Raw genomic sequence first — 72089 nt, 5'->3', positions numbered from 1 at the left:
ACAGAGACTGAACTTCCCTGTGCACTTGTAATGCAAAGTGGATTTGCCTTTTCGTAAATAACCCCCATTGTGCTCCTTTATTAGCCCAAAAGATGTCACCCAGCAATCTTTTTCCCACTGTTTGAACATTCCCAACTTATGCATGAATGGTTAAAGCAGTATTGAACTCAAAAGCAAATATTTATTATATTGCAGCTTATCAATTCTTAGATGTGATGGCTGCATTTTTTTGTTTGTTTAGACTTTCTCCTATTTTCATCTGGTGATTTAGCCAGTAAGTCTGCTGTTTTTCTACAGAACAAGCTCTACCACAGAATTTATCAGTTACAGAGAGGAGGCAAACCATTTACCACTGGCAGGGATGCTTACAATGATAAGCTTTTACTTATTTACCTTTCCTTTATCCCAAAAGGAAAAAATAAACGATTTGCTGTTTATAAAGTATTACCTGGAATTCAGCTTTAATTTGCTAGTGTATCTACAGTAAATCTGCTAGTACATCTACCCCCCCCCCCCCCCCCCCCAGATTAACAATGCTGCTGTCCAAAGGTGCCTCCCAGAGTGGGGCCATTCTAATACACACATATATACACACACACACACACACACACACACACACACATTACTAGTATATACATATCCATGTGTGTTTTTTTTTTATATATATCTTTTACACACACACATATACACCATATTGTCAAAAGTATTTGAGCCGCCTGCCTTTACACGCGCATGAGCTTTAATGGCATCCTAGTCTAAAGCCCCATACACATTACCAGATTTTCTGCTGATTTTTGTCTTCAGATTTAACAAAACCATGTAGTGCAAGGACCTGCCTGATTGCATACAAATTGAAACTCCTAAGGTTTGACCTCATATTATATGGTTTTGGTAAATCTGAAGGAAAAAATCTGCAGAAAATCTGATAGTGTGTGTGTGTGGTGTTTTATGCCGCGTACACACAAATTTTTTCCGACAAAAAAAACGTGGATTTTTGTTTGAAGGATGTTGGCTCAAACTTGTCTTGCATACACACGGTCACACAAATGTTGGCCAAAAATTCAGAACGTGGGAACGCGGTGACGTACAACGCGGCATACGACGAGCTGAGAAAAAGAAAGTCCAATAGCCAGTGCGGCTCCTTCTGCTTGATTCCAAGCATGCGTGAACTTTTGTGCTTCGGACTTATGTACACATGATCGGACTTTCAGACAACAAGTTTTGTTGGCGGAAAATTTTAGAACCTGCTATCAAACATTTGTAGGCAGAAATTCCCACAGCAAATGTTCGATGGAGCATACACATGGTTGGGCTTTAACACAACAAGCTCACATCGAACATTTCCCGTCGGAAAGTCAGACCGTGTGTACGGGGCATTAGTCCGTAGGGTTCAATATTGTGTTGACTTACCCCTTGCAGCTATAACAGCTTCAACTCTTCTGGGAAGGCTGTCCACAAGGTTTAGGAGTGTGTCTATGGGAATGTTTGACCATTCTTCCAGAAGTGTGAGGTCAGGCACTGATTTTGGACGAGAAGGCCTGGCTTGCAGTCTCTGCTCTAATTCATCCCAAAGGTGTTCTTTCAGACTATTTCTGTCCTGCCCCCTGTCCATGCCGCGGGCTCCTCCTGATGGCCACCCGGCGCACGTAGGCCACCCATGCTGGCTGTAGAGAGCGTCAGTTTGTACATCTTGGTCGTGTCTTGTTCCAGGCGGCGACCTCTCCTCCCCCTGGTTACTCAGCAATTGCAGGGTGGTTTTGGTCGCGTCGCCTTGGCTCAACCCATACCTGCTGCTCACTTATGTTATCGACCTCGGCTCGAATTTCTGATTATGTCTCTGCTTTATTTGGTACCTGTCAGAAACCATGAGTCAGACTGAGACAGAAGTCTCAGTCTCAGTTAAATCAAACTTTTTAATATTAATAAAAAAGGTAAACAAAGTAAATGTAGTCAAAACATAGCCAGAGTTCAGTAACCAGAATGGATAGTCAGACAAGTCAAAACATCAGGGACCCAGAGATAAGCGTAGTAGAACAGCAAGTAGGATTTGGAGCCAGAAGGAATGTCAGCCAAGTTAGTCTTTAACAGGAACACAGGAGAGCGTCTCTAAAGATGTGACCAAGGCGAAGGCAGAGATCATCTGGACTGGGCAGCTTAAGTAGCCAGGACTGACAAGCAGGATATCATCAACAGGTGAGCCTCTGTGGAGAGATAGGAGCTGGCAATTAGTCGACAGCTGAGCGGCCAGCTTTGAGAAAGAAGGGCTGAGCCCAGCCCTGACAGTACACCATTGCCACCACATTACTGACTTCTGCCTGTTCCCGACCCTGAACCTGATCCTAACCCCGCACCTATCTGCCTGGCTGCTGCTGAACAAGGCTTGTGAACAAACTCCATACCACCATTGGAAGGACTCTTGTGTCTCCAAGCTGCAGCTCACTACTACAGCTTCCTGGCAACTGCGCCCTTCCACTGTCCTAGCAGTCCCAGTCTCCACTACCAGGGGTGCTTGGATGGGAATTGTGCAAGAGGTCACCCTCATCATCTCGAGCCCCACGGTCAGGTACACGACAGCTGCTTTTTGGTGAAGGTGAACAAATCTTTTCGCCATGGTTCACACTGACAAGTGCCTAAGCTTTGAGTAAGAGGGTTTTTCCCTCAAAACACATTAACCTGTATGCTTGTTATCAAGTGAGCCTCAAAACCTTAATGCCAGGTCCATATGAAGCATCTGTATCTTATATCTGGTGTCCAGGAGACATTGGCTCCTGCTGCTGTCAGTCAGTAGAGGGTGTGTTTATCTATGGACACACACAGCCCAGCTCTGGAGTGAGCCTGCACATTTGTCGCCATAGTAAGCGGCTTGCTTTGAGGGCAGACACAGGAAAGGAGAAACTGACAGCACCGGCAGGCACTCCAGAAGAGGTTTGAGGCCTCTCTGTGCAATACCATTTCACAGAGCAGGTGAGCATAACATATTTATTATGTTAATTTAAAAAATATTGTCTTTCGAAATGCTTTAAACGTCTCATAAAGAAAGGATTATTTACGGTAAGAGTTAAAATATAGAATAGCACAAACAAATATAATATATATATATATATATATATATATATATATATATATATACAGTACATATATATTTTTATGTATTAACTTTGTGGATCTCTTGTTAAAAAAAAAAAAATCTTCCTTATACTCAATGGCAATCCAGTTACCCTCTGGAAAAAAACATTTTAAGCCCCATACACACTATCAGATTTACCAAAACCATGTAGTGTAAGGGCCTGCCTGATTGCATACACATTGAAACTCCTAATTCCGCGTACACATGATTGGAATTCTGGCCAGAAAAAGACCAATGAGAGCTTTTCATCGGAAAATGCGCCCGTGTGTACGCTCCATCGGAATTTAGCTGTCCGAATTTCCCCCAGACAAAAATTGATAGCATGTTCTCAATTTTCCCGACGGAAAAACTTTCTATCGGTAATTATGATTGTGTGTATGCAATTCCGACACGACCAAAAATCACACATGCTTAGATTCAACTACGAGACAGAAGCTATTGGCCACTGGCTATTGAACTTCCTTTTTCTAGTCACGTCGTAGGTGTTGTACGTCACCGCGTTATAAATGATCGAAATTTGATGTGACCATGTGTATGCAAGACAGCTTAAAGCCGAATTCCGTCGGGAAAACCATCAGAGCTTTTTCCGACGAGAATTCCGATCGTGTGTACGCAGCATAAGGTTTGACCTCATATTATATGGTTTTAGTAAATCTGAAGGAAAAAATCTGCAGGAAATCTGAAAGTGTCTATGGGGCTTAACAGTCACAGAAATAAACTTCTATTTTATAACCTCAGCATTGTAATAAAAATACAAATCCCTCGGACTGTGCATTGAAGCTGCAAGTATTTATAACTAATTAATTTGTAACTCTACCAGAAAATTTTCAGCAAGCAACAAAAACAAGTTATTATGGTAATAAGATGTATTGAGCTGCACTGTTTTAATTAAAATTCCTTTTTTACAGATCTTTTAAAAGTGGAAATGAAGACATAGGATGTAACACATCCATCATTATGCTCTGATCCCTGCACTGTGCTTTCACTTGTCTAATATGAGACTTCTATGTGTGAAGTGAATGAGGTTTCTTATTGTAATGAATAATGGCATATTTTTTTTTTTATTAATTATGCTTTAGGATGGTAAAAATAATAGTCTGTCCATTAGTTTCAATTATTTTAACCTGATGATACTTTACTTATTAGCAACCAATACCTTTGTAGTCATTTGTGATGGGTTTTTTTTTGTTTAGATTTTTTTTAGTCATTACATTTAAAGTGTTACCAAACAATATCCTTATTCTCCATAAATAATCCATACACATCTAGTACTTAATCCCAATATGTAATCTATTTTTCATGAAGTTTCTGATTGTGTTTTTTGGTCTCCTTGAAATGTCCTCCATGAGCTCCCAAACCTTTTATCCCCAAACCTACAAATCCCTCATCTATGGAGTGAGGTGGGCAGGGTGGGTACACCACTACATACAGTAGGACCATGGAAAACAAATGTAGTCACCCTCTAACAGCAAGTTAGATCACAACACAAAAAAGAATTTGGGATTTTGGAGGAGGCTGAGAGCAACAGAAGGCATTTTTTTTCAGTTATAAATATGTATTATGACAGTACAGTTCCCTGTCCTAGTAATTGTCGCCCAGGTTTCTCAAACAGGCAGGTTGAGAGGCTCCAGGGGTATTTAATGTGGAGGAATCTGTTTTATCAGTTTCCTCCAAAGTTTGTAAAATCCAGTTGGGGGCCTGGAGCCTGGAGATTCCATAGTGTTATGGGTGGGACGGAATCTCCAATCCTGGGACCGGGTTTTTGGGAACAGCCAGGAGTCTGACTGGTTGATTGAGCAGGTGGGTCCTGGGCTTATAGCAGAGTCCCGATTAAGTTTCTGGGCTCCACCCAGAGAGACAGGAGGTCTCCAGAGATTCCAGGGAGTGCAGAGAGTCCAGAGAGTCCAGACCCAAGTCTGAGGATCAGAGCAGTGAGGGGTTGCATTCTAGATATACGTTGTGTGCGTTGAAGCTGTGTGCATCTAAGGAGACAGATGTGAGCCTGAAGTGGAAGGCCTGAGCAGCAAGGAACCTGAAAAGAGGTACAGTAGTTGTACGGGAACCCTGTTATATGGCCAAGAGGGCTGAAGCTTAAAGCTAAGTGGCAGTACTGCTGAAGAGAAAGAGCCAGGTGGCTTGGCATTTTTCATTTGTTATTGTTTTTGGGAGAAGAACCCCTGTGTGGGCATCCAAGTGCATGTATGAACTTTCATTTATTTTGTTCCTTTTAATAAAATTGGGCTACCATGCCCTTAAACTAAAGTTCCTGTCACAGTATGTAAATAGATTTTTTTAAACTAGAGTGTAGTATGACTTTAAGGCCCATTCACATTTGAATCACAGCATCTCACAACATCTCTTCCCAGTGAACCTTAAAGTGGGAATAAACTCCCTTTGTTGATTTTCACCTATAAGTAGGGTTATAATAAGGCTTACCTGCAGGTACAGTAAATATCTCCTAAACATGGATCGTTTAGGAGATATTTACTTTAGAAGTGGCTGGTGATGTAATCGGCGCATGCGCACTGGGCTCTAAATAGATGGTGCCACCAATTCAGAACATGTGCATTAGTGATGTCACTGAGGCTCACCCATTCATACGGCCGAAGGCTGTGCACCCGTAAAAAAAAAAAAGAGTTTCAGTCTAATGCCCTGTACACGCGGTCGGACATTCCTGACGACAAAATCCATTGTTTTTTTGTTTTTTTTGACAGATTTTGGCTCAAACTTCTCTTGCATGCACACGGTCGCACAAAGTTGTCAGAAAATCTGATCGTTCAGAACAAGGTGATTTACGATGGGACTATTAAGAGGCCAGTAGCCAATAGCTTTAGTCTCGTAATTTATTCTGAGCATACGTGGCACTTTGTCCGTTGGAATTGTCTACACACGGTCGTAATTTAAACGAACGGATTTTGTTGTCAGAAATTCCGACGGAAAAATTCCATTGGAGCCCATACACGATCGGAATTTCCGACAACACAATCCGATCGCACATTTTCCATCAGAAAGTCCGACCGTGTGTACACGGCATTAGAGAAATTGTTGTGGAGCTTTAACAAATTCACTGTCACCGATGTAACTATTACGTTGGCTGCAGCACCAGCATGTGCATATACTCCCAACAGATAAATACCAGCCGGTATTGGATACATTTTTACTCCTGGATAAAAGCGGTTCAGGTTGTGCATGATCAGCTTCAGCAGATTGCAGAGGGGACATTAGGAGTCTAATAGACCCCTGATGTCTACTTAAAGCGGAGGTCCACCCTAAAATTAAAAATGACTTTATCACTCTCTAAAAAATATATAAAAAAAAATTTGAAATTTTTTTTATTTTTTACTTACCTGAAATGCCTGTTGCTAGGCAGGCTTCCTAATCTGCCTCTTCCTATTCCACGCCGCTGTTCCTTCACTTCCTTCTCTTCGGCGAGCGGCCCCATTATCTTCTGAAACGTGTGTGTGTCCCAGAAAACAACAGGGCCATTCACAAAGCGTCGTGCGACTCGCGTAGTAGGAAATGGGCAGTGCCTGTTTCCCTTCATTAGAATGGCGGTGCCAGCACCCGATCCGATGGACGGATCAGCCTGGGGGGGCCAACATTGCCGGTTCACTGGACAGGTAAGTGCCCTTATTAAAAGTCAGCAGCTACAGTGTTCGTAGTTGCTGACTTTAAAATAATAATTTAAAAAAATGGCCGGACCACCGCTTTAAAGGAGAAGTTCATCTTTAGGGTACTTGACCACAGTTCTGAAGTTTGAACATCAGTATTCCTGGCCAAATTTTTTTGCATGTGTATTTGTGCGTGTTTGTGTATACACAAGTAAAATAAATTCTAGCTATCGGTCAAATTTAAACCTCTTGAAATGAACATTTTACAAGCGTATTTGCGGGTGGACATGTGTAGGCGTGGAAAATACTGATCGGCAAGTCAGAGTTCTGTATTTTTTTTTTTTATTCATCTGTACGCAGTGCATGTCTATGCACCTGTTTGTTTTGGCTATTGGATGGGAAGTGAAGGGAAATCTCCCCTATGAGACCTGATGACAAAAAAAAAGTGGACAAGGGTTATAACCATCCCTAAGGATGCATTTACACCTGAGTGTTGCATCTTTGAGCTTTTTTCTGGATTTTTTTGCGGATTTTATGAGCAACTTGCGCGTTTGTATGCAGCGTTTTTGGGCTTTGACGTTTTTTTATCAGCCAATAGGGAAAACTGTTATCTGTTACATCATTTGTTGCTAGGTATTTTAGCTTTTTGAGCTTTTCCATTCGCTTTTATTTCTTCTTTTATTTTTATTATTTATTTATTAGAATGTTTTTTCGGGGGTTCGAGTTCAGTTTAGGTTAGGGTTAGGACCAGGAGTTGTGGTTAGGGTTATTTATTATTATTATTTTTTTTGTTATTATTATACAAATAATAATAAATTAATAAATAAATACACAAATACATAAAAAAAATTCAATAAATAAATACTAAGTAACAATAAATAAATAATTAACCCTTAACTTTAACCCTTATCCTTTAAAAAAAAAAAATAGATAACTAAACACCCTAACCCTAAAGCAAAATAAAATTGTAATAGTATTATTATTATTATTATTATTATTATTAATAATAATATTTTTTTTTTGTTTGAGTTTTGGTTTTTATTGTTATTTTAATATTTTTTTAAAATAATAATCATAATAATAATGTATTTAATATTTTTTAAGGTTATATTTTTTATGTTTTATTATTGAATATTATTCATTTATTTTAGTTATTTATGATGATTTTTAGTTATTTGTGTACTTAATTATACATTTATTTATTCATATATTATTACTATTTTATTTTTACTTTTTTTTATTTTAGCAGAAAATTGCACAAAAATGCGTGACAAGACGTGCAAATGCAGACAAAAACTTGCAAATGGAGTGTTTCCATTCACTTCTACGAAAATAAAATCACGCAAAAATGCTCAAATTTGCCCAATTCTAGCAACAAAAAAAGCTCCAAAACTTTTTTGAGCTTTAGGCATTTGGCTTTAGGCAACATGGAGTGGCGGTGTGAACCATCTCCATAGAGAATAATTGATTTTTCCCCCTCCAGCGTTTTGGAGCTTCAAGCTACAAAACGCTCAGGTGTGAATGCAGCCTTACTCTATCTGAAATGAAAAAAAAATGATGTGTCTTTAATGCCACTTAAAGATGAACAGCACCAGGCAATTGTAGATCTTTTTAGGATCTGATGAGTCTAAGTGCTAAGCACTACTATAGTGGCTTAACCCCTTCACGCCCCACCGTATGCAATGTGTCCCCACTGGACTGGGCTTTCTTCCATGGGGCTGCGTATTTTCATATCTCCCTTTGTGCTGCACACTCACCAAGAGCCCCGGGCCCCGTTCTAATGATCGGGACCCAGAACGGCCGATTCCGGGTAACCTGATCACTGTGATAGCCTCTGATTGGCTATCACTGTGATAAGTCACTGTGAAGCCCGCCCCTGTGTTTTTGGTCTCTGTGAATTGACAAGACAGATACAGTGTTTGGGTCAAAGATCAGGGTCGGTATTTTATGGACAGAATTTTAAATTTTTTTTTAAATTAGCCGCTTCGCACATAGTGTGAACCCAGCCTAATGCTGTGTACACACGTTTGGACTTTCCGGCAGAAAAAGTCCAACGGAATCTTTTCGGCACCGGATATTCCGATCGTATGTGGGCTTCATCTGACTTTTTTCAAAAATTCTGACGGACCTAGAAATAGAACATGTTTTAAATCTTTCCGACGCAATCAATCCCCTTGGGGAAAACCGTTCATCTGTATGCTGTTCCGACGGACCAAAAACGACGCAAGGGCAGCTATTGGCTACTGGCTATTGAACTTCCTTTTTCTAGTGCCATCATACGCGTTGTACGTCACCACGTTCTAGACGATCGGACTTTGGTGTGATCGTGTGTAGGCAAATCCGTTTCAGCAGAACTCCATCGGAAAAACCATCAGAGTTTAAAAAAACGGTTGTGTGCACGCGGCATAAGTGTGTGTTTTAGGTAGGATTTAAAAAAAGCAAAATGTGCACTATTGTTTCTGGGATGTACTATGGGTACAAACAACAACCAACACACACATATGTGGTATCACTGCAATTGTCAAGAGCAGTAGAATTTATTTTCGGGTTTTTCTTTGGTGGTAGGTTATGGTAGGAGCAAAAAATATACAGTTACATTTTTTAAATAAATATTTATTTACTATTTTGGGCCATTTTCCTTGATAATAATAATAATAATAATAATAATAATAATAATAAAATAAAAAATAAAAATCAGGAGATATCCTTTATCATTTACCACCAAATGAAAATTCCAATTTATCCTCAAAAAAACATGGTACAATCCACCTGGATGCAAAAAATAATTGTGGTGATATGTATGGTTTTCCATAACATGTTAAAATTGCAAAATTGGGCTTAGGCATTTTGATTTGTTTTACACTTAGGTGCAAAGGGGTTAATATCCAGATAATATAAATAATTTAGCAATACATTGCCATGGACTTCACCTTCGTGTTACAGTTTAGTGACTCCAGCTCCAGCAGTTCCTTCATAAATATGTTAAAAAATTCCCAAGACACTGATAAAGTAATAAACAAATTCTCCTTGACATATCTTCTTTATAGCACTGTGTCCACCAGAATCATCATTTTGAAATTCAGCCCCAGTCTTTTTCTCTGGGTTTAGTGATGCCCAGCATCATTTAACCCATATCCTGTGGGCCCAAAGTGTCAAGAGCTTGCCCTATGGGGGCTTCACATCACCAAAGGAGGAAGAAGACAACCTATAACATCCAGGGCTGGTGCAAGGATTTTTGACACCCTAGGCGAAATAATAAACCTTAAGTGATAACAATGAAGTGCTCTAGTGCTTAATAATACCGCAGGTATCTTAATAATCAATATATGCTGCAATATACATTAAGTAAAATCAATCAACTCAGAAAGTGACCATATACATAAAAAAGTGTCCAACACATAAAGAAAGGGAAACTGAAGTGGAGTAAATCCTGTGCCCCTTCACTGCTTAGGAGAAATGCACAAACACGTCACCCGGTGAATTATGGTAAGTAGCCTACTCACCAACTCGCCATGACCCCTTTGTTTAAAAAGAAAGGTCAGGTGAAGCTTTGGCAGGTTTAAGGAACTGCTGACCTTGATGGAGAAACTCTGCTTAGGTGTACCAGGAGTAATGTTTCAATCCACGTTTGCTCAAGAAAAAATATAGAGAGAATGGGACCATGGCATAATATTGTTTTATTTAAAATAACATAAAAAACAAAAATAGCCAAATGGCCTCTTACTTTAAAAGTGCCTTGCCTCGGCACCAGAGGGAAGGAACGTATCACACCGGGTGAGTTGGAACCTAGCCGTGCCGCTTCCGCTGTTTGAATTGGCGTGCGTTCCACCCCCTGGATCTCTGGAACCAAAAGTTCGGACCAAACGATGTAACCGGAATGCGCCTCGACGTACGTTTAACCACTTCAACCCTGGAAGAGTTGGCTGCTGAATGACCAGGCCATTTTTTTGCGATTGGGCACTGCCAAAATACTTATCCATCCATCCCATCCATGCTCAGAAATACTCATCCATCCCATCCATGCGCAAAAATACTCATTCGTCCCATCCATACTCATCCATGCTCAGAAATACTTATCGATCCCATCCATACTCATCCATGCTCAGAAATACTCATTCATCCATCCATGGTCAGCAATACTCATCCATCCATCCATCCCATCCAATCCATACTCAGAAATACTCATCCATCCATGCTCAGCAATACTCATCCATCCATGCTCATCCATCCATACACAGCAGAATCCATCCATCCATGCTCATCCATCCATACGCAGCTATAATCATCCATGCTCAGCAATACTTATCCATCCATCTATGCTCAGCAATACTCATGCATCCATCCATACTCAGCAATACTCATACATTCATCCATACTCAGCAATACTCATCCATGCTCATCAATACTCATCCATCCATGCATCCATCCATGCTCAGCAATACTCACCCTTCCATCCATGCTCAGCCACCTATACTCAGCCATACTAAGCAATACTCATCCATTCATCCATACTCAGCCATAATCACCCAGCCATCCCATCATTACCCAGCCATATTCAGCCATACCAAGCCATCCCAGCCATACTAAGCCATACCCACCCAGCCATACTCAGCCACACCCAGCCATCCACATTCATGGCTCAACCATCTTAGCCACCCCCATCCACGGCTTATCCATGCATACAGTGCCTCAAAGTGTAATAGGTAGTCAAATTAGATTTGAAATGTATGCCCCTAGAACACCTGATGGTGCTCCCTGCATGTTGGGCATCTGTATGTGACCAGGCTGTGTAAAAGTCTCACACATGTGGTATTGCCATACTCAGGAGGAGTAGGAGAATCTATTTTGGGGTGTAATTTCTGGTATGTACATGGTATGTGCATTTCCATTGTCCTGATGCTCCAGGGCCTTCAAAATTGTAAGAGGTAGTCAAGAAATTAGATGTGTAATTTATGCTCCAAGAAAGTCTGGTGGCGCTCCCTGCATGGTGGGTCTCTGTATGTGGCCACGGTGTGTAAAAGTCTCACACATGTGGTATTCAGGGCCGTCTTTAAGGCAGGGCAAAAGGGGCAGCTGCCCTGGGCCCTGTCATTGTTGTGGAGCCCAAAGCAGCTGCCTCATACTTGCCAACTATCCCAGTTTAAATTCCCTTGCCCCTTGAAGTTTTAGTCCTGTGCGGTGTCCCGATATCTCAATGTGAAGTGCTGGTACTAATACAGCCCAGCTCTGCCCTATTGTTGTGTACAGATGACTTACCTGCAGACCCTGTGTTTACATGTAAATACCCAGCATTCATATGTAAATAATGGCAGCATTACTAACTAAATAGCTGTGGCCGGCAGCATTGATAAGTAAATAAAGGCAGCATTCATATGTATATCATGCTCCCCTGCAGAGCTGGGGAGCATGATGTGCTGTAACATCTTGCACCCAATCAGTGAGCTGTATTATTGTACAGTAATCTCTAGCAACCAATTAACAAGCAGAAATAATTTGCTGTAACCTCTAGCAACTAATCAGTGAGCCGTAAGGTTTGCTTTAACCTCTAGCAACCAGTCATACCACTGACAACCAATAGCAATTGCTGCCTGATCTGATTCAGTAAACTGATTTTAAGTCTACCTGCTATTTATTGTATGTCTCAGAGCAGATGGAGAGTGAAATTGCAATGGGGGGTGGTCCCAAGAAATTTTTTGCCCGGGGTCCAATCAATATTAAAGACGGCCCTGGTGGTATTTCCAGGAGTAGTAGAATGTATTTTGGTAGAATGTAGTAGTAGAGTGTAATTTGTGGTATGCATATGCTGTGTGTGAGAAATAAACTGATAATATGACACTTTTGTGAAAAAAAAACCTTGGTTTTTGCAAAGAATTGTGGGAAAAAATTACAACTTCAAAAAACTCACCATGCCTCTTTCTAAATACATTGGAATGTCTTATTTCCAAAAAGGGTTATTTGGGGGGTATTTGTACTTTCCTGGATTGTTAGACCCCTTTCACACTGGGGCATTTTTCAGGCGCTTTAGTGTTAAAAAAAGTGCATGTAAAGCGCTTGAAAGAAGCCTCATCTGCAATCCCAATGTGAAAGCCCAAGTGCTTTAAGAGCCCTTTCACAATGTCAGCACCCGAAAAACGCTCGTAAAGTGGCGCTTAAACTAGCAGCGCTATACCAGCGATTATTGGGAGGCTTTTAACCCCTGCTAGTGGCCAAATAAAGGGTTAAAAGCGCCCACAAAGCGCTGCTGCCAATAGCGCTTTTCAGGCGCTTTTCAGGCGTTTTGCAGGCTCTTCCCATTGATTTCAATGGGAAGGGGCGCTTTAGGAGCGGTGTATTCACCGCTTCAAAAGCCTGCAAAGAAGCTGCTTGCAGGACTTTTTTTGACGCCTTACCAGTGCAGCGCCTCAGTGTGAAAGCACTCGGGCTTTCACATTGGGATTGCAGTTGCGGCTTCTTTCAATCGCTTTTTAAGCGCTTTTTTTTAAACTAAAATGCCTGAAAAACGCCCCAGTGTGAAAGGGATCTCAGTGTGAAAGCACTCGGGCTTTCACATTGGGATTGCAGATGAGGCTTCTTACAAGCGCTTTACAGGCACTTTTTTTTAGCGCTAAAGCGCTTGAAAAACACCCCAGTGTAAAAGGGGTCTTAGTGCCAGTTCACACTACCGCGACTTGTCAGGCGACTTAGTCGCCTGACAAGTGGCGCTCCGTTCTGTACTATGAAACCGTTCTAATAGGAGCGACTCAAGTCGCTCCAACTTATAAAAAGGTTCCTGTACTATTTTTGGGGTGACTTCAGGCGACTTGCATTGACCTCTATACAGTAGTCGTTTTGTAAGTCGCTGATGAAGTCGTGTGCAGATCGCGTCTGTGAGTCACGCTGCAAGGCGTGTCGCCCCTGTGTGAACGAGCACTGAGGGTCTCAAGAAATGAGCTAGGCCGTCAGCACATCAGGTGTGATACATTTTCAGTGATTTGCACCACAGCTTGTGGACTCTATAACTTTCACACAGACCAAATAATATACACTGATTTGGATTATTTTTTACCAAAGATATGTAGCAGTATAAAATTAGGCAAAATGTATGAAGAAAAATTCTTAATTTGCAAAAAGTTTATAACAGAAACAAAGAAATGTATTTTTTTTTACAGAATTTTTCGGTCTTTTTTCATTTATAACGCAAAAAATAAAAAACCCAGCGGTGATTAAATGTCACCAAAAAAAAGCTCTATTTGTGTGAAAAAAGGGACAAAAATGTCATATGGGTACAGTATTGCATGACTGAGTAATTGTCATTCAAAGTGTGAGAGCACTGTAAAACTGAAAATTGGTCTGGTTAGGAAGGGAGTTTAAGTGCCCAGTGGTCAAGTGGTTAATTAAAGTTTTTCTTTTTCTTTTTTTTTACTGTCTTAATTCTTTAACGCTGTCTGTTTCAATTCCATTGATAGCATCTTTTAAAAACAGTTGCGTATTTATTTATATTTCTAAATGTGCAATTAATTAATATTAAATGACTGCAAACCATCTAATCTGGTAACACTACTGTCCAGAGAAAACATATGGTCTATTTTTTTTCTTAATAAATAAGAAAAGTCTTTTCACTAAGAACGCATGAAAGCTGCACCTAGTCATTTTGTAAAAGGATAACTGAGCAGTGGGGTCATAAGCAATTCAAATGGATAAAGATGAACTTACCCTTTAAGTGTTACTAATTTGTAATGCATCAGTGACGGCTGAGTGAACGTGTTCTTTTTGCTCCTGCTAGTATACACAGCAGAATTGATCAAACTTGTTACAACCAGCGGTAGTTGGCAGGACTCCCGGTCGTCAGTTGCTATGGCAACAACTAATCTCTCAGTAACACAGGATGCAAACCGTAATAAAATGTGAAATAACATTACATAAGCACTTTTCACAATTTTGCACGAGCTGTGGGAGAAATGTTTATTCACACAAAGCAATCTCTTAGTATAGTTCTAACAAGTTCTGTATTTATTCCCAGTTTGTGACTTCTATATTTACCTTATGTCCACAGAGAAGCGTGACTGTTAAAATGTGGACTTGCTGAACTCCAGACAGATATAAAAAGCAGAAATGAATGCATCTCTGTGATCGTAAGTTAAATACACGGGCTGCCATTAGTGACCTACTTTAAAAAAAATTAAATACCGCTGGCGTTAAAACTTTGTATAATACTTACCCAGGGCAAGCATAGACCTAGTGAATTCAGGGCACCTGATCAACATATTTTAACTGAGTCAGTATTTCTGAAAATGCTAAAGCCATCGGATCAGGGTGACAGCTAAGCAACTGGCATTTTCAGTGAGCGGCCAGCAATGGTAGCCTACAAATTCCCCTCATTACAGTTTAACTTTAAAGGGTTTGTTCACCTTTACCAAAAACTTCCTATGTAGGTAAAGGGGGGGGGGGGGGTCTGTAGATAACCTTGACTTAAGTTGGATATTACCCTTGCTGTAGGTGTAGGTCATTTACATACTTCCAAAAGCCTGGCTGCAAAACTTCCAGAGATTACATCATCACATCTGGTCTTGTTGCTAGGATGTTGCTAAGACACACACACAGCTGTTACTGCTCACCCCCACCATGACAGGAGTAAGTTCCCAAATCTCTGCACATGTGTGATCCACTATCTCCTCCGGTACAGCATCACTGAGCTCAAAGATACTGTGACCGGGGGAGAAAGAGCACACGTGAGGGGGTCGGAATTGGCTGGGAGCATCTTAGCAATGTTCTAGCAACAATACATGGATGATGCCATCTCTGTAAGATTTTTTGGCCAAGCTTCAAGAGGTACGTAAATGGCCTATATCTACAGCAAGGGTATTATTTACTTTCAGTCAAAGGTGAACAGTTTGTTTTTATCTACAGGCACGCCTTATCTGCATAGGCACTTTTTTGGTAAAAAAACTAACCCTATAATAAACCTAGGTGTGGACTACAAAACAAAATACCTAGCCCATACACCCTTTCCCCTTCTAAATAAGCTATATATTTTATTAGAAAAAAATATGCCTAAGTTCCCCTAAATTCTTATCTGAATCTGTAGTCGCATTATCCCGTGACTTCTTTGTTTAGGTCTGTCGTGTGGGGGGGTCCTTGTTCCATGGTGATGTGGAAGCGTCCCATCGGCTGTAAAGAGTTCTTCGGTGGAGTCCTCAAAAGGGATCTGAAAACTTTCAGTGGTGGTGTTGCAAAATCATGACGCAAAGGTAGCAACATGACAAGTCAACAAGCATGGGCTGATTCGGCAGATCACCAATCTCTACCACGAAAGAGGTACCACAGAGGGTTTTGTGATGAAGGACTCTGGTACATAAAAAAAAAAGATTTTGGAGGGTTTTTTAAAAGGATTTGTGGTGAGTAGGAGTGTGATTGGTATATAGTGGGCGGCACAGTGGTGTAGTGGGTAGCACTCTCGCCTAGCAGCAACAAGGGTCGCTAGTTCAAATCCCAACCACAACATCACCTGCCTGGAGTTTGCATGTTGTCCCTGTGCCTGCATGGGTTTCTTCTGGGTACTCCGGTTTCCTCCCACACACCAAAAGACATGCCGGTAGGTTAATTGGCTTCTGTCTAAATTGACCCTAGTATGTGAATGTGAGTTAGGGACCTTAGATTGTAAGCTCCTTGAGGGTAGGGGCTGTTAATGTACAATGTATATGTGAAGTAACTGATAAATGCAATCTATTATTATTATCAGTTATGTATTACTTTGTCTAGTCCCTATAGTTTAGTCTATCTATACTCCAAGCACATGCTATCGTTAATATCACAATACTACCACAATTAGCTATGAACTCAATATACGGTCTAAGATCAATCAAATCTCATTTATTTCCCAAGGAAATAAGAAAGCTTACATAAGGTATCAATAGAAGTTACCAGAGTACATAACATACAATCAGAATACAATACAAGCATTATACTTATCAGACCCTCGTGACTGGACCTCCTGATGGAATGAGAGGCAGAGCTCATTGATAAAACCCTTTTTGATAAACACACCTCAGCCACACCACACCCCATTGCCCACCCTCCTTTGCCTGTGGACCAATCAGCGTCTCTGGGGTGTCTCCTCCCCCAGGCTAAATATCTCTGACAGTCCTGCCATAATTGGCCTCTGGGGGGCAGTGTTTGCCCATGAATTGCAACTGCTCCGACTGGGTTCACATCTTGTGATTCGATCTCGGATGCCCTTCCCGCTCATTAGTTATCTTTTTGTTCTTACAGACAGACCGACGCCGTCATTGTCCTAAATATCTTTGAAGCTCAGTGCACACCAGGTGGGCTGAATAGAACTCATTTTGCTATGCAGATTCTGTTTGGTACCACATTCCTCTATACCTTTAAACATGTGGGACTGCAAATATCAATATGGCTGAGTTTGGTTGTACAAACAGATGTGTAGAACTTTATATGTATAACATTAATTCATATTCGATTCCAACATATGCCGCTTTGCACCTAAAAGGCGCATACCACCCTTCTTTAGACACGGCTCCTATTGAACAGTCCATAACTGTCTTAACGTGTGTGGGTCCCCAACATGTGCTTCCGAACCAGTACCTGTGGCACAGTCCTTAGCCTGTGTAACGTGTGGTTGTTTTCAACGAGCGCTCCAGAGACATCTCTCATGGAACCGTACACAATTGTCGTACCGCGCTGTGCTTTGAACATGTGCAGAAACAGGTCCTATGGAGCAGTCCATAATTGTTTTACCATGTGATGTTTCCCAACACGTGCCACTTTGCCACTGAGTGACACATCTCCACCATTCTTCCGCGACAGCTTCCATGTCACCATTCTGTATCTTCAGTATCTTCAGGACGGCAGTACAGGCAAGGGGTGTCCATTCATTCACCATTCACCAGAACACGTTCAGAGCAATATTTCATCCAGCTCTCAACTACCGAGTTCTGATGAGGGCTTTTCTTCATTACGCATAGGTCACACTCTACCACAGAAATAAATCAACGTATTACCATAATATATACATACATATGTGTCCCCTCCAATTATGCACCCTGCTCCCAACACCCTATAATCTCTTACTGTGAATATGGGTCGGGGTTCAGCAAACTTGCAGCGGTGTTGCAGGGCTCTGACTTGGCAGCAAAGTCTCTAACTTGTACACAGAGAGCTTACCGTCAAATCGTCCCTTAACTTGCATAGACAAATGGGAGACCCTTCTAGATAAATATCGCTTAACTACATATATAAATTTACAACAATGACCAAACCCACACAATTCCACCCCTGTGCCTGGATTTCAGAGATCATGCTCATGGTATACCATGCACCTCTACCTATGGTCAGGTTCAAGGAACCCTCTAGTTCCATGACTAACACTACACCGGTATCCTTTAGGACAAAGAAACAAACTCGCCTATGTCCTAAATAATACCCGGGTGCCTCCTTCCCAGCAATGATCTCTCCATCCAGAACACAGAGAGAAATAACTTCCCAACATTATTCGTTCATCCCCATGTTTTGGCCTGGCATACAAAGGACATCATGGTCATGCTCCAGACAGAGGGAAATATCAATCTGCCTCCAGCTTCCATCATCTCTGATCACATGTGTGATATAGCCTCAAATGCAACAAGATAGAATCCCCAGTCAGTAAGCCCATTGATGCCACCAAATATACAGACCGAGTCTGCACTTCTGTATATGGGAACATACAGCATAACACCTTTCACAATCCAACTTAGTACAGCCCATACAGGCATTCGACCACTACTTTGGATTAGTGTAAGCAACATGTTTTGGCAAAATCTTACGGAGCGGTGATGCTAAATCATCAGGCCACTGCCCCTCATACAGAGACGGTACAATCAGCTTGATGTTGGCTGATATTTCCACCTGCCACAGAGTGTGCGCCAGAGCCAATGACAGGTTTCTGTCCTCTCTACCAACCTCTCAACATGGTTGACAAAATCCGGAGCCACTCTAACCTGGGTGTTTCTGTGACTTCGTTGAATGTTATCAAGGATGCCACCAATCTCCCGGGGTGACAAAGTCACGCTCCTTCTCTGAAGCTATGGCTGTGAGTTTGTTCCTCAGGAGGCCGATGTCCACTCCATTCAAAACACCCATCCCAGCTATCATTCCCCTCCAATATAGTGCTGAATACATCCCTCCTCTTTCGGGTTACTCCTCAGAAATAAGCATCCTGCATGGACTTCATCGCATCTCTGGGAGTAAGTCACTGGTACAATGACCGCATTTGATTCAGTGTATACTCAGCACATATAGGGTGATAGGTTTTTATCAACCACAGTGAGATGTTGCAGCGCCATGTGGTGAAGTCATACGGTACCCTGGTAGCCAGCATTTGTTCCCTTAATTTTAACGGAGCATGCTCCTGTGTGTATTCACTGGCATTATCTGTGCAGGGTTCCAACCTCTCAGGTGAGACACCAACCGGGCGTATCTTCCCCATGTCTAGTTCTGGTGTCCCGCATGTCCAGTAACCGAAAGCTTCTCTCTAGGACCGCTAGGATTGAGACACCACCCCTACGAGGAAGTTTTCACCCCATTGATGTGTCACCCGGCACCCTTTAGTCTGGCCAACAGCTACCTTATTATGCATAAGTGCCAGCCTCCTCCTGGGTACCTGCAACATATTAACTCCGTTACCTCAATACATGTCATATGTTAAAACCTTTCTTCTTTCAATTCCTCCTTCCAACAAAAAAAACACATATTTTACTTTTTCATGTTCTGATGAATTGGATGTGTCATATTCCTTCCCCAACCTCCAACCCATTGCACATGTATAAATAACATGTTTGCATTCATCAGGAAAAAATATTTCACAAGTTCTGTTGTTTCAGATACAGCACTCGCACCACATTGTCCATAAGAAAAAACAAGTATTAATTAGTATTAATCTGAATCTTTCAAGTCTTTCTTTTTTCCTCTCCTGATGTTTATCAGAACAAATTTGCGGTGTGGTGTGGCACAGACAAACTGCCACCCAGATGATCATCTGTCATCCATGTTCCAGAAGCCTCTCCAATTCTCGCTCCACCAGGAATCTGGAAGTGAAAAACAAGAGCAGTATCAAATTCTTATCCACAATATCTGCTCGTTTACCATGTTTACTTATAGTTCCCTCCTTGGAACCCATGACCTTGGCTTGGCTTCTGCAACTTTGACCAAACTATCCCAGCAACCATGACCTCTTTAGGCTGAACCCACTGTAAAATGGATCCCCATGGTATGATCAAAAATGTTTAAAACTGAACGTCAATGTTGCTTCTCAAAAACTTCAAATTTTACAAGCTACAAAGACAATACATCTATCTGTATCTTTACGATGTATGCACTACCCCCTTTCAGGTGACTGGTTCTAACTGAGGGCATTGTCAATTACCCCCCTTTCAGGTGACTGGTTCTAACTGAGGGCATTATCAATTACCCCCCCCCCCCCCTTTAAGGTGGATTAAACCTACTACTTTTTCCACCTGAACAAAAATAAAAAAAAAATAGACGACTAAACCAATATCAAACAAAAATTTTTGAGAAAAAATAAATAAACAAAGAAAATTTTTTTTTAAAAAAATTAAAAATCTGGCCATGATCACACAAATAACATGACAAGACAACCACCATACAACAATGACAAACACTCAACTTTTAGTTAACATCCATGGACTTTCCTCCTGAGAAGAGTGCTCATTCCAATCTGAAATACAATTAGTTCATGGGGAAAACAACACAGAAAAAAAACAAAACAAAACAAAGCATATGTATCTCATCACAACATTGTAGCTTCATTTATATCTTTTTAGTACTATTTATTTTTCATTGTTTGCAAACAATTACTAACTAATGAGCTCATGGTACCATGTTATAATCGATTATGCCTTTACAATAACCTAACCCCTGTTCTGCTATATTTTTCCCACTGTTGTTCTCACTTTGACAGACCTGCAAACAAATGCAAATGTCCATATCCGAACCAGTTTAACTTCTTCCCTGGTCTCTGGAAAAGGAATACACAGACAGTGATTACACACAATTCTTATGTTAAGCAGCAGTATTGGATATTACTCAGGAAAAGTTTACAAAGACTGAAAATAAGAGAAGAGTAAAGAAACACAAAAAACAACAATACTCATAACAGAAACATCTTTTAACCACAAAAAAAAAAAAAAACGCAATACCAATTCAGAGGTTTATCCCTGAAAATACAAAAAAAAAATGTATATCTATATCAAGGTCCTCTATCATATTCTGAACCTGAAACTCACATCAAACCTTTTTCATATCAGGGAAACATTGACCAGAATATTCTTACCATGCCTGCAGCTCACTAAGTTCTACTAACATTGTTCCCCCCAGTGCTATATTTGAATAACCATGCGTCTACCTCCATTTTGACTTTACGCAACTGTCCTACATATTGCTTTTCAGTTTGTAGACCCCGCATTTGCGTTTTACACGGGAAATGGGTTTGATTACTATGGGTTCCATGCTTTGGATGGCTACCCCACCGGGCTGAATAACACACATGATGCCTTGGGGTCGTTTTCGGGTATGATCTCCTTTTGATATCATTATTCGCCGCTCGACAATATTTGTGACCCCCCCTTTTACACAAAAAATATTTTAGCTCTGGTTTCTCTGCATAGGCCCTTCTTTGAGCATATGGCGCTGGAAACCCACATTGCTGGATAATATTACTGCGATCGGAATGAACAGACTTTACACTTTCATTGTCTGAGGAGTCATCAGAAGTTTCAACTCCTGAATCAATTTCAAGTGCAGTTATCGCACCTTTATTTGCCTCTTCCACATTGATTCCCATCACAGTAATATCATTTGCAGTGATAATAGCATACGGGTTTTCTTCATGTTTCACTTCTAGCTTTTCTGTACACTGAGCATGTGCGGAGGGTACCTCCACCATTGCACATTTGGAGGATAACTCCATTATGGCTGCTTGTGCCTTAAAGAGGAAGTAAACCCTGATGGGTTTACTTCCTCTTTTTTTCCCTGCAAAGGTAAAGCATAATGGACTACTATGCATCGCATAGTAGCTCATTATGTGTCACTTACCTGACACAGGAGCCAGCGAAGTCACCGCTGTCCCCTGTAGTCCGCCGCATCCATGTTGCTTGTGGCGTCTCGCAGCTCCGACGAATCACAGCGGCGCAACCGCGATGACGTCACTCCCGCGCATGCGCACGGGAGTCGCGCCTCGCAGCTCCGCCACTGTCATACGGCGAAGCCGCGATGACGTCACTCCCGCGCATGTGCACGGGAGTCGACAAATTTGGCAAATCCATTCTTGGATTTGCCGCATTTAGTGCGCCTGCGCGCCGCTGTCTACGGCGCATGCGCCGTAGACAGCGGTGCCCATTTTCGGGCAAATATCTCCTAAACCATATAGGTTTAGGAGATATTGCTTGGACCTACAGGTAAGCCTTAATCTAGGCTTACCTATAGGTCCAAGTTGTTTGGAAGGGTTTACTTCCTCTTTAAGCATTGTGATAACCTGCAAATTATCAGCCTCCCTTTGATTCAAAGAGGCATTGCAACTTTCTCTTAATTTGCACCTTTGTTCTAATTCATCTAATCTATGTTGCAATACACATTTCTCAGTCACTAATTGTTCAATCCGACTACGAGCATCTGCATCAGCCTTTTCAATCCCCATTAATATATCTCTTACCTGTTCCATCACTTTTTCTCTATCAGCAAACCATTCTAATTCTTTTGGTTCCGCAATTTCTTTCATTCTCATTACCATGCATAAGGCATTGGCCATTCTCTGTTTCCTGCCTTTTTTTGACTTATTACTTATGAGATTGTTATGTCTATTACATTGTCTCAAAAGTTCCCCAAATTGGTGTGTTAAATGACTCTCGTGAGTAAGTTGAAATCTAATACCACCATGCTTGCTAATGAAACCTTCAATGGCTTCCATTGATATGCTAAAACAAAAACAAAAAAACAAACAAATACAAATCCGTTTATCCACGAATTTCTTCAGGAGAACATACTCTTAATCAATGCTCTCCTCTCCAATAGCAGGCCACAGGGAATTTCTCTTGGGACTTTTCCCTCAAAATTGTATGGATATCCTGTCAATCTGCGGTTATATCACATAACCAGGGATGATCAGTCCCTATCTCGCCAGTGCGCCAATTTGCCCTGGTCTGCAGCAAACACAACAATAACGTACATATATATATATCAGTCACAGTTCTCACCAGGTTTTACGCGTCCGTTTCTACCAGTGAAATATCTCACAGAATTTTCCTGCTCATCCAAGCGTGGTTTCAGAATTCACGAGCCAGCGCCAATCTTGTCCACACTAGAGATGATTTTCAGTTCTGGGTGTCTGAGGATCTGTGCTTACAGGGACTCAGAAATAAAAATACATTAGATTTTTGTGGATTCTGTGTAAAAATACATTTTACACACCTTTCTGGGGTGCTAAATGAAGTAACTGATAAATGCAATCTAGTATTATTATCAGTTATGTATTACTTTGTCTAGTCCCTATAGTTTAGTTAGTCTATCTATACTCCAAGCACATGCTATTGTTAATATCACAATACTACCACAATTAGCTATGAACTCAATACACGGTCTAAGATCAATCAAATCTCATTTATTTCCCAAGGAAATAAGAACGCTTACATAAGGTATCAATAGAAGTTACCAGAGTACATAACATACAATCAGAATACAATACAAGCATTATACTTATCAGACCCTCGTGACTGGACCTCCTGATGGAATGAGAGGCAGAGCTCATTGATAAAACCCTTTTTGATAAACACACCTCAGCCACACCACACCCCATTGCCCACCCTCCTTTGCCTGTGGACCAATCAGCGTCTCTGGGGCGTCTCCTCCCCCAGGCTAAATATCTCTGACAGTTCTGCCATAATTGGCCTCTGGGGGGCAGTGTTTGCCCATGAATTGCAACTGCTCCGACTGGGTTCACATCTTGTGATTCGATCTCGGATGCCCTTCCCGCTCATTAGTTATCTTTTTGTTCTTACAGACAGACCGGCGCCGTCATTGTCCTAAATGTATTTGAAGCTCTGTGCACACCAGGTGGGCTGAATGGAACTCATTCTGCTATGCAGATTCTGTTTGGTGCCACATTCCTCTATACCTTTAAACATGTGGGACTGCAAATATCAATATGGCTGAGTTCGGATGTACAAACAGATGTGTAGAACTTTATATGTATAACATTAATTCATATTCGATTCCAACAATATGTAAAGCGCTGCGTAAATTGACAGCGCTATATAAGTACCTTATATAATAATATAAATTTTTCCCAGAGATGAGCTTTAATGTACTGTAATTCAGAGTTATACAGTGGAACCTTGGATTACGAGCATAATCTGTTCCAGGAGAATGCTTGTAATCCAAAGCACTTGCATATCCAGCGAGTTTCCCCATAGAATTCATTGAAAATTAAGATAATTTATTCCACATTGACTTTTATTGCATGCAATACCGCATGTGGCCAGAGGTGGGGGGGTGCCAGAAATACTCAGAAATGCACTCGGAAACACTTGGGAACGGAGTATTTTTGAACGGCTCTGAACGTCTTTCAGTGTCACCGGCGCCCCCGCACCTCTGGCTAAATGCAGTACTGCACACCGCAGAGGCTTGAATCCTGCTGGAGAGGAAAGAGTAGAAGGGAACGAGGAGTATATTATAGAATCTGAATAAGGTTTGGGACTTTAAGCTAAAAGATACACAAATCCGGATCTTGAATCCAGGATTACATCACTCTGGACAAGGAGTTTGTTAACTTGTTTTTATGGAACAAACCCCTTTATTTTAATGAATTGTATAATGTTCTAAATAAAGTTATATACAAATGATTTTATATATAACATGTTGGCTCAGTGGTTATTAACCCAAGGAAGTACATGAAAAGTCCCAAACCTTATTTATATTTGCATAATTGTCTCTCAAGGGATGGTACTTCCTTAGGGTACTTATTGATTCATACTCTACCCCCACACACAATACGGGAATGAGGAGTAGGAGAAGGAGAAGGTAGAGAAAGAAGAGAAAATAATTAGGAAGAACAGCAGTAAGATAGTAGACATATGTCTGGATTCCAAGGTGTTATCTAATTGCCAATTTTGGTCAGAAAGGATCCCCCCCCCCCCTTAATTCATAATTATCAAAATTGTCAAACTGTTGGGAGGTTTCTTTACTTCCTCTAGTTATTCTGAGCAATAGTGGTGTCCTCTATGCCAGCAGTCTTCAACCTCCCTCAGTGACCAAAACTGGGGGGGGGGGGGGGCATTTGGCAGGTGTTTGGGCTGGGGGGAGCTGTGGTGGGGTGTGTGCTGCCTGTCACTTTGGGGAGGGGGGTGGGATTGTGTTTGCCACCTGTCACCTTCTTTGTGTGAGGGCTGACTCCGGGGATGTGGGGTGCTGGGTGCAGCCTGTCATCTTCTGGTGGTGTGCAACTTGCCAACACTCTCGTGTGTGTGTGTGTACTCCATTCCATGTAACCTGTGAGGGGGTATTGTCACAACCTGTCACCTCTGGGTGGTGGGGGTGTGCAGCCTGTCACCCCCTGAGCCAACATGGCTTCTTCTCCCCCTTCCTCTCCATAGGAATGATGACCGCAGAGAGGAAAGGGAGTAGCGGTGCTGGAAAAGGGAGCGGGCAACCTTTGGTGGTGGGAGGGTGGCAGTGCAGGTTATGCTGGCTCACTCGTCTGCTGCCCACCCACCGCTGTATGGCCAGGCCCCCAACAAGCCACGGACTGGCACCGGTCCCTGACCAAGGGGTTGGGGACCCCTGCTCTATGCATAAGATTGTTCAAGTATCATCAGTGTAATGGAGTCAGCTACAGAGTATAAAGAGTTAACAGTGTCATTGTAGCTCACTTCTAAGTGCAGAGAGTTCAGGAAGTAGTGAGTGCAGTTCCACTTGTCCCTACTAGGGCGCCTGAGCCCCTCCCTCAACCTGACAGGAGCTTTAGCCCTTCAAAACTAAAAAAAGCAGAATAGCGGAACCGCCTGGTTGGGTAGAACAGAGTGACAGAGTTGAGCTCATCAGTGTGCTGCTTCTCTTTTCACTGTTCAGCCACAAGGTGGGGGTGGGGAGGAGACCTGTAAGTGAAAGTGAAACTGCAGCCGAAAAAGATCAGGTCTTCTTCCCTGCCAGAAAAAACTGTGCTTTGTGGCAAAGTTTTGTAAATCTCTGGATGAATGGACAGAAAAAAATCCCTATAGCAGATAAAACAACTATCTTATATGTATTTCATGTTTGCATTCAGCCGTTTGCCTAGAGCTCAGCTTTAAACATTTTAAATGTGCTGTGAAGTATTATAGGCTATCCTGAATTTTGAGGCTCCACTAGGGTTCCCACCTGTGTGGGATTTACCCGGACAGTGCTGGTTTTGAATCACCTGAAACCCAGACACATTATTCCAACAAGAATGTGTCTCAAAACAGGGCCTAACATGAGGGCGAGGGGCACTATGCTACAATCCTATAGTGTAGGATATATAATTTTGCTGTGCACCACTAAAGTGGTTTGGCTATAAGAAAAAGTGGCAACCCTATACTCCACACACAGAAAATGAGCTAATTAAGCACATTTTTTTATACATTTAATTCATATAGTAACTTTTTTTAACTTTTCTGCTGAATCTTTCCTGTAAATTGAAGTATAACTATTCTGGGTAAAACCAGCTAATTTTTAGTTGTAAAAATTGCTGTGATCATTAATGGGGAAAAAAACCCTCCCTAGCCATAGAATGGTTAAAGTTACTTTAAGATAAAGTAACGCCCCAGATTTCATTTCCGCTGCCATACCATGGAATTTAAATGAAATACATTAAAAGGGTTTTTACACATTCAGTATAATGGATTTACAAAGGGGAAGCTGATAGTCTTTCTGCTCACCAGAAGAAAATTGACCAGCTTTAAGTACTGCTGAGGTCATAGAGGAGTCTTCTGAAAGGGATTTGTTCACATCTAAATGGTCTCCAGCAGGAGAAGACAGTCAGTTAATACAGGCAAACCGCAGCCAGCATAGAACAGCTTTACAGGTTAATCAGCCCCGTTCATATCTCAGGGCTGCAGTGGAAAATATTACAGAATATGTGGAATGCATGCTTTAAGGTCTCATAGAAAATGAGAACTAACACATTTATGAATTTATTATAGGTATTTTTTATAACATTGACAATTTTGTGCTGCACTTTACATACTGTACATTCACATCCATTCCTGCCCTAAAGCATACCCCCCAACCTTCCCGAATTTGCTGGGACCGTCCCGGAATTTTACGTAAATCCCGGTGTCCCACGAATCCAGGCTGCGTCCTGCGTAGCAGACTCAACTAATCCTTCTCTATCCAATGCGAGCTGCTGGCTTTAGATCCAGTACGAGTATAAGGGGGAGGAGGAAGTAGGCTAGTTCTCTTCCCCGTGTGCCCCTGTGCCCATCCTCAACCCCCAGGGTGCAGCCAATGCTGTGCTGTGAAGGGGTTGTGTGGGCGGGCACCGAGCAGCCAGTGTACAGGATGCCTGCCTGAGCCTGGGGTGAGTGAACTCTCTGATCTCTCTTTTTTCTATGCCCTGTAGTGATCCATTCATCCATGCTCTGTAGTGATCCAACCATCCATCCATGCCCCGTAGTGATCCATCCATGCCCGGTAATGAGCCATCCATCCATGCCCTGTAGTGATCCATCCATGCCCTGTAGTGATCCATCCATCCTTCAATGCACTGTAGTGATCCATCCATGCCCAGTAGTGATCCATCTAACCATGCCCTGCAGTGATCCATCCTTCCATGCCCTGTAGTGATGCATTCTTCCTGCCTTCCATGCCCTGTAGTGATTCATCCTTCCTGCCTTCCATGCCCTGTAGTGATTCATCCTTCCTGCCTTCCATGCCCTGTAGTGATTCATCCTTCCTGCCTTCCATGCCCTGTAGTGATGCCTCCTTCCTGCCTTCCATGCACTGTAGTGATCCATCCTTCCATGCCCTGTAGTGATCCATCCTTCCATGCCCTGTAGTGATTCATCCTTCCTGCCTTCCATGCCCTGTAGTGATGCCTCCTTCCTGCCTTCCATGCCCTGTAGGGATCCATCCTTCCATGCCTTGTAGTGATTCATCCTTCCTGCCTTCCATGCCCTGTAGTGATTCATCCTTCCTGCCTTCCATGCCCTGTAGTGATTCATCCTTCCTGCCTTCCATGCCCTGTAGTGATGCCTCCTTCCTGCCTTCCATGCACTGTAGTGATCCATCCTTCCATGCCCTGTAGTGATCCATCCTTCCATGCCCTGTAGTGATTCATCCTTCCCGCCTTCCATGCCCTGTAGTGATGCCTCCTTCCTGCCTTCCATGCCCTGTAGTGATCCATCCTTCCATGCCCTGTAGTGATTCATCCTTCCATGCCCTGTAGTGATTCATCCTTCCTGTCTTCTGTGCCCTGTAGTGATCCATCCTTCCTGCCTTCCACGTACTGCAGTGATGCATTCTTCCTCCCTTCCATGTACTATAGTAATCCTTCTTTGCCCTTCTTTCATGTACCATAGTGATCCTTGCTGTCTTCCATGTACCTAGTGTATATGTATGCCTGAGATTCCAGCTTGTGGCAGAGAAATCTAAGCATATTTTATAGGTACAAGGAAGCCCAGGTTTTGTTTAACGATTACCATTAAGCCCCTCCCACTACAATGTTTGACCACACCCACGGCGCGGCTGGTCACTTTCTGGCTGAAATGTCATTCTCAAGTTCAAAAGTTGGGATCTATGCCCTTAAGGAGCTTACAATCTAAGGTCTCTAAGCCCTTGTACACACGGTCGGAGATTCCGACAACCAAATCCGACGGATTGTATCCAAAACTGTTGCATACACACGGCCGGACGAAGTTGTCGGAAAATCCGATCGTTCAGAATGTGATGACGTTATTTCGTTACGACAGGACTACGTTCTGGCTAGTAGCCAATAGCTTTGGTGTAGGAATTTGATCTGAGCATGCGTGGCACTTTGTCCGATCGGAATTCTCTACACATGATCGGAGTATGTCCGATTGGACCAGTTTGTCTGGAAATATTTCCAACATGTTGGAAAATTGGGTCCGACGGATATTCCGCCGGAATCAGTCCAATGCATACCACACACAGGCGGATTATCCAACAACACGGTCCGATAGGACACATTCCGATGGATTCTCCGACCGTGTACAAGGGCTAACTCATACAGTATGCATACTAGGGCCACTTTCAAAAGAAGTAAATTAACCTTTAGCATGGAAGGAAACTCAATGCAGATAGTGACCTAACTAGGATTTGAACTGAGGACCCGGTGCTGCAAAGCAGAAGTTCTACTCAGTAGGCTTTGTGCTTATAATACATTTTACCAAGATGAAATGCAGCATATAATAAAGCATCAGAGAGCTTTTCAAAGCAAGTGGAGCGTAAAGCACGTGTGTTTTGGGGTGTGCTCCCTAGTGTTCTGCTTTTAAAATTCGTATTTAATATAAAAGAGCACTTGTAAAAATGCACTTACAACTGAAGCACTATAGCCAGCGCTAGCCGTATATCGCTTGTTTATAACACTCACTGGCACACAGCCTAGTGCAGAGATGGCTGTGGGATGACATCACATACGGGACTCCACCTCCTATATGCGTTGCGTCCTATAAGTGACTCCCTCAGTACCTTCTCCTTTACATTATATAGTTTTAAATGGTGAACACTAGGGTCTGTGTGCTCTTTTTATCTTTACATGCATATTGGTCATACCTGAGACCCACCCATCCAGATAGGAAGCAGTGAGGAGTAAGAAGTGGCAACTGTTATCTCTATCACCCTAGAGGGAAAACTACATGTTGTGACCTACTGGTAATACAGGGGTCATGACAGTGAGGCGGGAGGCCATACTGCAAGGGTGGTGGACTCACTCATTTCAGTTTGGACACAGCAGTGATTTTTTTTGGAAGCTGGATTATCTTCATTGATTTATGTCCCTTTCTCACACTGGGAAATTTTTCATTATTTGGACACTTGTTGGATGGTATTAATCACTATTGTGTATATATATCAATTAGTAATTTGAGATATTTTGGCATGAATTTGATATGTTTTTATTTTTGTTTTTATTTCTATTCATTTAAAATACTTGTGGAGTGACACTTAGGTCATTGCACCTTGTTTATATATCCAAGGTTGTTGGTGTATAGCACTTGTGATATTTATTTAGTGTAAATTTAGAGCTGGTTCACACAGGAGCAACACTCTAGCCACGACTTTACGCAGCGATCTGGACACGACCTGAGCGCACACTACAGCGTGATTTGGGGCGAGTTGAAGTGGCCTCCAGGCGACTTACAAGGCAACTTCGTGTCGCCTCCAGGGCAGGGGACTTTCCAGTGGCCAATCAAACAACAATCAGCTCTGTGGGAGGGAGGGGGAGAGAGGAGTTTTCCTGAGAAAACTATTTTCTCTTCCTGTATTGTTGCTTCCGACACAATCTGACTTTGGAGATGACTTCCATTGAAATGAATAGGTACAAGGCACCTAGAAGTCGGATAGAAGTAGTACAGGAACCTTTTCTGAAGTCGGAGCGACTTCAGTAGTGTGCATTAAGACGGCTCTCATTCACTTACATTGATTTTATCATGTCGCGTAACTTGGGGCGACTTCAAGTCGGATCCAAAGTCGCCCCTGTGTGAATGGGCTCTTAAAGTGGAAGTAAACTCCCCTATAGTTTTCAGCCAAGGAAGCTGTCATCTTTGCCTCTGTTTAATCTTCAACTGCTATGGTGCTGCACATGTGATTCGTTATGACACCAGCCATTGGATGGTTTGATAGTTTGGCTGAGAGCACAGCCAATGTGCAGTTAGCATTCCTGGCATGCCTTTTTTTTTTAACTGTTTAAATCGATGGGTTTACTTCCACTTTAATGGTTTATTTATTTTTGGTGAGAACTGTTCTACAATAATTTGGTTATAGATTTGGCCAGTAAATCTGTTTTTCAATAGCTGTCTTGCAGATGTAGCAGTTCAGGGGTTGAGACAAACCATTTACCACTGACAGGAATACATACCATGATCAGCTTTTTATTTATTTATCAAAAACTTTATCCCAAAAGGAACAAAACTGTTGCTGTAACTGCTTATAAAGTATGGGCTGGAGTATGGTTTCAATTTATTTAGTGTATCTAAATAATGCATATCATATGCATAATGCATAATGCAATAATAAATATCGAATGCAGCCCATAAATGGATCTGTTCAACCAGGCAGTTGCACAAAAAAAACGGAGCCGATTCCCCCATTCACACATTCAGAGTGAGCTTTTGTATTTTCACAGCAGGGAGACTTCCCCACCATCTGAATACACTGATCAGCGTTGCAGGCTATAGCCTGCAGCACTGATTGAGTAGGGAATATCCAACAGGGCATTTGTAAAGAAGTCAATCGGTAGGTCTTTCTTCATGTTTCAGGAGGAACTTGGGCAAAATAATAGTGATATCATAGTGTCGGAGAAAGCCTGTAAAAATTTTTTTTTTTATTCTGAATAGAGTAGGGATATGTTAGAACCTTTGTCAACTATGTATTGCTGTGTTTCGGATATTTTCTCTCGTCTTTTCTTAACAGGTATCAGCCAGAACAAGAAGGCTAGAGATACAGTTTTATTTATAGCAGTGAAGGGTTAGTACATCTATCTACATTTTATTGCTGTCTATATCACCATTGGGGAGATTGGGAGTGTCATGGTCTGGGGCTGCATGAGTACTTCCAGCCCTGGAGAGCTACAGTTAATTGAGGGAACCATGAATGCCAACATGTATGACATACTGAAGCAGAGCATGATCCCCTCCCTTCAGTGACTGGACCGCAGGGCAGTATTCCAACATAATTAAGACTCCAAACACACCTCCAAGACAACCACTGCCTTGCTAAAGAAGCTGAGGGTAAAGGTGATGGACTGACCAAGCATGTCTCCAGACCTAAACCCTATTGAGCATCTGTGGGGTATCCTCAAACGGAAGGTGGAGGAGAACAAGGTCTCTAACATCCATCAACTCCATGATGTCATCATGGAGAAGGGGAAAAGGACTCCAGTAGCAACCTGTGAAGTTTTGGTGAACTCTATGACCAAGAGGGTTAAGGCAGTGCTTGAAAATGATGGTGGCCACACAAAATATTGACACTTTGGGCCCAATTCGTTTTTTTTTTTACTTAGGGTGTACTGAATTTTGTTGCCAGCGGTTTACACATTAACCACATGCTGACTGGGCCAAACCCGAAAGATGGCTACAGTCAGCTTATCCTGGGAAGGCATCCATGAACATCCTCACAGAATAGCGCTCCCACGTGCCCCCTGGAGCGTACACCCGGGAATGTCCGTGATTGTTGGTCATGGAATGGGTTAAAGCACGAAAGACAGCAGCCCTTTACCACACGATTGCTCCATCCAATGATGGAGCGTTCACTTGTCAACAAACTGGAGCTTGTCCGGTGCAGCTCCTCCCCTCTCCTCTTACCGATCGCAAAGAGATTCGGCCCTGCCCTGCCCCCCACTCCCTTGTTGCTGAATTTGATTTACAGTACTGGGAGACAATGGCTCCAGATGCCCCAGTAAAGCCAGCGAGACCTGGAAATAAGAGGAGAGAAGAGCATGCAGATGTGCACAGCTCTGGATCGAATGAGGGCTGAGGCAAGTAAAAAGAGTGACACCTAAACATTTTTTACCTTAATGCAAGTGTAGCAGCGGGCTCCTGAAGAGCATGTGGTATGTTTACAAAATTAAACTACAGTTTGGTTTGGGCCTATTTGACTAAATTTTGCTCTGTGTCAGTCTGCTAGACTGTGGGATGTTCAGCCTGGCCAAAGGGGGCACCGTCTCTGGTGGCAGGCGTGGAACTATGGTCTGGTTAGGCGCTTGAATTATTCCCTCTCGGAGTCAGCTCAATGGGAGTGGCCCTCCTGCTGTGCCCTCTGGGACAGGGTATTTAAGACACGGACGTCATGTGGTTCTGGGTTCCGGTCCAGTATTTTGGGCTGAGTATATGGTCCTGGTCTTCCTGACCAGCCCCCAGGAAGGCTATGGCCTGGGGTGCGGTTCCACCTGACTTTGATGCCTCGGGGCAGGCCAGCCCAAGGCAGGGGAGCTGAGGAAGGATTCTGAGGTGGATGGGTGGTGCGGTCTCCATTCCGGGAGAGACCCAGTATACTTCGAGCATTCCAGGGAAGGACTCTTTAGAAGAATACCACACATGAGGTTGGTTTCTTAACAAGAGCCTGGAAGGGCTAAAGTAACCGAGAGAATCCGGTCTTGTGGATATCGCCAAGTGGGCTGAAAGATCCAGGTATCCTGCAAGTGTTCTACAGCTTGGTTTCCCTACGTGTTCTGCTACAACGTCTGTGACAAAGACTTTGTTCCTGAGTAAGCACCTTGTTGGCTGCTAGGCCTTGTCAGAGAGGGACTGTCCAGCCTGAGTGCTCATCCAGCTGCGAATGGCTATTCTCTGGATGCAGACAAAGTAAGCAAGTTCCTTAACGTTTATAGACTTTGACATGGAGAGTACCTGAGTTTTCCTTTCCAACCTTCTGATCCCAAGTTAAAAGACTGTTCAATGGTTGACGTTTGCAAATAAAATCCATTCAACTGGATCTATTGTCAGTCTCAAGTTACTGGGCCATCTACCACGGGACATCCCCTAGACGTGTCACAAGGAGAACTAAAGGTAACGGTAAGCCCATAAGCCCAGCAGCTCCTTCGGGGGTGAGTGCTACACAAGGAATGCATTGAGGTAAAAAAAGTTTAGGCTTTACAACCACTTTAACCACTTCAGCGATGGAAGACTTACCCCCTATTGACCAGACCATTTTTTGCACACTGCACATACGACACTGCATTACTTTAACTGACAATTGTGCGTTTTGCAAAAAATAAAGTGTCTTCATAAATTTAGGCCAATGTGTATTCTGCCACAAATTTTAGCTAAAAAAATCCCATAAAGCGTATATTCATTGGTTTATGTAAAAGTTATAGCGTCTACAAACTATAGGATATTTTTATAGAATTTTTATTTATTTGTTTATTTTTTACTAATAATGGCAGCGATCGGTGACTTATAGCGGGACTGCGGCATTGCAGCAGAAAAATCGGACCCTAATTGACACTTTTGATACTTGTTTAGGGACCAATGACACCAGTACAGTGATCAGTGCTAAAACATTTGCACTTCCACTGTACAAATGACACTGGCAGGGAAGGGGATAACATCAGGGACAATCAAAGGGTTAAATGTGTCCTTAGGAAGTGCTTGCTAGTTAGTGGGGGGGGGGGGGTGCTTTAACTGTAGGAAGACAGATCCGTGTTCCTGCTTAGAAGTCTTCCCTTGTCAAAGAACGGCGATCTGCCTTGTTTACATAGGCAGATCGCCATTCTGTCTGTCGGGAATGATCGATGGGCCCCGGTGGACACCGGGTCCTCTGGACTCACTGATTGGCTCCAGCTGCATCCAATCACAGCGAGCGAAGGTCGCCGACGGCTCGCCCGCACACCAGGAAGTGCGCACATGAGCCGCCAATCTGGAGTAAATGTACGTGGGCCAGTCGGTAATTAGTTAAAGTAGAGTTTACAGATGTGGAACATTGGTGAAACTCTAGACTGCTCAGGTCCATAGGTCAATGATGTTGGCATCTTCAATAGCCAAAGTGTGTAGTGTCAAAGTTGGATTTTAGGTTGAGTAATTAGGTGGGTATTTTTCCTATATACAGTATTTAAATCCTGACAGGGATTATGACACTTTCCTACTTTTAAAAAGATCATACGGAACTTTGTATTCATTTTGGTTTATGGTAGGGGTGAACAGAAAATATTTAAACATTACTTATTGTATACTGCATGCATCTTGTGCCTGGAACAGTTTTTCCCTTTTCTGTTGCAATGACTCCAATGTTTGGGGGTTGGGAAACCTTGTCTTTGGACACTAATCCCCTAATAAAAGGATATGGAAAATAAATCTTTTTTTTACAGAAAAGCTTCTAGTGCTGTTGAATGCTTTCCAAAGTGTTTTTAAAGCTCACCATAATTTAAGCACACAGTCCAAGCATTACCAACAGATGGCCATTGTGTGATTAATCAGATTTACAGAACTGCATGTGTGATGAACCAGTTTGACACAATGTTCACAACAGGATTAATTGGCAAAGAAGCCAAGAGGTCAGGGACATTAGTAAAATGTCTTTATAGTATCTATTGAGCTGTGGATGTAACTGCATTCACTTACAAGGCAGGAGCTTAGAAACTTGAGCAGTAACAATGTACAATGGGGGTTCAAAAAGTCCACCCCTAACCCTTTTGTCTGTAATCCGGGGATCCTGGAACACACATGTTGGTGATGCCGCCACACTTACTCCTGTTTTAAAAAAACAGACTAGTTCTAATAGGCTTTTAACAGTCACTTATACGATTTAAACTTGCCTTGGAAGTTTAATGGTACTAGAGATACAAAAAGCAGAGTGATAGGATGTTTTGTAGCACAAGAAACATTCTCCTACTGCCGTCCTACCAATCCTGTATAGAGGTCAGTGAGCTTATTCTGCAGGTGATTCAAGTATAACTGGAGGCAAACCTTCTTTTTAGGTTTGGATAGAGTGGTGGTGGGTTAGAACAGGATTGCACTGCTGTCCCTGTTAGGGGGGTTCATCCTCTCTACCTGACCTGATGACCATAGTCGCCGGAAGTAAAAGTGAGGGTAAATTCAAAATTTTGAGTTGCCTCCAAAACAGGAATACAAAGGATATCTTCTAATGGGAACACTTGGTCTTGTGATAACTACCTAAGAGGAATATTTCTTCACAATTGCATCTATAATCTCCAACTTTTTTGTAGAGTCTGTAGGACAGGAAGTAAAAGGGAAATTTCTTTAATAAGTCATAGAGAACAAAAGGAACTGGCAGGGTTTTTGAGTTATGACTAAGGCCTCAAAGGGTGAAATGTGTCAACTGATCTTATCTGCGTTTTTACACAGTATTTAAAAAAAAAAAAAGAAGAATTAAGATTTTTTTAAGAGCAGGAACTGGTGTGCCGATGATCTCTCTGCATGGTTCACCCTCTCTACCTGACTTGATGACCATAGTCACTGGAAGTAAAGGTGAGGGTAACTTCAAAATGTTGAGTTGCCCCCAGAACAGGAATATGAAGGATATCTTCTAATGGGAACACTTGTTCTTGTGATAACTGCCTAAGCCCTTGTACACACGGTCGGACATTCCGACAACAAAATCCGTTGGATTTTGTCCAACGGATTTTGTCCGAAACTTGTGTTGCATACACACGGTCAGACAAAGTTGTCGAAAAATCCGATCGTATGTAACGTGATGACGTTGTTTCATTACGACGGGACTACGTTCAGGCTAGTAGCCAATAGCTTTGGTCTAGGAATTTGATCTTAGCATGCGTGACACTTTGTCCGATCGGAATTCTCTACACACAGTCAGACAAAGTCCGATCGGATCATGTTGTCAGAAAGTTTTATAGCCCAGCTCTAAAACTTTGTCCGTCGGATATTCCGACGGAAACAGTCCAATGAAGCCCACACACAGTCGGATCATCCGACAACACGGTCCGATCTGACATTTTCCATCGGAATGTCTGACCGTGTGTACAAGGGCTAAGAGGAATTTTTCTTCACAATGGCATTATAATTCCTAACTTTTACCTTTTTGTCCTACTGTCTGCCTGGCTTTAGATATACTTTGGGGTAAACTGAATGACGTTTAGACTTTTGCACAGCTGCTGTGCATACTGAAAATAGTTAGTAACTAAATCATTTCTCTTTTTTCTTTGGACCTCTTTCACACTGGGGCGGTTTTCAGGCACTTTAGCGCTGGAAATAGCCTCTGCTAAGCGCCTGAAAACTGCCTCCCATTTATTCTAGTGTACGTTTTCACACTGGGGCGGTGCGATTGCCGGACATTCTGAAAAGTCCTGCAAGCAGCATCTTTGGGGCTTTCAAAACGCCCTGCCCATTGGAATGAATGGCCAGTGCTTCTGAAGTGCCTGAAAAGCACTTCGGAAGCACCGCAACACAGGAATTTTTAACCCCTTCTGGGTTTAAAAGTGTCCTGCTAGTGGCCAAAAAGCCCAGCAAAAAGGAGTGGTCCCAGTGTTAAAAGGGTCTTATAGCACACCTTTTAATATCAAGAGAGCCTAACGTAGCTAGGGATGCCTATACACCTAATCTTATATTCTACTGTACTGCTGGTGCCCCAAAACCAGGGCCCATGTTTTTTTTTAATGGCATTTGTAAACTCTGCTGTACCCCATCCTTCTATGGCCAATAGAAATGTGACAATCATTTGAAGAAATGATGCAACTATGACTTAAAATAGAATATTTTTTATTTTGGATAGAATAAGGAAGGGTTATAACCTCTGTAATGTTTATTTTTGCCATCTGTGTCCTTTGGTGGAGATTCATTTTCACTTCCTGTCCCATAGCCAAAACAAGAAGTGAGAGTAAATCCCTGCAAAGCCCCGGGTCACCAAAACTAGTGTCCCCATTGGAAGATTTCCCTTCTATTATTTTTCTGCGGACAACCCAAAATTTTGGATTTTCTTTTACTTTCACTTTCAGTTATAATGGTAAACATGTCAAATAGAGTGGGGGAATGTTCCTAACGTGGACACAGACAGCAATAAAAACTTACAAGTGTTGTAATCCCTCTACACTCTATCCAGAACTAAAATAAACGTTTTACCTTGAGTTATACTTTAAAGTGCATGTAAACTCACTCTTCAGTTTTAAATAAAATGTCAAAGAGTTAGTACCTCTGCTGTGGCATTTTTTAGTGATGTCTGTGTCCCCTCTAAGGAGAGTCGCCCTCTATTGGTTCTGGTGACAATTCTCTCTGGTACTGAAAGTTATCGGAAATCCAAAATATTTTAGGTGCTTCTGGAACAGGAGGGAAAATCTTGCTAGGGGGACACCTAGTTTTGGTGACACCTGTCTCTACCCTTTTTAGAGATCTGCTCTTACTTTCTGATGTATCTTTGTGACACAAAGTGTAAGGAAATCTCCCCGATGGAGCAAGGACCTAAAACAACTTAAAGGTGGATCTTAGCCATTTGTGTGCCAGGAAAAGAAGGGTAAATCTTCCCATGGGAAGACCTACTGTGGAGGGAACTGTCCAGGGGGATAGCTCTACCACTTTTAGAGATCTCGTCTTACCTCCAGCTATGTACAGAGTTTTGCCAGGAAGCGAAGAAAAATCTCATAGATTAAGCATAGACATAAAATCTAATGCCGCGTACACACGATCGTAATTTTGGTCGGAAAAAGCTCTGATGGTTTCCTGATGGAAATGGGATGTCACTCAAGCTGTCTTGCATACACATGGTCACACCAAATTCCGACCGTCAAGAACACAGTGACATACAACACGTACGACGGGACTAGAAAAAGGAAGTTCAATACCCAGTAGCCAATAACTTCCATCTCGTAGTTGAATCTGAGCATGCGTAAGTTTTTGCACGTCGGAATTGCATGCACACAATCGGAATTTCCGATGGAAACTTTTTCCATTGAAAAAATTGAGAACCTGCTCTCAGTCTCTTACTTTGTGGAAATTCGGCCAGCAAATTTCCCATGGAGCATACACATGGTCGCATTTTCCGACAAAAAGCTCTCATCAGTCTTTTGCTGCCCGAAATTCCGACCGAGTGTACGTGGCATAACAGGGGATGTTACAGGTGGAGGCTACAGCAATATGGAGATGGAGACATTGCCCTTTACTTCTCTCTCCCTCTGCTGAGACAGTAATGTAATGCTGCACCATCCTCCTCAGCGGTCAACAGGGGGAGAACTAAAGCCAAGCAAGTCCATAGACAGAGAGGATTGTTATTAAACTGCCTGGGAAAGTTCTTCCCCTCGGCACTGAGGGAGTTAGAGAGAGAGCACCTCTGTCTGGATTATTCACCTGCTAGCGGGATACCATACCAGCAGATATCCTAGCCTGAAACTGGGGGTGAGGAAACCTGGGGGCAGTGCAGCACCTTTCACATCACAGCACCTGCACTACTGCTGCAGGAAGATTGTAGTGTCCTCTGAACATCACCGGAGACTTTCAGGGAGACTGAGGGGACCCCCTCTCTTCTATAGTGAGAGGTCACCACAGTATCCTGGGGACTGGTGAGAGGGACATTCGCCCATTGCTGATACTGTTAGCAGGAACTGAGCCACTAAGAGCAGGACACCATACTGCACTCTATACTGTACTTATTCCAAACCTAGACTACGCCTACTGTATACCAACCCAACCCAACTAACACATTATAATGAACCTTTACCGCATCTGAACCACATCTACCTTGTATCTGTGCCAAGGATATACCGTACCTATACTGCACGCGAGATATACTGTGGTTAAGTGCAAAGACACTCTTAGCCCTTGTACACACAGTCGGGCATTCCGACAACAAAATTTGTTGGATTTTGTCCTACGAATTTTGTCCGAAACTTGTGTTGCATACACATGGTCGGACAAAGTTGTCGGAAAATCAGATCATACGTAACATGATGGCGTTATTTCGTTACGACGGGACTACGTTCAGGCTAGTAGCCAATAGCTTTGGTCTAGGAATTTGATCTGAGCATGCGTGGTACTTTGTCCGATCGGAATTCTCTACACACAATCGGACAAAGTCCGATCGGATCATGTTGTCGGAAAGTTTTAAAGCCCAGTTCTAAAACTTTGTCCGTCGGATATTCCGATGGAGTCCACACACAGTCGGATTATCCAACAACACGGTCCGATCGGACATTTTCCGTCGGAATGTCTGACCGTGTGTACAAGGGCTTAAAGGGACTGCCCCTTCCATAAAAATAATTTAGCAAGCTCCCTTGGTTTTCCCTGCCCCCTCCGCTACCATCGTCATTTTTTTTGCCAGTGCATACTCAGTCGGTCTAGGGGTAGCATTGCCACCATAAACGCTCTCTGGCAGTATAGTTCCAGCACTTGGTAGATTAAACTTTACTACTGCTCACTGCTGCACTTGAGGCGGCCTTGATACTGTTTATGCTGATCTGGATGCCAAGTGTCATCTTTTGCCTAGTTCTTACTGTTAATCACTTTTGTATGCTAAATTGAATTAAAGTTAATACCATTGTTAATCCATTTTATGCTTGCCTAGTTACCAACCATATTGGGTGACAATATATAAAGTTTGTCCTTGCTACCTGGTTTGGTGGCTGTATTCTTTGATATAGCATTACTATTGGATACTATGTATTACTTTCAGTGATTTGATGTGATATTGTATGTTTGTACACTTAACCTGGTGTGTCGGGGGGCTGAGGTTCTTGAGAAGGTCAAGGTAAAGAACAGAGGACCCATCCTATTCAGAAGCTCCTAAGGGAGTAGCTCTAAACATAGGGTTACTTACATTTTGACTTTACATACACTTTAAAATATAGTTTGTTGGAGGAGCAGAGATGCCTAGGTTGCTTACCCAAATTTAATTACAGGACTCCCCCACTCCTCCTATTAACATAAGGGGGGGGTGTTCTTCAGTTCACAGAGGAACACTGAGAAGGGCTAATAACATTGGTTGGGATTTCAGTGAAGCTCAGTCAAAAAACACAGGATGTTATTAGCTCAATGGATTTCTGGCGGGATCAACAGGTTTTATCAAACACATATAACAAAACATTTTTGATGGTATATTCAACATATCAAAAGGAAACATTCATTGTTGGGTCCACATATGTTTTATTAGCTGAAAATGAAACATTTGTATACAGAGCCCCTCTCTGGTGTTGCTCTGGAAGATAAAATTAGGTGTTGACGTCTGCCTTTAGGTTTTCTTGTCACGTGGAACACTTTTTTGCTTTACTCACAAAAGCAAATTGCATGTATATTGCATTAGCCACAAAGTTTCAGCACTGTGTAGAGCTCCAGTCTCCACATTAATTTGCTTGCGTTAAAAGAGAATTTTTTATTTATTTTTTTCCTAGATTCATGCTTACCCAGGTGAATGCAGCATCAGACCGATACTACATCTGTCCCCCACTGCCTCTGTACTGAGAACCGTGCCATCAAACATCGCCGGTGACTGGGTGCCCTCGGCTCCCTGAGAGGAGAGCTGCTGACTGTCAGTCAGCATCTCTCCTGCTCTGTTCCTCCACACTCATTGGAGCGCTCATGTGGAGGGGGTGGGGAGCCACCTTCTCACCGGCTCACTGAGAGGCTGAGACTGCCATCAATCAAGGCAGCTGGCAGATTCAGACTTCCTAAGCCGGGATGATACAGTGCCTCGACTGATTCCTGTGACTTCAGCAGAAAGTGGACTTCAGACCGCTCTTTGCTGAAAGTGAGTCACAGGAGTGCAAAACAAATTGCACTCCTGTGACCCATAGGAGAAGCCCAGCCAAATGAGCTCAGGCTGGACTTCTCCTTTAAAAGCATGAGAATAGCGGCAAATGCAGTAATAAAAAAACAAAAAACAAAACAAACTTTCACTTATAAATGGTTAGAGTACAATAAGAGCATATGCTAAGATCAGGTCATATGATTCCACTGTCTTGTGTAGCACCCCTCATCCTTTTGCCTGGCTATTGTCCTGATCATCTAGCTTTATTGCTTTCTGACAAGGCTGAGTATTCAGGCCTGGAGTTCTGGCTTCCATCTGACATATGGTGGATGTTTTTTTAAGCGCCATTTTTTTATTAAATAAACCTTTTTATGATATACTTCACCATGGGAGATTTTTCCTTGTTTCATGTCTAACTGGATAAGTGTGGCCATCTCCCCTTATATGATCGATCGGAGGCACTACCGGGCTTACTGAGATGGATCTTCGGAAATAGCTCATTTTCCAAAGCTGTTATTATCTCTGTGATAGGGATCATCTCCATCTGGTGAGTAGGCTGAGTGCTTGGTGTTGGTGGAGGACTCCTGTAGTCACCCATTCATTGGATTAACTAGTTGCTGACCGCCGGCCATCAAATGATGGCCAGGCGGCGCACCTATTGTGGCGGGAGGCCGTCATATGACGGCCTCCCGTTTAAACAGGGAATGCGCGCGATCGTGCGCGCGCATCCCTGTTTCTTCGGTGGCGGCGTGTCACGGAGACACCGCTCGCCACCGAAGGGGGTGAACAGCCATTCGTTATGGCTGTTTACCACGTGATCGGCCGTGATGAAGTCACGGCCGATCACAGATGGTCACACCCCGAACGTGCACGGCGCTAGCGCGCGATCGCGAGCGCGCTGCGCGTGCACGTCGGTGGCGGCGTGTTCCCCGGGAACACTGCTCGTCACCGACGCTGGTAAACAGCCATTGGCCGGCTGTTTACCCACGTGATCGGCTGTGATCCTTTCACAGCCGATCACAAAAATGTAAACAAACTGCGGTAACGGGATGTTACCGGGTTCTCCTCCTCACACACCGATCGTGTGTGAGGAGGAGATTGCGGTAACATCTCGTTACCGCATACAGTGTACACCAATCATACTGATTGCCCCCCCCCCAATAAAGAGGACCTGTCACCACCCCTCATAGTACCTGTCAATCACAGTCCATCAGAGTACCTGTCACAGTCCATCAGAGTATTTGAGTACCTGTCACAGCACATCAGAGTACCCGAGTACCTGTCACAGCCCATCAGAGTACCTGTCAGCCCATCAGAGTACCCGAGTACCTGTCACAGTTCATCTGAGTACCCGAGTACCTGTCACAGCCCATCAGAGTACCCGAGTACCTGTCACGGCCCATCAGAGTACCCGAGTACCTGTCACGGCCCATCAGAGTACCCGAGTACCTGTCACAGCCCATCAGAGTACCCGAGTACCTGTCACAGCCCATCAGAGTACCTGAGTACCTGTCACGGCACATCAGAGTACCCGAGTACCTGTCACGGCACATCAGAGTACCCGAGTACCTGTCACGGCACATCAGAGTACCCGAGTACCTGTCACGGCCCATCAGGGTACCCGAGTACCTGTCACGGCCCATCAGGGTACCCGAGTACCTGTCACGGCCCATCAGGGTACCCGAGTACCTGTCACGGCCCATCAGGGTACCCGAGTACCTGTCACGGCCCATCAGGGTACCCGAGTACCTGTCACAGTCCATTAGAGTACCGAGTACCTGTCACAGTCCATTAGAGTACCGAGTACCTGTCACAGTCCATCAGGGTACCCGAGTACCTGTCACAGTCCATTAGAGTACCGAGTACCTGTCACAGTCCATTAGAGTACCCCAGTACCTGTCACAGTCCATTAGAGTACCGAGTACCTGTCACAGTCCATTAGAGTACCGAGTACCTGTCACAGTCCATTAGAGTACCGAGTACCTGTCACAGTCCATCAGGGTACCCGAGTACCTGTCACAGCCCATCTGAGTACCCGAGTACCTGTTCCAGTCCATCTGTGTACCAGAGTACCTGTCACAGTCCATCTGAGTACCCGAGTACCTGTCACAGTCCATATGAGTACCTGTCACCGCCCTTCAGAGTACCCAAATATCAGTCACCAAACCATCAGAGTACCTGTCACTAGGCCATCAGAGTACCCGAGTACCTGTCACCAGGCCATCAGAGTACCCGAGTACCTGTCACCAGGCCATCAGAGTACCCGAGTACCTGTCACCAGGCCATCAGAGTACTCGAGTACCTGCCACCAGGCCATCAGAGTACCCGAGTACCTGCCACCAGACCATCAGAGTACCCGAGTACCTGTCACCAAACCATCAGAGTACCCGAGTACCTGTCACCAGACCATCAGAGTACCCGAGTACCTGTCACCAGACCATCAGAGTACCCGAGTACCTGTCACCAGACCATCAGAGTACCCGAGTACCTGTCACCAGACCATCAGAGTACCCGAGTACCTGTCACCAGGCCATCAGAGTGCCCGAGTACCTGTCACCAGGCCATCAGAGTACCCGAGTACCTATCTCCAGCCCATGTCTCATAGAATATACGTTGGGGTGTTTGCTTTCCAAAATGGGGTCATTTTGTGGGTAATTTCACTGTCCCGGTGGTCCAGGACCTTCAAAAGTGTGATGGGTAGGAATGAAATGAGATGTGCCATTTATGCTCCTAGAACGCCTGAACGTACTACTTCAATGTTCGGCCTCTCTATGTGGCCAGGCTGTGTAAAAGTCCTACACATGTGGTATCGCCATACTCGGGAGGAGTAGCAGAATGTATTTTGGGGTGTAATTTTTGCTATATACATGCTATGTGTTAGAAATATCTTATAAATTGACAATTTTGTGTAAAAAAAAAATGCGTTTTAATTTTTTTCCACATATTCCAAAAACTTCTGGAAAAAAATGAACCGTTCAAAAGACTCATTATGCCTCACAGATTATACGTTGGGGTGTTTGCTTTCCAAAATGGGGTCATTTTATGGGAAATTCCATTGTCCTGGTACTCCAGGGCCTTCAAAATTGTAATAGGTGGTTGAGAAATGAGATGCGTAATTTTTGCTCGTAGAACGTCTGAAGGTACTACATCAATGTTAGTGCTCTGTATGTGGCCAGGTTGTGTAAAAGTCCTATACACGTGTTGTAACGCCGTACTCGGGAAGATTAGCAGAATGTATTTTGGGGTGTAATTTGTTGTATGCATATGCTGTGTGTGAGAAATAACCTGATAATATGACAATTTAGTAAAAAAATAAAAAAATAAAAAATCTTCATTTTGCAAAGAATTGTGGGAAAAAATGACAACTTAAAAAAACTCACCATGCTACTTACTTAATACCTTGGGATGTCTACTTTGTAAAAAGGGGTCATATTTGTACTTTCCTGACTTGTTAGTGTCTCAAGAAATGAGGTACACCTGATGTACTGAAGGCCAGATCAGAAGTGATCAATTTTCAGTGATTGGCACCATAGTTTGTAGACTCTATAACTTTCACAAAGACCAAATAATATATACTAATGTGGGTTATTTTTACCAAAGATATGTAGCAGTATAAATTTTGGCCAAAATTTATGAAGAAAAATTACTAATTAGCAAAAATTTATGACAGAAACGAAGAAAAAGGCATTTTTTTCACAAAATTTACGTTTTATTTTATTTATAGCACAAAAAATAAAAAACCCACTAGTGATTAAATACCACTAAAAGAAAGCTCTATTTGTGTGGAAAAAAGGACGCAAGTTTCATATGGATACAGTGTAGGATGACTGAGTAATTGTCATTCAAACTGTGAGAGCGCTGAAAGCTGAAAATTGGTCTGGTCAGGAAGGGGGTGTAACTGCACTGTATTGAGGTGGTTAATGAAATCACCCTTTCACTGGAAAATGTCTGATGAGATTCTTTGGACTTAAAATATTTTCTTTCCTTTGTTATTTGGACATTTATTGTTTTGTGATTCTTATCAAGTTGTTGGAATTTATATGCTTGATCAGTTTATGTACACTTGTGTTTACCATTTAGTGTTTGATTAAATTTTCCCACTGGAGTGAATTCGGTGGTTGTACATTTTTATTTAGCACTGTATGCACTTTAAATTAAGGTATTAACCTACAGGGAGCGCAGTTCATCACGCACATACTTTCACTTACTAGTTTATTACAACTTTAGAACGAGCAGCTCCATTAGACTATATATTTTTATTACATTTCTTTATCCAACTGCGCAGGTAGGGAAAAATACTAATTGTTCCCTTACTAAACATTTATTCCTCTACAAAACCCCTTGGCTCCAGGACCCAGAACGGGACTTTTGAAGAGCTGAAAAAACAACAAGCTTGTTTACTCCATAACAGACACAAATCCTGGAGCCCTTCGCCATGTGCAGGTGAGAAAAATACGTGACAAATACACACCAGTCTGTGCCTCAGTTTTTTGTTTTTTTCTGCCATTAATTAGTTAAACTAAGTGGGCAGCACAAAGAATAGTTTTAAGCCTAACGATCAACATGAGAGCCAGGCAACCTGTATTTGTTTCAGAGCAGTTTTTATTTAAATCATGTAAACCTAAACAATTAACTTTAATTTGCTTTGTCTGTTAAATGTATAGAACCCCCTGGTGTACATAGTGTGAATAGGTTAGGTTTAGGTGGCTAAATTTGGTTTGGCTCGCAAGTAGCTAAAATTAGCACGTCTGTGTGGTTCATGCTCAGATCAGGCTAGAGGGCTCTGCAGATCAGGCCCCTGTTGCCTCCCCCTGGTTCTGGAAGTTTCCAGAAACTTCTAGAAGCTAGTGGGTGGCGGTACAGGGGCAGGGATCTAAATGTTTATGCAATTCTGGCCAATCCCCAGGCAGGAGGCCTGGTGGGGTGGTAAGATGTGCCCATAAATATTGAAGAGCCTGGCTAGTTGGGGGATGTTGCTGGTTGGAGCATGGAGTGCTGAGTCAAGGATTGTGAGGCCTGGAGGGGACCCCAGATCTGGGGGCTCTGCTTCCAGGCAGGGGCTGGGGAAAGAAGGAAAAGAAAAAGGTTTGACCAGAGTGATCTTCACCACCTTTCAGTCTCATCCAGGATATACCCTGTATTGCAAGGGAGGACCTGTACAGCAGGAGGCCTGAAGAGCAGCAGTATTTCAGGGTACAGTGTGAGTACCTCTACCAACCACCCCCAGAGCCAACAAAGGGAGAAGGCAGCCAGATGCAATATTTAGATAGCCTTTACGAGGGACAGTGTCACAGCTTACCTTATCCCCTAATCTGAGATCTATTCCATGAAGCCAGATGTGCTAGCATTTTGCTATTTTCTACTAAGGGGACACAGAGCTTCTACATATAGTTGAGGCTTTGCTATTTTCCACAAAGAGGACATAGAGCTCATGCATAAACTGGGACTTTGCTATTTTCTACTAAGGAGACATAGAGCTCCTAAAAGCAGATTAATTTTTTGCTATTGATCCATTAAGGACTGACATCATTCCAGAGGGAGGAGAGTCTAGGATCTATTTTGCTGCAAGTTGTACAAAGAGAAGTTTTCTTCCATGTTGTTGCTGAACTCAGTTTGGGCATCCCAAAATCCCTTAGCCCCATCCAAGTTCATATTCCCTCAATAAAACATAAAAACAAGCCCAAGGACTGGTTATTGACTGAGATAGCAAGATGGAAAATGTGTGTTGCCTGGCTGTGCAGGATTAGGAGGACCCAAAACCTAGCAGCCCTCTAGGGGGTAGCACTACAAATATATCATTTTTAAGAATTGTTTGATATGTGCTCAGCAAGTACACAACAGTACAAATTGATCCTGACAGAAATCCAGACTGACTGTTATCAGTTAGTATTATTTCCAAGTCTCTCTCCATGGACTATAAAACACTTCCTCCCCATGATATGAAATGAGAAGAGGAGGAGGTGTTTTCCCGTCCTAGAACACTTGATGTCCTAGGCTAGGGTGACAACACTGCTTCTCTTTAACTACAGTACAGTGAGTGAGCATTTTGACCCTAGGACATTTAGGCTGGGTTCACACTGGGGAACACAGCGTCTCACAGCAGGAGTCCGGTATGTCTCTATTCAGCGTTTCAGGTCCGATTTCAGCCCAATTTTTTGGGGTGAATTCCGACCTGAAGCAGACCAAAAGATGCATAGGACCCCTGTGCAATTTTCACCTGAGCCACTATGGAGATGTATGAACCAGCTCCATAGAGAGCTGGTCACAATCTACTGCTATGCGAATTGAATGTGGAGAAACCCGCATCCAATGCTCAATAGTGTGAACCCAGCCTAAGTGTGTTACTGACAATAAAAGAAAAAAGTCTGAAATAAGAAGACTAATGTACCCATCACAAATAAGGACTGGTAAGCTGCAATAGACTACAGTGAATTTGTTCTTGGATTTAGATATACTTTACGTTAACATCAGAGTATGGGACTGCTTTAAATTTGCCTGCGGCAGCGTATTGCGGAAGACATCTAATAAATGGTTCTGTCTACTGAGTTGTAACACTTTGCTATGGTGTCTCAATGCCGTTTGGAAATTAGTGAAGTAAACTGAGGACAGCTTTAAAAATTACATTCTGCTAGGACTCTTCGGTTATATGACCTGGTTTATAGGTAGTGAAAAGATGGAGACAAAAAAAAGTAAATAAAAATTAAAGGAATATGCCAGACAGATGCTCATGCTTAAAATGGGGCTTTAAATAAAAATTCTAAATATGTGAACAGGCAGGCTTGTCTGCAATGCTATGCCCTGTCTGCAATTAAAGAATTTTTATTTATTTTATTTCTTTAAATCAGCACAAGACACCGTATTTACATTGACAGAATCTTCTATTTCCCCTTACATACCCCCACAGCGGTAATTTTCAGGTGCTGCAGCAGTTAATATGAGCTGCTGGACATGCCAAAGGCACTTGTCAAGAGTGCCTACCTTGCTCGCCCTTTACTCCCGCTTCCCCTTTTCTCCTACCCCCTGAAGGAAGAAAAATGCTGACTATGACCCTAAGTACATCATCCTTATGCCGCGTACACACGGGCGGACTGTATGGCCTACTTAGTCCGCCGAAACACATTTCAGCGGACAGTCCGCTCGTGTGTGGGCTTCAGCGGACTTTTTCAGCGTGCAGTACGGCGGACTAAGTATTTCGGAATGTTCGAAATACTGTCCGTCGTACTCGCATTTCGGCGGACAATCCGCCCGTGTGTATGCCAGTCCGCCGTACTTTTGAAATGAGCGGACTTTTCCCGCCCAGAGAAAAGTCCGCTCATTTCGAGCGGGTATCCAGGTAGGCGGGGCCCGCGAAGGAGACGTCGCTGGCCCCGCCGCCTGGTATGGACTTAAAGGGGAACCCCAACGCCGAAAAAAATCGGCGTGGGGGTCCCCCCCAAGTCCACAACAGACCCTTGTCCGAGCACGCTACCCGGCCGGCCAGGAAAGGGGGGCGAGCGAGCGCCCCCCCTCCTGAGCCGTACCAGGCCGCGTGCCCTCAACATGGGGGGGTGCCTTGGGGAAGACGGAAGACCCCCGGAGCTGTGCAATAAAGTATTTTATCTCGTGTGTTGTGTTTTTTTTGGTACTTTTATTTTACAGGTGAATGGGTAGGGGTACATTGTACCCCATACTCATTCACATAGGGTGGGGGGCCGGTATCCGGGGGCCCCCTTATTAAAGGGGGCTCCCGGATTCCGATAAGCCCCCCGCCCGCAGACCCCGACAATCAACGCCCAGGGTTGTCGGGAAAAGAGGCCCTTGTCCTCATCAACATGGGGACAAGGTGCTTTGGGGTGGGGGGGCCGCGCGGCCCCCCCTTCCCCAAGGCACCCCCCCATGTTGAGGGCACACGGCCTGGTACGGTTTAGGAGGGGGGCCGGGTAGCGTGCTCGGACAAGGGTCTGTTGTGGACTTGGGGGGGACCCCACGCCGATTTTTTTCGGCGTTGGGGTTCCTCTTTAAGTCCATACCAGGCGGCGGGGTCAGCGACGTCTCCTTCGCGGGCCCCGCCTACCTGGAGATGCGCTCGAAATGAGCGGACTTTCCTCCGCGTGTGTGGGCGAGTCCGTTCATTTCAAAAGTAGGGCGGATAGTATGGCGGACTTAGTACGCCGTATTAGTCCGCTCAAAAAGTGGTGTGTGTGGTCAAGTCCGTTCATTCGAAAGTATGACGGACTGTCCGTCGGATTGTCTGACGGACTAAGTTGGCCAGACAGTCCGCCCGTGTGTACGCGGCTTTACAGTCAAGCACGGAGGGGTAAACATTATGCTTCGAGGCTGTTTCTCTGCTGAAGGTACAGACCGACTTTGTTGCATGGAGGGGCCAATAGACGGGCCATGTATTGTAAAATGTTGGATGAGAACCTTCAGAGCCTTCAGAACACTGGAGATGGGTCATGGTGAATGGATCTTCCAGCATGACAATGACCCAAAACATACCGCCAAGGCAAGAAAGGAGTGGCTCAATAAGAAGCACCTTAAGGTCAAGGAGTGGCCTTAATCTTAAGGAAATTTTATGGAGGGAGCTGTAACTATGAATTGCCAAGCAGCAGCCAAGAAACCTTAAGGATTTAGAGATCTGTAAAGAAGAGTGGCCCAAAATCCCTCCTGAGATCTGTGCAAACCTGGTCACCAACTACAAGAAACGTCTGACCTATGTGCTTGCCAACAAGGTACTAAGTCATGATTTGCTTGGGGATCAAATACTTATTTTACTCACTGAACTGCAATGAAATTTATAACATTTGTATCATGTGTTTTTTTTTTCTGGGTATTTTGGTTGATATTCTTTCTCTAAAATACACCTATGATATAAATTATACACCCTTCATGTCTTTGTAAGTGGGCAAACATAAAACAATCTGTAGGGGATCAAATAATTATTTTACCCACTGTAAACTTGCTGATAACAAGCCCTGATGTAATTGCATTGGGCAGGTAGCAGGTACACTTTATAAAGACTTCAATGGTCGACTCTGTTAGATCACTAATGTCTCTCTTCAGTTACAGCTGATCAAGCACAGACTGAGCTTGATCTGCTGTTTACCCAGAATTTGAAATGCATGAACCTGGAAGTGCTCAGTGATAAGTGAATCACATTCTGCAGAGCATTTTGAGGAGTATATGTTCCTTGATGTCATCCCATTCTCTATCTTTACTTATTTTAAGGGTAATCTCTTGCGTTCAAACATAAGAGATTGTCATATATCCAAAGAGGTTAATTGACAACAGGAGCAAAGAATGTTCACTTTACAAAATGACGGTTCACATAGCTTCATGAATACAGTAATGCCGCATACACACGACCGGACTTTCCAGCAGACTAGGTCTGAAGGGATTAGTCCGTCGGACAATCCGATCGTGTATGGGCTAGTCCGATCGTTTAAAAAAAAATAAAAAATCAGACGGACCTAGAAATAGAACATGTTTCAAATCTATCCGACTGGACTCAATTCCAATGAACTAAAATCGGGAAAACCATTTGTCTGTGTGCTGGTCCGACGTACCAAATAGGACGCAAGGGAAGCTATTGGCTACTGGCTATTGAACTTCCTTGTTTAGTCCCATTTATGTCATCACGTTCAAAACGAACGGACTTTCGAACTGACTTAGTCCGTTCGTATGTGCCCAAGTCCGTTCGTTCGGAAAGTCCATCGGAACTCCGCCGAAAGTCTGTCGGGAAGACTGTTGGGCCTAGTCTGCTGGAAAGTCTGGTGGTGTGTATGCGGCATAAAGCTTTGTTTATAATCAATACCCAATCATGTGCAGGGGAATTACAAAAAAATAATATTTATTCAGACGTGATTGGGTCATTGGAATTAACACAGCTACCCTTTTTTCCCTTCAATAAGCAAATATTATCAACCCCTATGTATTTGAAAGAATGTCCAGGCTTTCTTGAATCCATATTTTTCAAGATCTCGGGAGTGCCGTAATGTTTTGCATCAATCTGTTTCCTAATCAAAGTGTGTTTTTTTTTTTTTCATAAGTGGAAATTCCCGTTTTCCATTTACCAGAAATGTGCATTTTAGCTGCCATACTAAATGTATAAAATGTATCATCTTATTACTAAACTATCCCCAAAAGAGAAATTCAAACCAAAGCATAAACATTCTTTTGCAATCAGTAAAAAAATATATATTTTATATCACTGAATTTTTTACAGACAGAATCCTGGAACTAAATTTCGTATATAATAAAGCACTCGTTTACATGAGCTCATATGTGATATGCTCCGTATGACATTGGTGTGTGCTGTGATGGAGGTGTGACGTGTTGTCATAACATTTTACACTGGTTATCTTTTTGTTTCTATCTTTTTTTTTTTTTAAATGTCACAAAATTACTGGGCACTTTTATCCCCTTCCTGCCCAGGCCAATTTTCAGTGCTGTCATTCAAATGACAATTGCTCGGTCATGCAACACTGTACCCATATTAACTTTTTTTTTTTCCACACAAATAGAGCTTTTGTTTGGAGTATTTAATCACTACTGGGTTTTTTTTGTTTTTTGTGCTAAATAAATGAACATTTTTGAAAAAAAAAATGTTTTCATAGTTTGTTATAAAATTTAGACAATTCCATAGCTCAACTCACCAATCAGTCTGCTGACCAACCAAATTAACCTGTCTAACGGTCTGTTTGGCCCCGTCCAGGGACACAATGGGCACCTTTGCTGCCATTGTGCTCTTGCTGGGTGTCCAGCGTGCTCCAGTACCTTTAAGGGGGCTTGGGCAGTCTCCAGGCACCTGTCCCATGCATGTGCTTCCACTGTGGAGACACTTATAAATTGGTAGTGTTAGGACTGCAAGCAACGCAGGGTGCCGTGACGAGGCCTTGCAGCTTTCACATGCGTTTGCAAATGTGTGCTAACTAAACCCCTGCTTTTAACAGACAGACAATTTGGTTGGTCAGCAGACTGGTTGGTGAGTTGAGTTATGGGATTGTCTTTGTTTTATATGTTAAAAAAGTTAGCAAACAGGTAATTTTTCTCCTTCATTAATGTGCGCTGATGAGGCTGCACTGATGGGCACTGATGAGGCGGTACTGATGGGCACTGGTAGGTGGCACTGATGGATACTGATTGGCAGGACTGATGGGACTGCACTGATAATCAGGACACTGATAAAATCAGTGCCCTGATTATCAGTGTACATGTCCCTTTTACACAAGCCAGTTATCGGCTCTCCTGACGCTATAAGTGTGAGGAACGGAAAACCGATAACCTGCTTCTATTTACATCATGATCAGCTGTAATTGGACACAGCTGATCATGTGGTAAAGAGTCGTTAGTTGGCTCTTTACATCAATCTGTGATCATCAGTGTCCGGAGGACACAGCGATTACAGAGCGTGCCGACCAGCACACCGCAGCGCGTTTGATCACGGGAGGGCATCATATGACTACCTCCCAGAACTGGATGACCGCGCTGTAGCCATCATTCGGCTATAGCGTGGTCAGCAAGTGGTTAAACTCTCTGTATACTATATGCCTGCATTTCCTTTTGTATGCTTTGTCTACTGCAGCCAACATCCCTGGCATTATACTAACTCTTCTGCCAAGTACTCGCATTCTTAAGATATCTTGATAAGAAACTATTCCACCTATGTACTGCTTACAATTGTAATACTGATGTGATACCTACATAATCACGGTTACAAAAAAAAATCTAATGTACTGAATAAACAAACCTGTTATTTGGAGAGATGCTGTGTGTTTCTTTGCGTCTGTTTCCTATTGCAGCAATTGTTATTAATTTGAAATCTCTGTTAAATACTAGAATAATGCCACGTACACACGATCAGATTTTCCAACAACAAAACCGTGGATTTTTTTCCGAAGGATGTTGGCTCAAACTTGTCTTGCATACACAACGGTCACACAAATGTTGGCCCAAAATTCTGAATGTGAGAACGCAGTGATGTACAACACGTAAAACGAGCTGAGAAAAAGTTCAATAGCCAGTGCGGCTCCTTCTGCTTGATTCAAAGCATGCGTGAACTTTTGTGTGACGGACTTGTGTACACACGATCAGACTTTCCATAAACAAGTTATGTTGGCGGAAAATTTGAGAACCCGCTATCAAACATTTGTTGGCGGAAATTCCGACAGCAAATATTCGATGGAGCATACACACAGTCGGAAATTCTGACAACAAGCTCACATTGAACATTTCCTGTTGGAAAATCTTGAGTGGGATACTCCAAAAATTAGAACGATGTACAGGTAGAGGACAGTAAACTCCTTTCTGAAAAGCTGAAGCAGAAGTCCTTGCAATAGCAAATTGTGGATTGGCTTGTAGAAAAAGCAGTGACAAGCAAGCATATTTATGTAGAGCACTAAGAGCATAGTCCCTTCACAAAGAATTGGATAGACTAAGCTCCTCAGGACACCAGCCGATGTCCCCTTTGATCAAACACACATAGCTGTCTCTCTAGGACAAGAGAGGTGGGAGCAGCTTTTAAGATCTCTCACAGCAGTTTGTACAAAATGTCCAGGGACAGTTGGTTGCCTCCTTCCAACTTCCAAGTGAAACCTTTCTCCAGTGATACCAGACTAGATCTTCAGCAGACAGCATCTCAGTTCTCTGTAGCTTTCTGCTCCAGCCCCTCAGGTCGCCCACCTGAGGCAAGCACATGGTAGCATATTCCTGGAGGGCAGCAAGCCCTGTAGGCTGACTCTTTCCTCTGTAGGCAAAGACGCAAAAGCTCTGTTCCTCAAAGCATTTGTCCAGACTCCCAGCAGTCTCCAGGGCCATCCTCCCAAGGGATTGGTCAGGGCTGTATAAATATTCATGCTGCTATTTACCTTTCTTCACAACTATGTTTCAGAGCTTTCTCAAATTTTCTAGAAAGCAGAAGACGGTGAAAACTAGCAGCAGCTGAAACACTGAGCAGACCTACCTAAATAAATCACATGCAGCTGCACTGATAACAGTGAGCACAACCAAATTTACCAAACACAACAATTACAGCCGCACTGGTTACAGTGAGACAAGCTAAATTTACCCAGCAAACAAAAATAGAGCTCCACTGACCACTGTGAGTCAGCACTAAATATAAATAATCCTACATATAAAATTTCCAAGACAACAGCACTGTGGTTTGCTAAGAATGTATGCTCGGCTATGCATGGGCAGCTCAGTGTATGTTCCAAAGAAGATTGTGAACAAGCAGGTAAGTTTGTTTCAAGAATGGAGAAATATGCCCAGGCACATAGTTATGAACAGAAGGAGAAATCCTGCTAGCCAAATCCATAGACGGAGAAATCCTATTAGCCAAAAGCATGCACAGAAAATCTATACTTGCCGTACTCGCACGCATGCGCATACATGAACAATTGTGTGTGCCGGCGTGTGCGCCCGCCACCAGAGTGGCGCCAAGTGGACTATATAAACACCTCTGCTGCACTAGGACTTTGCCTTATGGTCTAGCATTTTGCTACCTGCTACCTGTTCCTTGTGTTTGATCTCCTGTTGCCGTTCTAATCTGCCTGACCTCGCTTGTAGTATAGCTGAACTGACTCCTGGCTTGCTCTTTGACCACATCTCTGCTTGATCCCTCTGTCTGCCTGTTTTCCGTTGCCAACTCCAGCCTGAACCTGACTACTCTGTTGCCTTCTACTCTGTTCCTGATATGCCTGCTAGTGACCGATCGGGCATGCCTGACCCTGCTCTGTGTCCAGCCATCCTTATATCTGCTGGCTGCTATTTGCCAGCCTGCCAAGTTCCTGTTGTCTGCTACCTGCCAGCCTGCCAAGTACCTGCTGTCTGCTACCTGCCAATCTGCCAAGCACCTGCTGCATGTGATCTGCCAGCCTGCCAAGTACCTGCTGTCTGCCACCTACCAGCCTGCAAAGTACCCGCTGCCCTGCATCACAATTCAGCCTGCATCTGTGTGCGTACAGACCTCTCATCTACAGCCTTAACCACCTGCTAGGCACTTGTGCCACTCCAGGCTTCCATGCCTCCTATTTACTTTATCAGAGGTACCAGGCCAGAAGTGTAAGGGATCACCTTTTTCTCCATATCAAGCTCCATCCCCAGGTATGTGACAGTTTGTTTTATTGCAGAAGCGACATAGCATGTCATTTCTGCAATTAAGAGCCTGTCTGCTCTTATTTTATTATATTTTATTTATTCACTTTTTAGGTCCACTTTAATATACAATAGCTCAATGGACATGGTGTAAATGAGCCCCAATTATTGTACAACTCTTGAGGCAGCAGCTTGGGAACTATAGATATAACGTGTGTAAAGGCCCGTGTCAACAGGCTTTTGTTTGCTTCAAGAAGGTTTTGTGTTCCCATACAAATTTACAGAATGGAAATGCAAAACCTGCTTCTAAAGGCACCTTTAGAAATGTTTAGTAATGTTAGGTTATGAGGTTATATGCACCATATGCAATGCTAAGGTATGTCCCACACAGCAAGTTAAATAATGTTGTTGTAATATAATGTTCATGTATGAAATTTTTTTTGATTCTTATAGGTTTGTATTTTTTCTTACTCTGTACCATACTCAGACGTCCTAATGAAGCATAACTTAAGTGAAACGCGTTGACACATGTGGATTTCTCTTTATTGGCTGTATTAAGCAAGAGCAATATCAATGTTCTATGTACAGTTAATGAATCTAGCATCATATAATAATGAGTTTATTAAGGTACTTGCATTTTAATCATGTAAAATAAAAATGTTACATTTTTGACCTCCTTGCCTGGCCTGTACAGTCCAATTCTTGTTTTTTTTTTTTTTTTGATGTTTAGCAATGACAAGCTATAAATCGGCACTTATAGATAATTGCAGACTTTTGGTTCTTTGCATACCTAATTTGTATTTCTTCCCCATTTTTCTCACGTGGCCATTTTTATTAAGGGTAGATGTGTACATCATCTAAAAGGAAGGCACTAGTGATGTGGCCTCCCAGGACACATCTGTGAGGCTCTGGTTACATCGCCAGTGCCCCATTCAACCAGGAATTGGAAAAACAATAATTGTAAGTAAAAGCAAAAAGAAAAAAAAAAGTTAACTTTGTTTTAACGAATACAGTGGTTCTAATTATTTCTTGAGTCATACTTTTAAGAATCGGATGAAAGCTATGGACCCCCTCCTCAGAAATAATATTATTCACAACTTGCCTGCGATTAATATATGTGCTTTATTTTATTGAAATTGGATTGCCTAATCCTAACCCATAACCCTAACAAAAAATAAATAAACAAATAAATAAATAAATACAAGGTTAGGGTTTTTTTTGTTGCTCTTTTTTCCGTTATATAGCAAAAAAAAACAAAAAACTGGGGTATTTAAATAGCACAAAAATAAAGCTCTATCTGTCTCCAAAAAAATAAATAATATTCATGTGTTGCATAACCAAGTAGCTGTCAGTCCAACTATCAGACCACTGAAAACTGAAAAATGCCTGGTAGTGAAGGGGTTTATACGGGTTGATACTCAAGTGGTTAAGAACGCTTTTTTCCTATTAGATGTTAAATGGCTACACACCCATTAAAAACAATTTGATACGATTGATTTTTCCTATACAAATATCAACAATAAACTGTATCAATAAAACCTGTTTTCCTTTGATCATTTCCCTTTGAAGGTATAATCATTGTGCATGTCTATTTTTCCATGTGCAGGATTTGCCTGAAAACAACAGACTGTCTGCAATTTGTAATCACATGAAATGCACAGGCCTATTGTGTTCAATATTACTATTCATTCAGGTGACATTTTTAGTAAAGGAAATTGTTATTGTCTATGGAACACTTTTTCGTACAAAGGGTCGATCAGCCGTGGAATCAACCACAAATCTAGATCACATGGTCTATGAGGGCTAATACACATTCTAAACTGATTTTATAATCTCTGTACCATCTCCTTAAGTTTACCAGCTACTGTGAAGTAAAATGGCCTACCTAAAAAAAAAAAAGCAATTATGATGAATCAGTTATGTTCCACAGTACAAAATTGTAGATTGTAGGATGCGCAGCCAACTTTATACCTATTGACACCTTTTAGATCATAATTCTGGTTTACAAATTGCACAATTACTACAATCTTCAACTCCTCCCTGATACTGGAAACCAAAGACTCTCAGCTCCATCCTCCACCTACTGGACCTCTTCCAGGTTCAATGACACTCAGAATCATTCAGCCCACTTTCTGTTAGTCCAGGGAGTCATTTACACGCCCCCACTTCACGCTTATTCTAACACTGTTCTGTGCAGGGTTAAGGACCTCCGACTGATGCAGGGTAATGTGTATATATATATATATATATATATATATATATATATACATATACATATACATATATATATATACATATACATATATATATACATATACATATATATATATATATATATATATATATATATATATATATATAAAACATTTTTTTAAAACAAATATGAGATGAACAAATGTGTATGGAATCATCAAAAAATGTACTGATGTTGATCTTGGGAATGACTCAGCTGCCTTCCTCCTTCACCACTCGGCTTCTTCAGGAACAGATGGAAGTGCTCCCTTGATGTCCCCCCCCCCTCCTCTACACTTGCTTTGTGGTTCTCTAAAATAAATGATATCAGCCATATGGAAAACCTCACAGCCTCCTTAAAACAGACCTTCACTTAAAAATGAAAGTAGCACTTATCCCCCTTTTGTAACAGGTACCCACCTCCATTTCTGCAATTCACAGCTAGGCAAGAATTACATCAGCTTGGGTCCCCCTACCCCTGCCTGTAATCTTCTGGGACACGTCACACAATGCCTCAGGGGGCTGTGGAAATCACAACCGGCTCCCATATTCAAGGTGGTTGCCCAGAGAGCTAAAGCCCGGCAAAGAATCAACTACAAAGGAGACATAGCTGGATTCTGAGAGCTGGTAAGTATACATTTCTTAAAAGTCGGCAACTAAAGAATTTGCTGCTGTTGACTCTTAATTTTTTAAGGTCCAACTCTGAGAAACCTAAAAATTATCCCCACACTACTGGGATTAATTGCTTGTTTAGGTCTAGGGGGGCACAAAAAAGATCTACACACCTGATTTGTCACTTGTCTGCGCTTTTCTGCAGCATCTCCTCACCCATGCTCTGGCGGTCTAAAGGTCCTGGACATGTTGCACAGGACATAATGGTGCTGAGGGACAGTCTGCCACTGGAGCATTGGGGAGCACAATTTGCTAGGGGAACAGGGGTCAGGTAAATTAGAGTGCTTTATTTAAGCTTACTGGAGTTGGGCTTTAAAGACCAAGAATATGCTGTTTGGGTATTGAAAAGGGAAATATAGGCACTCCTTGTTTGACTGGCTAGAATATACTTGTTATCCAGAATACTGGTCACCCTTACAGGGTGCAGGCATCCCCTTCACTGTCCAACCACTCCCAGACACCCCAACCCTGAGATCCCCCCACCCTTTATTTAATTTTCCCTTCCCCCTCCCCTGCCCAATGCTCTATCCCTTTCTTTTTCTTGTTTCTCCTCTTTCTTTACCTATATGACTTCGGGCTACTTGGTTGGTAGTCCTTAATAGTCCTTGATTATCTTATGAAGGACTGCAAAGTCAAATATCTTTCTGTTCAGCTGTATAACTTTGAATGGTTGGTGCCCTTTACTGATAGTCTACCCCCAGATTAATGCTATCCAGAGATGTTGTACACTACCTTTAAAATTCAGTTTTTATGGTCTTTCTGTTCTTGACCTTATATTAAGCTGTCTCTGAACATGTACATTTTGATATGTAGATGCATTATGTTACATAGTTACTTTGACTATGCATACTTTGATTTAAGCAATGTCCTTCTATCAAAATAAGGAACGTTAAAAAATAAACACAGGGCCCAACCCAGAGCTGGGTTTTAAGGCCCAACTCCAGGAAAATGTAAAATTATCCCCTGCAGAACTGCCCGATTTAATAGCTTGAAGAGAAGAGGAGAAACCATTTTACTTACCTGATCCTCATCTTCCTGGGCAGATGGCGCTCCCCCATGCTCCATCCCTTTGTGTCATTGCATCCAATGCATGGCTATAGATCAGGACCTTAGAACACTGGAGCATGGGGTAGAAGAAGTTGCAGGAACCAGTCTAGCTGCAGGGAGGAGTGGAGGATTGGGTAAGTAAATCTTGTCTTTTTGTTTCCACAGACCTGGGACCCTCCAGCTGTTGTGAAACTACATTTCCCATGAGGCATTGCAAGGCTGGCAATTACAATTACTCCCAGAGTCATGATGGGAGTTGTAGTTCTGCAACAGCTGGAGGGCCCCAGGTTGCCTACCCCTGCCCTAGACCAAAACAAGCAATTATCTCTTGCAGTGCCGGCACAGGCAAGGGATATTTTTTAGTTGCTTGAAGTGTAATGTAAATTTCTTGCATATGTTTTCTTTTTAAATTACTCATATATTCATTATTTTTCAGGCAAATGTAAAGTACAAGTGCTCTGACATCTTTGTATATGACGACAGTACTTCTTTGCACGCAATAAATGTAGAAGGTCACAAGATTTGTGCAGTGACATAAATCTAACATTTGCTGTGTGATGAGATTAATTATTATTCCACACTGCCACTGGCCATTTTTCTTGTGCACCTGCGGTACAAGTGAATAGTCAGCACTGCCTAAAAAAGAAAATAATTAGGCAGCTACAGAATTTAGCACAACACTAATGGCAAACAAAAGATTTGTCTCCTTGGACTAAAATGATCGCCTTGGCTGCCATCTATCAGCATTTCTGCCTTCTTGATATTGTGTTTAGGAGAATGAAAGCATCAGTGGCATCAGAGAAGACCGTTTTCTAAAGGAGGGAAGTAATGGCATCTTTGCCGGTTCATTTGTAAGGAGTATAATACATTATTTTCAGAAAATTAGTTCACAATTCTTTGATTAAAGGAGTTGTAAAGGCAGAAGGTTTGTTATCTTAATGCATAGGTCCGTGTCTGATTGGATACACAGAGCTCTGACTCGGCCTGGGTGCCCCCTGTAGAAAGCTGCTGGCTGAGGAGCACTCAAAGGAGGGAGGGACCAGGAGCAGCAAAGAGAGACCCGAGAAGAGGAGGATCCGGGCTACTCTATGCAAAACCAATTGGCAGGTGTTTTTTCACCTTAATGCATAGGATGCACGAGGGTAATTCTTGAAAAATGGCCTAGTGCGAAAAGCACAGCCGGTACCGGCACCGCTGTGTGCTGCACGCCGCTGTGTGTTATCTACATTACTTGACTGGGATATACTGGGCAAGCTAATTCCCTAGCTTCTCAGTGGAGACCTTGCAGTCACAGCACCCATGGACGCCATGACTTAACAGCCTCATCCATTGTATACAGCGTTTTTCAGCTTTACTAAAGCAGATTTAAAGCATAGTGGCGTTATTACAGTAGCCCCTTTTGGCTGTTACCCCAATACTGCCATCCCCCATTGGTTACCATTGGCAACAGGTCTTGGCTGACTATGTACATACGAGATATATTATATGCCTAGGAAAAAGGACGGATGGTCCGAAACATGTCGGCATTTTTCTCAAGTTTACATATGTTGCAAGCCAACTGTTAACCAAAGTTTTTTCAAGTAACCCTTTATTCACATATGTTGAAAAAAAACTCTTTTTAAATATATATGTATTTAAGATGTACTATGCATAAATTACTGTGTTACATTTGATCTACGGATTGGTCTATCTTATTCAAACATCCCCAGGGGTACCAGCTGTGCTTTTCGCACTAGGCCATTTTTCTAGAATTGTTTAATTCATATGTTGACCGCCACCCTGCACGAAATACACTGGTTTTGAGGATGCACAAGGGTTTACAACCCCTTTAAATGCATCATCACTATGCTGAAACTGCATTCAATGCACACAGTTGCAGAGTGGTTGCAGTGCAATCCCATTCACCTAGGCCAGGGATATGCAATTAGCGGACCTCCAGCTGTTGCAAAACTACAAGTCCCATCATGCCTCTGCCTCTGGGTGCCATTCTTGTGGCTGTCAGAGTTTTGCTATGCCTCATGGGAATTGTAGTTCTGCAACAGCTGGAGGTCTGCTAATTGAATATCCCTGACCTAGGGGTATACTTCAAAGGTGCCCTGACTGCAAAAAGATTGAGGAACACTGACATAGGGGAACCCATCTCTCCATTTTCCTCCTGCGGCTGCTAATGCCTGTGGGAGGGAGAGGTGGAGAAGCGGGGGTGGGAGGGGAAAGGGAATGGAGAAATCAGTTCCTTTTATGTGCAGCCACCCAGTTATGACCAGGCCCCGTTGTTCCTCCACTGGAGGAAAGGGCCCTGTCATGGTTCCTTACATCGGGGCCCTGAAGGTTCTAGTTACGCAACTAACCTCAATGCTGCAAGGTGACAGTGCTAACCACTAACACTCTGTACAGGCATGCCCCACTTTTAAGTACACAATGGAAAGTGCAGAATCAGGCTCACTTCAGCATAGAAACCAATGAGCTTCCAGGTTTTCTTACCAAAGCTTAATTGAACAAGCTGGGGATTAGAAGCTCATTGGTTTCTATGCAGAAGTGAGCCTGATTTTGCACTTTCAAGCTTTAGTAAATAAACACCATTGTGTACTTAAAAGTGGGGCATGCCTGTATATATGTATATACAGTTTTTTTTACATATATATATATATATATATATATATATATATATATATATAGTATATACTGTACCATTATAATGGCATCTGAAAGTGGATGGGCTATACAGTATAAGACAGCAAGTGAACATGTTGTACCTGAGGGTATGTGTTGAAAGCAGAAAAATGTTAAGGATTTGAGTGACTTTGACATGGGGCCAAATTGTAATGGCTAGATGTGGGTCAGAGAAACTCCAAAACTGCAGCTCTTGTGGGATGTCCCCGGTCTGCATTGGTCAGGAACAGCCAAAAGTGGTCCAAGGAAGGAAAAGTGGCAAAGGGGTGACAGGGTCATAGGCATCCAAGGTACATTGATGCATGTGGGGAATGAAGGCTGGCCCATGTAGTCTGATCCAATAGAAGAGCTACTGTGGCCTAGTCTGATTAATATTTTTTTTCTTTTACATCATGTGGATGGCTGGGTGCATGTACATTGTTTACCTGAGGAAGAGATGCCCAAGGATGCAAGGCAGTGCAGGCAGTGTGATGCTTTGGGCGAGTCAGGGGTATTTTGCCGGCAAAAGGGGAACCTACTCAATATTAGGTGGGTGGTTAAAAATGCTATGGCCAATCAGTGTATATATATATTTGTTTTTTTTTTGTCTTTTTTGAATTTCAAAAAATGTTTTAATGAAGATAAGAACAGTACAGAAATAATAATAAAAAAGGAGGGGTATGACAAAATGCCCCAACTGAGGATGGTACAGAAAGCATTTCACTAACACATACAGATACCGTATCCCTTGAGGGTGGGCATTAAAACCAGCATTAGTCCTTACATTTTGAGCCGGGCAAGAAAGACTCCATACACAAGTCATGGGTGTTGTTGAAAAAAAAGGGAGGAACTGATAAAATCAGGACCTAATCCACACCCCAACCAGTCCGCACACCCCAAATGGGATCCTACTGTGCGCGGAAAGATTGGGTGATAGACACCCAGGAAGAGCAAGACATATGAAACCAGTCGAGCCAGTCCCATGATCTGGCCGTCTGCCCCCCGTGGGGGCGAGCAGCCTAAGGTGAGTCCAATACCAACGACCATCCAATAGTCAGGGGTATGAGAGGCATTAAGCAGGGGTATGACCTCCAATATTTGCAAAAGCCAAACTATGAAGCCAGGCTATCATTTTACTGGGCTGTTCAGGCTGTACCGTTGAAAGATTGGGGGAAGGTTTGTAACTGAGCCTGAGGAAAGATAAGAGCGGAAGAGAGAGGAGGAGAAGAGGGAGGATGAGAGGAGCGCAGAGAATTAGGGGAGTGAAATGTGGAAGAGGAGGGAGGTGTAGGAACCCTCGCGGATCAGAGGGAGATCCAAAGAGATCCTGAACTCGAAAGGAGTTACTAACGTGTCAACTTGTTAGGGGGGTAATGAGATTCCTATATGCTTGGCCCATGGTTATCAGATGAGTCTGAATTTTTCGGAAGTGTCCAGAATAGTGTTCAAAATTTTCTCCTATGGCATTATCCAAGAGATCTTGTGTTTGGTCTGACGTAACAAAACCGAGTGAGACTTCCAGGAGCAGGCCAGGGTGATCTTGGCCCCCAGCAGGATAAAGTGGATGAGAGAGCAGGTCAATTTAGGCACCTTCGGGATTTTGTTATTTAGGAGGGCTATGGTAGGGTCTTGTTTCACCACGTAACCAGTGGTTTTGTGGATGAGATTAAAGATTCTGTTCCAGTACCCTCTTATTTTCTGGCATTCCCATAGGGTATGGAGGAGAGAACCTATAAGGCCAAAGGGGAGAGTACTGCGGGTAGAATTTGGTAAGACGAGTGGGGACTAGATACCAGCGGGACATAACCTTGAGGTCTGCTTCCACAAGGGAAGTGTTCAGGATACCTTTGTATGATCGGGAAAAGTTAGCGTGCCAGGTGTGCGGGTCCCATTCAATCTGTAGGTCATGCTTCCACTTTAACATGTAGGTCGCTTTCTCCTGCATATCAGCTAGCTCTGAATAGATAAGGGAGATTCCTCCCCTAACGCCCATGGCTGAGGAACACAGCCTCATAATGAGTGACCGATAGTGGGTTGACTGAGCTTTTCCAGATTTTCTGCAGAAAGTGTAGCAATTGGTGGTAGCGGAAAGTTTCAGAGGAGGGCATGTCCAATTTGGACAAGCAGTATTTGAGTGAGATGGGGCCATTGTTATTAAAATATTGCCCTATTCTGTAGAGGCCCTTGTCGAGTCACCATCCAAAAGCCTTGATATTGAGATCTGGGGGGGAATTGGGGATTGTGGAAGATGTGTGAGAGAGGGTGCCAAGGTGAGACCAGAGGAGTTTTTTTATGTAGAGTGTCACATAAGGCCATTGAGTGGGATAGCGTGGGTGCTAGGATCGAGGGTCTTTCTTTATATGGTCTCCAGACCAAGTAGTCCAAGGTGTGATTGGGGGTTGCCTGTCTTTCTATGTCCACCCAGTCTGGTTTTGGGCCTTTAGAATAGATGGCTGAGAATTGTCAAAGTTGTGCAGCTTGATAATACCCAGACCCCACTTTCTCCTTGTTCTAAACAATACTTTCTTGAAGGGACGTTGTCCCTTGCCCCCCCCCCCCCCCCCCCCAAATGAACTGTATAAGCCTTTCATGACTAAGCCTATTTTTGACATTTGATGTTTACAAGTTAAAATACGTATTTTTTGCTAGAAAATTACTTGGAACCCCTAAAAATTATATATATATATTTAGCAGAGACTCTAGAGAATAAAATGGCGATTTTTGCAATATTTTATGTTACACGGTATTTGTGCAGCGGTGTTTTAAATGCAACTTTTTGGAAAAAGGGACATTTTCATGAATTTAAAAAAAAAAAAACAGTAAAATTAGCCCGATTTTTTTGTATAATGTGAAAGATGATGTTACGCCGAGTAAATAGATACCAAACATGTCACACTTTATAATTGCATGCACTCGTGGAATGACGAAAATCTCAATAGCCGACGCTTTAAATTTTTTTCCAGTTACCAGGTTAGAGTTACAGAGGAAGTCTAGTGCAAGAATTATTGCTCTCGCTCTGACAATCACGATACCTCACATGTGTGATTTGAACACCGTTTACATATGCGGGCACGACTTCCGTATTAATTTTCTTTGCTACGCAAGCTTGCGGCGACGGGGGCACTTTGAAAAAAAAATATTTATTTTATTTATTTTAAAATTGATAAATAGTTTTTTTTTTTTTTTAATGTTTTGATCACTTTTATTGCTGTCACAAGGAATGTAAACATCCCTTGTGACAGTAATAGGTGGTGACAGGTACTCTTTATGGAGGGATCGGGGGTCTTTTAGACCCCCGATCCCTCGTTTGCACTTCAAAGTATTCAGATCTCCGTTTTTGGTGATTCCGAACACTGTATTTTGTTTAAAATCCGGCGCCATTGGCAGCCGAGTAAACGGGAAGTGACGTCATGATGTCGCTTCCGTGTTTACGATTAGGAGGCTGGAATGAAGCCGCTTACGGCTTCATTACAGTCTGTCCCTAGCCAGCAGAAGCAGCGGATTGTTCATTGGGGCTCCCGATGGAATGGGAGCCCTGGTAAGAGCGGCGGGAGGCGGCACGGGGGGGGGGGCTTTTAGCCGCATCGGTTGTTATGGCTGGAGAGCCAATCGCCGGCTCTGAAAAACAGTACCGGGATGATGCCTGCAACTGTGGGCATCATCCCAGTATAACCCCCGGAAGCCGAGTACGCACATCTGCATACGCTCGTGGCAAGGGGATAATTGCTGATTGATGTTTGTCTAGGGAGTGCTTTTTGATGGGTATGGGAAGAGACCGGAAGAGATACAGAAGTTTGGGTAATAGGGTCATCTTGACAGAATTTACTCTTCTCAGCCAGGACATTTTTTATGGGGACCACTGCGCAAGTTCATCTGAGAGTTTCTTGAACATAGGGGGGTAATTGTGATGGATCAATAGTTCTATTTTAGGGGTGAGGAACATGCCTAGATAGGGAAGAGAGGAGGTGCACCAGGAAAAGGGAAAATGAGATTTAAGTCTGTCAACTAGGTCTAGGGGAGTTGTGATATTTAAAGCCATTGATTTGGCCATATTAACTTGGAGGCCTGAAATGGAACCAAATAAGTTGAGGAGTCGGAGGATATTGGGAGTTGATATGAGAGGGGATGTAATAAACAGAAGGACGTCATCCGCAAATAGAACACATTTGTGCGTGCGTTTCTCCGTGTATATCAGGATGTTGTCTAATAGCTAGAGCTAAGGTTTCTATTCAAAGAATTTGCAACATTGGCAAAAGGAATGCTGGGACTTTATATGAAGCGCAGCTAAGAAGATAAAGGTTAAAATCACGTGATCATGGGCTCCAAACATGTAAACATTCCGTCAAAAAATGTATAATAATAACATAGTAGTATAGTTCAATAGAATCTGAATAATTTAATTATACATAATAATGACATATTGCATAGCAAAAAATATAAATAGTAATACAAAATGGTTTAGTTGATGATAGTAATATATAAAATCAGTCTATAGGTAATAGAAACGTTGGTACACGATAATGTAATTATATTAATTCATAAGCAACAATCATGTAAACAATGAAAGAAGTAAATAAAATATAAAAATAAATAAAAATAAACAAATAAAAAATAAATAAAAATAAAAAGTGATAATGAAATTAATATCACTAATTGCAGAGTCTCAAGATCACATGGTGTTGAAGATGTAGCATAAGGCTAAGGCTCTACACGTTTCGTGGGGACTCCCACTCATCAGGAGCAGTAAACAAGTACAAGGATCTATAATAGAAAGGTAGAAAGTCACAAAGTGAACATTTGCTGGACAAAAAGGAAGGAGAGGCAAGAGTGTACTCAAACGTTCTTACCTATAATTACATAAAAGTATAATATAATTCAAAATGGAGGATGAACTGGGGGAAACAGAGCCTCCCCCGCAGCTGAGGCTACACAGGTAGGGCCACATCGAGGCACAGGGCAGCAGCAGGAGGAGCACTAAAAGTGAGTGTTTCATGATGGGGTGTGTGGATACCATTAAGTTGTGAATGTTCTGTGGAAAGAGTGATTATGGTTAGTGTATACAACCTATCCATGTGTCCAAATTTGCAAAAAATTAAGTTAAAGAAAACCCAGTGAAAAACTGGTAACCAAAGAATGTAAATAAACGTGACCTGGAAAAAATGTGTTATATACCTTTAATAAATGTTTATTAAAGATAAACAACAAACATATACTGTTAAATCCACATACAGCACCCAGTCCCATACCCCAGGGGACAGGATTAGTAATTAGCAAGAGATAATGAGCAAAGAACACAGCCCTGATTCAAGGACCGGGTATCATGTTGTCTATCACAGAAACTGAGAAATAACAGAAAAAGGCAAGAGAGTGTAAAAAAAGGGGGGGGGGGGAAGAGAAGAAGAGGAGGGTCAAGGAGGGGAGAGAGAGGGTGGGGGTACGGTGGCTCACGTGGTGACATATAGAGGCTTAGTTTGCGCTGCTCAGTGGGGCTGCGCTAAGATATCTGCGTAGAATGTAGTGGAGGTAAATTCTCTCCAACAAGACCAAGTCAAGAGGGTTTTTTGCGAGGAATTTTTATTGGCATGAGTAATGTCCTCCATGAGGTGAACTGCCTCAATTTTACGCATCCAACTTTTCAGTGACGGAATCTTTGATTGGCCCCACAGGGCGGGTATCAGTGCCTTAGCTGTGTTCAGCAGGTGTGGGATGATAGAGCGTTTGTATCGGCCCACAGGGTCTGTAGTAGCATGGAAGAGAATGGTCCAGGGTTCATCAGGGAGGAGGGTGCCAGAAATACGTTGAATAATCTGGATGACATTCGACCAGAACGGCTTGATAATGGGGCATGACCACCATATGTGTGCATGAGTGGCCCGGAATCCACAATTCCTCCAGCATAGCGGGGAGTTGTCAGGGAACATCCTGTGTAACTTCACCGGGGTGTAGTGCCATCTGGTGAGCAATTTGTAGTTAACCTCAGCCATTTGTGAGGCGATGGATGAGACCTGGGTTAGTTGTAGCACCTTCCGTTTTTGTAGGTCAGTGAGGTTGGTACCTAAATCTTTCTCCCATGAGGCCAGAAAGGACGGGAATGAGTTGTGGAGGAGACTGTTGAGGGCCTTATAGAACAAAGAAATGCAATGCAAGGGAGGATGCTTGGGGTAAAACACTACCTCGATTTCATTTAGAGTCTCGGAGCCTCTCAGTGGCCGGGGCAGGGCCCGCAGGAAACACTGTAATTGAACGTACCTCCACTTGTCCAGGAATGTAATTGGCTTGGCGCCGAGTATTTCCGACAAAGATTTAGGGACAGTGTTCCGGAGGACCTGGTGCAGCATCAGGGACCCATCAGAGGACCAGGCATGAAAGCCTGGATCTAGTAGACCTGGTAGAAAATATCGGTGGTGGAGAAGTGGCATTAGAGGGGAGTTGTAAGACCAGGAGAACCGTTTGTGTAAGTAATCCCAAACAGCAAAGGTGGAGGAAGTGAGCGAGGAGGTTTCAGTACCGAGATGTCTGTGAACACGAGGGATCCACGGTGCAACTCTGAGGTCTGCCCCAGATAAAAAGTGTTCCATGGCCACCCACAGCTTGGTGTTAACCGTGTACTTCCAATTTGCTATCCTGGTGAGTATAATTGCATGGTAATACATCCTAAAGTTCGGTAGGGCCAGGCCCCCAGCATCTTTGGCACGGTATAAAACATCCCTAGATACCCTGGGATGGCTGTTCCTCCAAACATAGCGGGAGATCATGGTCTGCAGTGTTGTAAAAAAACCTATGGGTACCCCCATGGGGATCATTTGGAATAGGAATAAGACTCTGGGCAATATGTTCATTTTAACAACGTTAACCCTCCCTAGCCAGGAGTGTGAGAGGTTCTTCCATTTTCTCAGGTCCTCTCTGATATTGTTAAGTAGTGGGAGGTAGTTATATTGAAAAAGGGAGTGAATATTTGGTGTAAGGTTGATTCCTAGATATTTCATATGACGCTGAACCCATTTAAAAGGAAAGAGGGGTCGCAGTAGATCTGCTTCTCGTCTGGGGAGATTAATGTTTAGAATTTCCGATTTCGAAAAGTTAATTTTAAAGTTGGAGAGGGTTTGGTAGGTAGAGAGGGCCGACATCAGATTAGGCAGGGAAATACGGGGCTTCTGGACAAAAAATAAAATATCATCAGCATACGCTGCATATTTATGGGTCGTGGGACCTACCTGAACACCATGGATATTAATGTTATGCCTAATTGTGGACAGGAAGGGTTCGAGGGTGAGAGCAAATAAGAGCGGGGATAAGGGGCAGCCCTGTCTGGTCCCATTGTGCAGAGAGAACGAGTCACTCAGAGAGCCATTTATGCGGACACGAGCTGTAGGAGTGGAGTAAAGTGAGGTTATGCGGTAGAACATTTTAGGGCCAAGACCTAGGTGATGCAGGGTCGTTTTGAGGTAATCCCAGTCCACCCTATCGAACGCCTTTTCTGCATCTGTAGAAAGTAGGGTGGGCTGGGAGCACCGTCGGACATACTGAATCAGGGAAATTGTCCGGAGGGAATTATCCCTGGCTTCTCTACCAGGTATGAAGCCAGTCTGATCCTTAGAAATCCAGCTAGGTATCAAGGGAAGTAGCCGATTAGCCAGGACCTTGGAGTATAACTTGACATCCACGTTAAGGAGGGAGATCGGCCGGTAGCTGCTGCATGCTGTGGGGTCTTTGCCTGGTTTAGGTATGACTGTTATGTGGGCCGCGAGAGATTCCGTGCGCAGACAGGAGTTGCGAGATATAGAGTTGGCGTAAGCCGTGAGATGGGGGAGTAGGATATCACGAAATGTGTTATAATAGCAGACAGTGTACCCATCAGGGCCAGGGGCCTTTCCCGTGGGGGACGACTTTAGAGCTGCCTGGAATTCCTCTACCGTAAGGTCCTCTTCTAGGGCCTGAAGTGCGGAAACGGGTAACTCGGGCAGATTGGCCTCTCTTAAATATGCCTGTATGCGATTGCGTTTTTCCCCCGGAGCGAGCGAGGCCGTCGAGCCCTGTACATTATACAAATCTGCATAGTAATCGCGAAACGCCGCGGCTATGTGGGGAGTAGCATGCACCAAAGTGCCATTGGGAAGTTTTAGTTTGGGGATGAAAGACCTGGTTTGTGTCGCCTTGAGGGATCTTGCCAGACGCCTACCGGGTTTATTTCCCCACTCATACATAGACTGAGCGAGGCGTCGGAATTTCCTGCTAGTGTCTAGGTTAAGGAGGGTTTTCAATTCCTCCCATTTCAGGGTGAGGGCTTGTAAATGAGCCATGTGCAGGGTAAGTTTATGCTGCTTGTCTAACTCTTCAATCTGACCAATGACCTGCTCAATCTGCCGACCATGCTCCCTCTTCTTCCTAGAGCCCAGTTCAATGAGTCGTCCCCGCATGGCAGCCTTGTGAGCTTCCCACACAACCGAGGGGGGGGGACTCAAGAGAAGTATTTTCGGCGAAATACTGTTTCATGTGCGAGGCTAACTCAGAAACGTCAGCCTCGGTAGAGAGGAGAGAGACATTGAGCTTCCAATTATTGGAGCGTTGTGCTAAGGAGGGCATGGTCAGGCACATTGATACCGGCGCATGATCAGATATAGTGGCTGTACCTATATGAGCGGACTGCAGAAGTTGGAGATGATGGTGATCTAAAAAGATATTGTCAATGCGCGAGTATGATTGGTGCGTTTTAGAAAAGTGAGAGTAATCCCTGTCTTTGGGGTGTAGTATACGCCAAACATCGATCAGTTGTAGCTCAATGAGCCTACGTTTAAGTGCGGATAGTCTTTTAAATGGAATGTGAGAGCGGCCTTGGGAGGTGTCCATGCTGGTGTCAAGAGGTATATTAATGTCACCCGCTAGGATAGTTAAACCCTCGGCAAAGTGGGCTAATTTGGAGAGAACCTGAGAAAGGAAGGCAGGTTGGTGCCTGTTAGGGCAATACACGTTAGCCAAGGTGCAGCGCGCATTGCCCAAAAATCCCTTTAAAAAAAGATATCGACCATGATCATCCGCTAGCATTTCAACAAGACGGAAGGGGACACTGCTGCTGAAGCCTATGGCCACTCCCTTTGCTTTATTCGTATCTGACAGACTGTAATACCATTGCGGAAATTGGGGGGAGGTCAACTTGACCGGTGTGGTATGTGTCAAGTGCGTCTCTTGAAGAAAGGCAATTGAGCATGCAATCTTTTTCAATTCACGGGTAATTTGGTGTCTTTTTGCGGCAACATGTAGGCCCCTCACATTATATGAGGATATTTTTATTGAGGCCATAGCATCAGCAGAGTGTCACCTCTAGGCTTAAATTTCCACGCAAGCCACCAGGGGGGGGGGAGTAAGAGAGGAGGGAGAAGACAGGGGGAGGAAAGAGAAACTGAAGTAGAAAAGAGAACCTGAAGCGTTTAAGAATCATGTCTAACGTGAAACCATTGGGAACAGTTAGTATGTCACGCAGCAAGCTGCCGTGATCCCTCAGGGGAAGGGGAGAGCAGCCGTCCTCAAACCAGGAATCGGGGGCAAAAAGAGGAATGCCAGCCGCTCTCCTCAACCCCAAAAGGGGGGGGAGGGTAGGGGGTTTACTGAGCGAGAGGCACATGGGAGCAATGTGCCCCGCCAGCGTTCAGCAAAGCGAACCGTAGGTAGAGAACATGAAAATACCAATACTAAACATGTATAATTGCAGCCACCAAAACCTTCGTCTGCCATAAAGAACCGGTGAGCCTAGCAAACAGGTAGGAACACACATAACAAAAAGAAAAGAAAAAAAAAAAAAAGGGGGGGGGGTAAAATAAAATAAATAACAATGATAAATGAAGAAATGCAAAAAACCCCCCCCCCTGAAAACACCACGGACCCCTGCTAGGTGAAGTGCTTAATGTCCACTAATGCGGTGCCAAGCAGTCAAACCATAAGGGGTTGTGGACCCGCTCACAACAGGTAGGCATGTGTATGCAAAACAAGGGCTATGAACGTCAAGAGGTATTGAACAAGTGATCCGGATCGAGGGATGCAAAAGGCAGGTATCTTCATCATTCACCCGTTCTTTTGTGCAGATCCTGGAAGGGACGTGCGTCGTTTTTTTGACGGGGTCCTCCGCCATTGAGGGTCCGAAGTGGCGGAGAATTGGGGGACATGGGCTTGCCATCCTGGGAGATCAACTTGCGGCAAACTGAGGTCCTTCAGGAACGTGGGTAGGTCCTCTGGAAACCGTAAGGTGTGGGTGCGACCGTTTTTGGTGGCAATGAGGCAGGCTGGGAACCCCCATCTGTAAATGATCC

This window comes from Lithobates pipiens, unplaced genomic scaffold, assembly GCF_037356315.1.
Source record: "Lithobates pipiens isolate NorthernLeopardFrog02 unplaced genomic scaffold, aLitPip1_a1.2 Scaffold_3, whole genome shotgun sequence".
Lineage (NCBI taxonomy): Eukaryota > Metazoa > Chordata > Amphibia > Anura > Ranidae > Lithobates > Lithobates pipiens.
This window is presented reverse-complemented; position numbering follows the sequence as displayed.